The sequence below is a fragment of the Eurytemora carolleeae genome, unplaced genomic scaffold (assembly GCF_000591075.1).
Source record: "Eurytemora carolleeae unplaced genomic scaffold, Eaff_2.0 scaffold250, whole genome shotgun sequence".
Taxonomy (NCBI): domain Eukaryota; kingdom Metazoa; phylum Arthropoda; class Copepoda; order Calanoida; family Temoridae; genus Eurytemora; species Eurytemora carolleeae.
This window is the reverse complement of record NW_019396156.1, coordinates 4,332-76,420: the sequence shown is the minus strand read 5'-3', so window position 1 is coordinate 76,420 and position 72,089 is coordinate 4,332. Positions and strand designations below refer to the sequence as shown.

The window sequence follows — 72,089 nt, the reverse complement described above, 5'->3', positions numbered from 1 at the left end:
TACATTTTACTAGCTCCTGCCGCGCGCTTCAATGGGAGTTTCCACATTTCCATGTTTTGGGTAGTTTTTTAAATACAAATTCGCAAACAGTTTAGTATACCAGAGGCGTGACCCTGATAAGATGAAACCAATATTTTTGTCGTTTTTATGACGTTTCTCCGTCTTTATTAAAAAGTTGCCAACGGATATCTTTCCAAAATGTCAAAAACTTTTTAAATATAGGTTTGCTATTTTTCTTTTCTTCCTATATCAACCTTTTAATATTCACTAAGAGATTTTGCTATGCTGTAATCAAGAAATATAATCCGGCCCATCTTGTGTTCGAAATTGAGTTTCCACTTGTAATATTCGCAAAATTTATCGGCACATAATTTATTTTGTTGCTGGGTACTTTCATGCAGATACATATACACAATTTGAAAAAAAATACAGATTCTTCTCAAACTTAAAGTTTTAGTTATTTAGGTCATAAAATGCCACCAAAATTTGATTTGGGTCATTTTTATCATTTTAAAAATGTTGGTCGATTTTAAATGCATTAAAAAATTCTTATTTTGTGTTACTAAACATGCTCTAAAACTTTAATTTTAGTCCTATATCAAAAACTTTTATAGATTTTGAAATCTCATCAAATTTTAATAAATTTGCAAAAAAATCAATATTTTAGCGTCTTTACTCTTGATAGAATATCATGAAACCCTGAAAATAGTACAGATAAAATCATAGTATAAGATATCCAATAGTACAGATAAAATCAAAGTATAAGATATCCAATAGTACAGATAAAATCATAGTATAAGATATCCAATAGTACAGATAAAATCATAGTATAAGATATCCAATAGTACAGATAAAATCAAAGTATAAGATATCCAATGACTCTTTACAATGACATTTTTAGTCTGTATTTAATTGTATCTGTTATATTCTTGACTTGAGTATTGACCCAAGCATAATTACTTGGCTGTAGTTCCTGTTCTTAGATTAGAAAAAAGAGTTTAGAATAGACTAAACACATTGTTGCAGAAAATATGCTGCTACAACCTCATTCAGATCCAGACTGATATGAAAAGTTGCATCAATTTTTAAGAGATAATTGGCAAAACTCACATCGATTTTTGCGTAAAAATCTTTTTGTAGTCCTGTACATTTCCGAACTGCAACGTGCATATTTCTAGCTTTAGTTTAAAATGTGAAATTAGCAAAATCCTGACAGATTTTTAGCTGAGTGAAGAAATAATTTAGTTCATTCAATTCCGGGGACCATTCTATTCTTGGTTCTAGTTTCTTTGATTTGTCTCTATCAAGACCCTTAAGAGAATAAAACTGGCATGCCCTTTTGTTTCTTATCCAGATCTATTTATTCATTGCGTTACTAAACAGGAAACTAAATAAGAAGCATGCGGTGTGACTTTCGAACAATAAAAATTTGACGTATTTAACAGATTTTTTTCTCGTTTAAGTTTTTTGTCGACGGTAACGTTTTAAAAAAGACGACTGTGCAAGAATTAAAATTGTCAAGGATCAAACCATCAGGTTGGAAAGATATAGTGATTAGAAATTAGCCTTGATATAGATATTGTTTCTACTTATATTCACATTATCTTATTGGATTAAAAATAAAACTTCGAGTATGAAACCTGGAACAGGAAACCTCGAATAAGAAACCAGGAACAGGAAACCTCGAGTAAGAAACCAGGAACTGGAAACCTCGATTTAGAAACCAGGAACAGGAAGACTCGAATAAGAAACCAGGAACAGAAACCTAGAATAAGAAACCAGGAACAGGAAACCTAAAATAAGAAAACCAGGAAGAGGAAGACTCGAGTAATAAACCAGGAACAGAAACCTCGAGTAAGAAACCAGAAACAGGAAACCTCGAATAAGAAACCAGGAACAGGAAACCTCGAGTAAGAAACCAGGAACAGGAAACCTCGAGTAAGAAACCAGGAACAGGAAACCTCGAGTAAGAAACCAGCAACAGGAAACCTTGAGTAAGAAACCAGGAACAGGAAACCTCGAGTAAAAAACCAGGAACAAAATTCTCGATTATTAAGCCAGGAACAGGAAACTTTGAGTAAGAAACCAGGAACAGGAAATCTCCAGTAAGAAACCTGGAACAGGAAACCTCGAGTAAGAAACCAGGAACAGGAAACCTCGATTTAGAAACCAGGAACAGGAAGACTCGAATAAGAAACCAGGAACAGAAACCTAGAATAAGAAACCAGGAACAGGAAACCTAAAATAAGAAAACCAGGAAGAGGAAGACTCGAGTAATAAACCAGGAACAGAAACCTAGAATAAGAAACCAGGAACAGGAAACCTTGAGTAAGAAACCAGGAACAAGAAACCTCGATTAAGAAACCAGGAACAGGAAACCTCGAATAAGAAACCAGGAACAGGAAACCTCGATTTAGAAACCATGAACAGGAAGACTCGAATAAGAAACCAGGAACAGAAACCTCGAGTAAGAAACCAGAAACAGGAAACCTCGAATAAGAAACCAGGAACAGGAAGACTCGAATAAGAAACCATGAACAGAAACCTAGAGTAAGAAACCAGGAACAGGAAACCTGGAATTAGAAACCAGGAACAGGAAACCTCGAGTATGAAACCAGGAACAGGAAACCTCGAGTAAGAAACCAGGAACAAGAAACCTCGAGTAAGAGATCAGAAATCAGAAACTTTGAATGTATTAGAGAGAGCTTAGAAGAGTTTAGAAGTGTTTAAATGTATTTCTGTCAAAATGTTCTTGCATAAATCATTGTAATCTTTTTTATGGTTTTACCAAACATAGAAAACTCAAAAAGTAAGTTCTTCCATTCATTTTTCATTTATTCTTTTCCATTTATCTATATTATGTTTAGTTTGTATATCTTTTACATTTTGACATCTTTATCTTGTATATCTGTACATTTTAAAATCCGTATTTGGTATATCTTTACATTTAACATCTGTATTTGGTATATCTTTGAATTTTAACATCTGTATTTGGTATATATTTACACTTTAACATCTGTATTTGGTATATCTGTACATTTTAACATCTGTATTTGGTATATCTGTACATTTTAACATCTGTATTTGGTATATTTTTTACACTTTAACATCTTTATTTGGTATATCTTTACATTTTAACATCTGTATTTGGAATATCTTTACACTTTAACATCTTTACTTGGTATATCTTTGAATTTTAACATCTTGATTTAGTGTAAATCTTTACATTTTAACATCTTAATCTGGCATATCTTTACATTTTAACATCTTTATTAAATCAGCGAACTTTTTTTTGTTATTGTGTTATATGTTACAAAGAAAGGATGCTCACATAAAGAACCACAGTTAAAAATAGAGGATTGGTGCGCCTTAAAAGTCTAGTATGGTATATTTTTACATTTTTACATCTTTATGTGGTATATTTGTACATTTTTATATCTTTATCTGGTATATTTGTACCTTTTTACATCTTTACCTGGAATATCTTTACATTAATACATCATTATCTGGCATATCTGTACATGTTTTCATCTTATACGGTTTATCTGTTCATTTATACATCATTATACGGTATATCTGACATTTTTACATCTTTATCAGGTTTATACATCTTAATCTGGTATATCTATACATTTTTCAATCTTTATCCGGTATATCTTTACGTTTATGTGTCAATATCTGGTATATCTGTACATTCATACATGAATGGTAGAAAGAATCTTGAATCTTGAATAGAATCTGGTGGTGCGGGTTAAAGTTTTTATCTCTGAGTTCAATCAGAAGTTTAACATATCGACACTCCTATTCAAAAACCTAAGCTCGTGTCACATTCTTTATTAGAAAACCTTCAATTCACTCCTTTCCTTCCATCTTCATTAGAAAATCTTCAATTCACTCCTTTCCTTCCATCTTCATTTGAAAACATTCAATTCACTACTTTCCTTCCTTCTTCATTAGAAAACCTTCAATTCACTCCTTTCCTTCCTTCTTCATTAGAAAACCTTCAATTCACTCCTTTCCTTAATTCCTTCTTCATTAGACAACATTAAATTCACTACTTTCCTTCCTACTCCATGAGATAATCTTCAATTCACTCCTTTCCTTCCTTCTTCATTAGAAAACCTTCAATTCACTCCTTTTCTTCCAATCAACCTGTTTTATTTTATCAGTATTTTAATATTTTACGAACAAAAATGCTCTGTAAACCCAGTCTTGATTAATGTAAATTATAGTTGATTAATAACAATGGTTGATATTCAGTTTTGAAAGGTTGATTAAAGGGACTGTTAGCGTAATTTCAAGTGACCCCCCCCCCAATTCTAAAAAATCACTGATCAAAAGTTTACATTAAAATCACTTGATTATTAATCAATTATTAGGATTTTTTACAATGAAGAAAAAAATTTTTATGTCAAAAGAATGTAGGTTTCAAGAAAAATAGGTTAAAAGCAATTAAATTAACTATACGATTTAAAGAATTTAACAACGCTGGTATGAATTTCAGAATAATTTATGGACCCCTTTAGCAAGAAATTACCTTATTGCAGTTTTTATTGTTTTTTTGAAATAACATTTAAGCATATCTTTTTTTATGGTTTTAATTAAAATAAGAATAGAGTAGAAAAAAAAATATATCTATATATTTTCTAGCTTGGAAACCCAGTTTGCCTGGAAACTTGAATTTACGCTACAAAAGTCAACTTACTCATCTTAGAATATTTAAACCTTGTTTAGAACCTTCCCATGGTTCTTCCAAGTTTTCTGATTTGAAGCAAATCGGTTAAAAGGTTCATGAGTTGAAATTGGATAAACAAACAAATAGACAAAAAAAGCAAAACGATGCAGAATTTCGTATTTTTTTAATTCAAAAATCGTCATAGTAAGAGAATTTCAAGTCGTCCTTCAAGTCTCATCCTTTGTGGTTAACCCTGTATTATACCTACGGAAACCCTGTATTATACCTACGGAAACCCTGTATTATACCTACGGAAACCCTGTATTATACCTGCGGAAACCCTGTATTATATCTACGGAAACCCTGTATTATACCTACGGAAACCCTGTATTATACCTACGGAAACCCTGTATTATACCTACGGAAATACCGACAAACCTTGACATTCATATTAATCCAGGTTAAGCCATGAAATGCCGCATCATTTTTCAAAACTGTTTTACCTGATTAACTCACTTATACTTGACATGTACATTTATATTTTGTGTTAAAGAAGTTATTTGCAAAATTCCAATGAATTTTTGCTTAAGAGTTTTCAACCAAAAAATGTATATTCCTTCTTTAGAAATATAAGATAGACACGGCACAACAAGCATTAGATGGACACGGGCCACACCGTGTACTTCTGTTATAAAATTAGCCCTAATTTTAGATACCCTAATTTGCATCTCTATTTCTAAGGTGCAAGCTTGGTAACTAAGAGGGAAAGGGAGAGTGTTGGACAAAGACACGAAGCGCCCTGAATTACGAGTCTAGTTATATTTCCAGACGAATATACCAGATTGATGATCCAAATAATCTTCAGCTTTGTAATGTAATAATGTTTTGTGAGAAATCAATTAGGCTTGCAAGAAATGAGGAGATATGTGGGGGGGGGGAGGGGACAATCGGGGGGAAGGGGAGCATGTTGCGAGGGCGGTTAACAAGAAGGCTAGGGGGTTAAGGGAAGGAATGTACTATAGGAGCAGTATAAGTATGTATTTGTGTTTTTTCATTTGCTGAATGAATCATATATATACTCGTAAATAGATTGCTTATTTTGGCTCATTTATCAAGACTCTGTTGGACACTCTTCATAAATCTTTCTCCATTTACCCAGTCTCTCTCTCTCAACCAATCAATCAATTATATAACCTTGGTGCTTTTCTTTTACCTAATCAAATTGGGAGGTTGTAACAACATTAAAGGGAGTGCCAGTAACTTTTAAAGGGGTTGTATATTGAATACAGCCAGTGTCTTTTTAAGAAGTAAGAGAAGATAAAACAACAAATGCATGAGACATATGATTTATTCAAAATTGAAATTAATATCAGAGGTGCTGACTGCTGACATTTTGACAAGTTTGTTGACACTATTTCATTTATGAATTTAACTCATTAAAGACTAAAATATATTGAAATCAAATATCGTTAATCTCATATCAGAACTTTTCTAAAAAAGGATTTGTTGGGGGTAACAAATTAAGGTGAAAAAATTACATTAAATTCTCTAAGAAACGGATTAAAGACATTCAGTGTTCACAACTTAGCTTTAATTCTTTTTTACTGTTTTTCTTTAATATCGCATGATGACTTTTGGTTTTATTTATATTTTCCGTGTTCTCGAATAAATATGTTATTCTGATTATAGACAAATAATCTAAATAAGATGACTTCTGTTTAATGTTTTGGCTGAATATTGATGAAACATGTTGGTCCATTGACAAATCTAGTATTTTCTGGTCTCTGATCAGTTTTTATATTTATATATATATAGACAGTTGACAAACATAGAAAAAACAAGATGATTTATCAAGAATGAATTGTAGAGATGTCATATAAATAAAATATAAATATATTTCTTCTAACTTTTGGAAAAGTTAGGAGGGAAAGTGAAGCAAAAACTAAATTTCGAGAAAGTTTCACATTTATAAATTTTGAAAAGAGTTTCAGGAATTCTAAAAGTTCCACGAAGAACATTTGAATTTACTTCAAAATTTTAGAAAAATGTCTAGTTTATTTTTCATGTATTTGCATGTACAGGAAAACACACAAACATTAAATTTTAATTCAAATATTTGCATGTACAGGAAAAATGCCTATTTTTAAAACGGCCTGGAGTTGGTTTAAGATACCGAAAAGGAATTGAGTCTTTGCCACAAACTCAATTTTCAAATCCCAATATCTTTGAAACTTGATGGTAAGTAAACCTTTGATATTTTAAACTTAGATTATTTGATCGAACAGAATTCCTAGTTCGGAATAACTAAGGTCTACGACATTGGGACCGGTTGCAAAGATAGAGAGATTATAAAATCTGAGTTTGGCTAAATAGAGTTTAGGACATATATATTAACCTAAACCCCCTCTTATTACGTTCAAAAGATCTGAAAACAAATTTGATTTTTTAATTTAAACAAAAATAATCTTTTAGTTTAAATTAAGACCCATTTTGTTAAAAATCAGGATAATGGGTATCATGAGAACATTGAAGAAAAAAACAACATTTGAAAATAACCATGATTTGAAAAAGATTAAGATTTAAAATATATTGTTTATTATTACATCTTGTTCTTCAACAGTCTACAGTAACCTTAATCTTAAATCTGGAATGTAAAAAAATTCATGCTTCTCTGCTTTTACCAAATCTACAACCCGTGGCCGAAGGTTATTCAGTGAAAAAGACTCAAAGAAGTTTTGTCTATACTTTCAAACCGAATTTTACAACGTTAATTATAATTTTTTGTAAACATCGCTAAAAAGAACTGAGTTTTTAGGTTTAAACCAATAGAAAAATTGAGTTCCTTTTTTTCAAAAGACGAAACGTTTTTGATTATTAGGGTCTCTATAATGTTTTTGATTATCAGGCTCTACATAATGTTTTTGATTATCAGGGTCTCCATAATGTTTTTGATTATCAGGGTCTACATAATGTTTTTATTCATCAGGGTCTTCATAATGTTTTTGATTATCAGGGTCTCCATAATGTTTTTGATTATCAGGGTCTACATAATGTTTTTGATTATCAGGGTCTCCATAATGACATATCAAACGGTTTTCACATAAATGAACCGACCAGGTTTTCTAAACCTGCAGGCCACGATGTTTAACCTTACACCATCAAATTAAACCAAAACATATAATATGCATGCGTTAATGCATTCTGTGCAAACATTGCAAACTGCCAAATATTTAATATTTCAAGTTTAAACTCTTTTTAAATCAATCATTCACCTAACTTTTGCATCCGGGAGAGTTTAAATTCCCGATTTCTTTTGAATTTATAAACACAAAATTTAAATATATTTAGACCAGGTTTTCTCTAGGTCCAATAAGGTTCCTCATGGAAACTCAGCTGTGCAATCTTTATATTCCTGAGAGATACAGTGTGTTCTCCACTAAACATGATACTACACAGACGACCTGAGATAGGAACTTTTGTGTGAAATATCGTTATTCTTGATCGCTTCATCTCAATTCTCAAACTGGGATTTTTTAATTTTAGGAAAATTGCCAAAGTTATCCCCACATGGTTTGTCCACCACGAGATATCCCCACATGGTATATCCACCACGAGATATCCCCACATGGTATATCCACCACGAGATATCCCCATATGGTATATCCACCACGAGATATCCTCACATGGTATATCCACCACGAGATATCCCCACATGGGATATCCAACACGAGATATCCCCACATGGTATGTCCACCACGAGATATCCCCACATGGTATATCCACCACGAGATATCCCCACATGGTATATCCACCACGGGATATCCCCACATGGTATATCCACCACGGGATATCCCCTCATGGTATATCCACCAAGGGATATCCCCACATGGTATATCCACCACGGAATATCCCCACATGGTATATCCACCAAGGGATATTGAAGAGGACCATATGAGAATAAAGTCTGATAAATAATATGGAGATCAATACTTGATCCTAAGATTCACAACACAAATATTCTGACTGCTCAAGTTTTGAACATTGTCCACGGAGTTTCATTAATCTTGAACGTTTGATCTCGATATCCAGTGTGGGAACTTTTAAAATTTGAAGATCCATGCTTGTTCCTTAAATTTAACTTATCCCTGCAGGGTATGCCAACTACGGGATATCGGATAAGGATTGAAATGATTCGTAGGTCTGCAGAGACATGGTATCGTTCCGAAACTTAGGACAATTTTAAAGATATCCATTGATTAGAAATATATTTTTACACTTGTAAAATCTGTATATATATACTTTGCTTGTCTGTTTCTATCCAATAAACTTCAAAACGGCTGAACAGATCGGACCAAAATTTTGTGTGGGACCTCACATTCCCCAGGGAAGATTTATGGATAATTAAAAATTTCGAAAACGTTATTCGATTTTCATTAAATTTTTAAAATCCTCAAACTTTTCTTTTGTTTTGAAATTAAAATAGAATAAGTGTAGTATTTGTATATTTTGTTAATTTTCAATTTCTTAAATTAGAATACACATTCATTTCTGTAAATTCCTATTATGAATCATCATCTTTCCTTATATCCCTAGTCACTTCCTTTATATCCCCGGTCACCATACTTCCTTTATATCCCAGATCACCATCCTTCCTTTATATCCCATGGTCACCATTCTTCCTTTATATCCCTGGTCACCATCCTTCCTTTATATCCCAGGTCACCATACTTCCTTTATATCTCAAGTGACCATACTTCCTTAATATCCATGGACACCACCCTTCCTTTATATCCCTGTCACCATCCTTCCTTTATATTCCTGGTCACTATACTTTATATCCCTGGTCACCATCCTTCCTTTATATCCATGGTCATCATCCTTCCTTTATATCCCTGGTCACCATTCTTCTTTTATATCCATGGTCACCATCCTTCCTTTATATCCCTGGTCACCATCCTTCCTTTATATCCCTGGTCACCATCCTTCCTTTATATCCCTGGTCACCATCCTTCCTTTATATCCCTGGTCACCATACTTTCTTTATATCCCCGGTCATCATACTTCCTTTATATCCCAGGTCACCATACTTCCTTTATATCCATGATCACCATCCTTCCTTTATATCCCCCGTCACCATACTTCCTTTATATCCCTGGTCACCATCATTCCTTCTTATCCCCGGTCACCATACTTCCTTTATATCCCTGGTCACCATACTTTATATCCCAGTCTGCCCCCGTATTCCATATTGGTTCTATCCTAACGAATCCCAACTTCAATCCTCATAGAATTTTGAATCTAGAGATTACTTAACATTCAAGAAATATTTCAATGATTTAATTCCGGCTTGAAAATAAGAATTTATATTAATCATCTCAATTAGGGTTTCATTAATCTTAAACATAGCATTTCTAAATATTATGTCCAATAGATTTTTATAGATTAAAATTGTAGGAAAAAATCAGCGGTAGTGGATTAACGAGCGGTTGAGACATACCTTAGACTACTTGCAGTTTGGAATAGGGAATGAAAAATGTTTTTTAAAAATAAATTTACCAACGGAAAAAACAAATATTTTATAGTAGTATTTTTGTTTCAACCACTGGAATTACACATTTTTGTAAAACGCTTTCTTTTTACCTTTAACCGTAAAAATTACACATTTCTTTAATATATTTTTGTCTTCAACCGTTGAAAGCACACATTTTCATATCAAACAAATATTATATAATAACGTTAATCCCAGGGGTTGAGCGGAAACTTATTCACCTAAGGAATATGATTTCAGAGGTTATATACATTTTTAATTAGAGAAAGAAAAAAATCCACATTTCTTATTATTCTGAACTAAGTCGTAGATCTCAACCGATCGTTCAACCACTACAACTGAGTTTTTTCTTCAAAGTATATATTGTATAAATATTACATATTAATAGCTTTAAATATGCAGTGTGACCCAAAAAAGAGTCTTTTTGTAATCTATGTTTATACTTTGCTTGTCTGTCTGTTTGTTGTTGGTTTGTATCCAATAAACGTCAAAACGGCTGAACCGATTGGGCCCAAATTTTTCGTGGGAGCTCGCGTGACCCAAAGGAAGGTTTATTAATGATCGAATTTTCAAATATTTGCCTCTAACAAAATATGATTTTTGAAAATTTTGAAAATCCATGAATTTTTTTATAATATCCGCGAATTTTTTGTTTGTTTTTGTTTTACAATTTAAACAAAGAGAACATGTATTTGAACAATAGCGTACAGGTTTCGTCTTGATAAATCTTGTCGTAAAAAGATTTCCTGATTTTTTTCGGCTTTGTTTCACAGAGACACTTCTCTTGCCTTGAAAATGTTCTCAGTGACATCTTGTGTGGAAGTGAATTACTGCTTGAATGCCGTCTCTTCATTTTTATATTCTCCTCATCAGAACCAGTGGTTTCAAAACAGGATTTACAGAATTGTAAAATTTCGGAAGATATAAGTTTCTAAATCTTTGCAGTTTTACGAACAAAAAATTGCGCATTTGTTACCGTATCACCTTTAGGTTGGCGAACGCATATACAATCCTTAAAATTTTAGTTTAAATAGTTTTATCAATTTTTCATTTTCTCAAATCATGTAACTATTGACAAGTTACTGTATTACATATTACAAATAAAATGCTGTTACTGGAAAAATCACACAACCTCTCCACTCTAAATCCTACTCTATGAAATGTATATTATCTTGGTTGTTGGCTTGTTTCTTTGTTTCCAATAAAAGTTTTAACGTTTGAACCGAATAGGTCAACATTTTTATTGCGACCTAACATGGACTAAAGAATGTTTTAAGGTTGGCTAGAATTAAAAAAAAACCGATTCATTAAACATATATTTCAAAAATGTGAATTGAGTCTTTGCCACAAACTCAAATGTTCTAACCCCTTCATCTTTGCAACCTGATGGTGTAAACCTTTGATATTTCAAACTTAAATTATTTTATCTAACAGAATTTACAGTTTAAAATATCTAAGGTCTCCGATATTGGGTTGCAAAGATTAAAAAATTAGAGTTTGTGGTAAAGACTCAATTCCTTTAACATTAAAATAGGGAAATGTGTAGCGTTATCATTTGATAATTAACGCAGAGAACCGATTTGCAGATAAAAACAACAACACAATCTTTATAATAAAGCTCTTTGCTCATATATATATATATATATATTTATGGGTAATTTGGGTATCCATGAATTAAATTATTTTTGAAATTAAATCTTTGTTTTTAAAATTCAATTTTTTATGTGTTTCTAAAATTCGACGGGCAGCTAGTATGAAATAAAAGGTTTTATGGTAATGTATCAACAAAATACCGACCAGAGGATAAAATACCGACCAGAGGTAGAGAAAAAAAAAACTTTTACTGCCCTGTTAACAAATTGTTTATCCTCATGTTTCTTCTATTTCCCCATCCCTCTAATATAAACAATTCTTGATAAAGTTGGCCAGCAAACGACTTTGGAAGTAAATAAACCGGAACCAGGGGAACAGGAAATACTTTTATTATATCAGTTTGTCATCCGTAGTTCGACTTCCTTCTATATCCACCAGCTCTTAATCATCATTTCCTCCACAATTCTCCTTTAGCTTTTATTCGATCAGTTCCTTTTTATTAAAAATACCATTTGTTGACGCTTATATTCTAACCTTTATAATGAGTTTTTTATTAATGGTTCACACATAGATCCAGACTGCTTTGAAAATTTGCATCAATTTTGAAGACTGGGTTGAATTTTGTCCCTTTGATTAAACCTCGCCAACTCACTTTTATTTTTTCCCAGTCCTTTACATGGAAAGGACTTGAGTTTTTACAACAAATTCAGATTTTCTAATCCCAATATCTTTGCAATCCAATGTTGTAAACCTCAGATATTTCAAACTATGAATTCTGTTAGTTCTAATAATCTAAGTTTGATATCTCCAAGGTTTAAACCATCCGGATGCAGAGATATAGGAATTAGATCATTTAAGTTTGTGGCAAAAACTCAGTTCCTTTGTATTTGAAGCATTGTTGAAAAGATTTGTCATTTCTGCAGAAGCAGAAGTTAGAATTTAAGAAGAGCTTTTAAACTTTGAAACTTTTAAATGATTGAAGACATAAGATTTATAAAAGTTAGTAATGCGGTACAAAATCTGCAATTATTTTTTTAAACTGCGAAAATGTTGTAGCTTGCCTATTGTTGCGCATTTGTGTTTACTGAAATCCAATGTAATGGTATGTTTATTTTTGGCAAAAAATTGCATTCTAACCTGAATAATTTTGTCTGTTTGTTAGTTCATGACATCACTAGTACATTTTAAGACGTAAGGAATAAAAAGATATTTTTTATTCCTTCGTATTTCCATTAGCTTGGGAACACAGCTTTGCCAAGTTACTCAACTTCAACTTTAACTTTAGCTTGCCCAACTTGAAAATATTTAACCACTCTTAAAACATTAAAACAGCTCTAAGGAGAATAAAAGCTTGGAAAATCAGTCAAAGAGTTATGATCGAACAAACAAACAAACAGACAAACAGAGATTGCTACTTTTTATATAAAGATTCCATATCTTAATCATGCCTAATCAAATATGATGGAACCTGCCGCGCATGTTATGAATAAAGATAAAAAACAAGGTTCTCCCTCATCAATATCTCATCATACCTTCCATACATCTGTCCAACCCGGAGTAATTTGGCATATCCTTCCTATCATTGATCAATCCGGCACCCCCTCCCTCATCTTTATTTAGTTTTATTACACCAGTTTATCCAACAGTTCTAGGATATTCTAGGCCAAATTATACTTGGGTACAGGCCATCAGAGATATTTATTGAGCCGTTTATACACAACTTTTATCCTGGGATTAGGGCTGGACAACTTCTTTATTTTAGAAAACTGGTTTTGTCATTCGTGAACGACAGAACGCTATTTTTACATTTTCCTCCGTTTTTTTGTTAATTCTTAAATGTTCCCTAACGGTTAATAATCAATAGAAAAGGATAATCTCCAACAAAGGCTGAGTTGAAAACTAATGAATGCGTTTCAGTTTAAACTGGTTTAAGTGCTGTAAAAGTAACGAACGACCACAATTTTGATGAATGAAGAATTTGAAGGACTTTGTTTTAGATAATGAGATACAGAAATAGTTAAACTTACACTTTTATTCATAAAAAAATAAATCTTTGCCACAAATTCAAATTTTCTAATCCTTACATCTTTGCAATCTGGTGGTATAAATCGAAAATATTTCAAACTTAGATTAATTACCCTAATATTAGTCATAGTCTAAAAGATAAAGAGATTAGAAAATCAGAGTTTGTGGCAAGGTCTCAATATCGTATTGATTGTTAATGACGGAAAGCAAAAGATGAAGGGTTCATAAAATCTCCCATCATACAGATTTAATCTATAATTTGTCCAACCCTAACTTGAGACCGTGAAGGGATTATGGGTAGAGAAAGTTCAGATTGAAATAAAGAATTGTTTTAAGCTCGACATAGAGAAGATAAACTTGTAATATCATAAATATCGTTATTGCAGTTTATCTCGAGGTTTAGGATCCAGTATTATACGAAGGTCCAGTACAGTCCAGTATTATCCGAAGGTCCAGTACAGTCCTAGTCCAGTATTATCCGAAGGTCCAGTACAGTCCTAGTCCAGTATTATCCGAAGAAAAACGCGCAAAGCTCACATTTATTAAATGCATACTAAAAAAAGAAATCGTAGAACTATGTTATATAATAATCTTTGAAGTAAAGGAATTGAGTTTTTGCCACAAACTCAAATTTTCTAATCCTTATATATTGGCAACCTAATGGTGGAAACCTTTGATATTTGATCTAACAGAATTCATAGTTTGAAAAATCTAACGTCTACGAAATTGGATTGCAAAGATATAGGTATTAGAAAATCAGAGTTTGTGACAAAGACTCAATTCCTTTTGTTAAATGTTTTGTTTTTTACATACATTTTGTCTCATGATAAATAGAATAGAAATAGCGTGAGTAAAGCAAAATATTAAAAAAAATGTTCTTCTTCTTACGCTATGCCCAACGTTGACTTCAATATAAAATATATGCAAAAACGACGGGTTAAAACGATAGTTTTTGATTTGTTTTTTGCATAACATACAGTTTTAAATGTTGTAAGTTTTATAAAGAGTGTTTAAACAACAAACCAAAACGATTAATAACAACAGTTGTAATAACACACAACGATTAACAACAACAGTTGCAATAACACAAAACGATTAACAACAACAGTTGTAATAACACACAACGATTAACAACAACAGTTGCAATAACACAACACGATTAACAACAACAGTTGCAATAACACAAAACGATTAACAACAACAGTTGCAATAACACAAAAACAAGCCACCCAAATATTATAACTGAATAATATAAATACTTACTATATAATAACAACAAATACACTTTAGATTGCTTCATTTCATCTTTTTACTCTCTAACTTTTTTTCAGGAGACCTCTGTTGATACAGTATAAATGTGCATTTTGTTTTCTCATTTTGAAATGATTTCGTTATTTCGAAGACAAATTAAGAAAATTCTAACAACACAAAAAGGAAGTTTTTTTTCAAATCAGTGCACGGTAAACCGAATTTAAAGAATTTGAGTCAGGTCTAGACCTGGCTGAACTGCATACCGCCTGTTCAAATTTGAACCACCGATTCTAATCTTTCCTTAATCTATAACTTTGAATCAGTGGTTCAAATTTGATCCGGAAGCAGGAAGTTCAGCGACGCTGCTCAAATTCTTTAAATTCGGTCTCTGGTTCAAAAACCAGTGATTTTTAAATTTACAACATATTTTTACACTTAAAATTTAGATTTTTCGTTTTTTATACTTTTTTGTTGGGCTATGTAGTATGTATATAAGAAGGAAAAGTTATTGTATTAAATCAGCGAAGCGTTAAATTGAACAGATTCCATTAGCTAAAGAAACGATTAAACTTTGCAACACATTAATTAACTTAAGCAAAGAAGATAAAATTTATGATTATTATATTTTTTTAATTTCTCCAGCTTAGGAACCTGACTGAGCTTGGAAATTTACACTTTATCCATAACACTAATAATACACTAAGATTAAAAAAATCTAATAACATTCCCAAATAAAAGCTTGACCAAATCAGTCAGGGGGTTCATGAGTTATGATCGGATATGCAAACAAGCGTACAAACAGACATACAGATATTTCTACTTCATAAATATCGATGTGAATATAGCTATGAATTAAGAATTAGAAAATAAAAAGGATTTTAAGTAAAAATAAATTGAATAAACAAATTTATTTTAAGGAAAAAACAAGAAAGAAAAAAAATAATAAAATTAGGTTCACTTTCTGAAATTCACTGAATTAACACTTCAGAAGTTTTTGCTATAATAAAGTAATAAAATTATTAATTTCATTTACAGGGATTGTTCGCGAAAAATGAAAGGGGGTATAGTCTTTAGTCGAAAAATAAGCACTTTTGATCATTACTAATCTTACTTCTATCTGTTGGGTATATCAGGAGAAAATTGTTAAAAACAAAAATAGTGCATAATTTGTCCGACATTGCTCACATGACTGTGTTTGAGTTTGTGTTTGAGAAAATCAAATTTATTTGCAGTTACAAAATTTTTATCTATTTTAGTTATTGTAATGGGTATTACTAGGTGCGAAAAAGTTTTTGCCGGGATTTTTATTTTGATCGAAAACAAACTCGAAAAATTTAAAATGCCGGCAAAAACTTTTTCGCACGCATGATACCCATTTCAATAATATATATAGTGTTATTCAGTTTAACTCAAATTATTTAAAAGCAGGTCGATAAAGTTACTTAATTACCCTGCTATTGGGTGGATTAAGTAACTTTATCACCCTAGAATGAGACAAATTAGGTATGAAATTTGAAATTTTAATAGCAGGGTGAAAAAGTTACTTTTGTAGGGCGATAAAGTCACTTAATCACCCTACAATGGGAAATATTAGGTGTGATAAAGTCCATTAAAATTGAACAAGATTTTAGAATTTTCTCAATAGTTTTTTGATAGTTTAATAAGAGAAGTTCTGATTGAACTTTAATCTAACGTGAAGTTTATTTTAATTAGACGTGGAGAGGAACTTTTTTTAATATAACTAATATATACCTAACCTATATAATATGCTAGTTTTGTAACTTTTTACTTAAATAAGTAGTAGTATTACATACTATACAAATTTCACATAGTTATGAAAGCTTGAATAAAATGTTCTTGTGTTGTTTTGAAACCTTGAATGTATTATGTAATAGGTTCAAATCTAACACTTTGTTTATGGTTTCCATCAGAGATAAATTAAATAATATTTCAACCTGAGATCAAACCTTTCAGAAGAAGAAACTTAGCTTTCGGGACGTACATATAGTAATCTGCAGTACACTGACCGAAGAAATAGCGGATTTTATCGGAGAGTAGGAAATAATCCACCAAGAGATACTGAAAAAAATAACCAAAGGAAGGCTGTTTGTTGGTCGTGAAGTTCATATTAAAAGTCAAAAAGGCTAAACCAATTAGGTTCCAATTGTGTGGGTTACTAAATTGGGTGTTTGGATGGCAAAAAATCTTCCCGTAACGTTTCTTCAAACAAGAAAATCTGCGAACTTTTACAAGTCTTCTTAAATAATGTAGATTGTACAAAGAGCAAATTGGATTTGAATGGAAAGAAATGAAAACAATCTGTGTTTGATGCAAATGTAGCTTGCATTCATTGTTACCATTTCTAGATGAGTAAGGAGTTATTATTTATAAATATATCTATATATTTGTTTAATATTAGATTATGCATTGTTATTGTATTTGTTTACGAGGAGAGCCGTGTCATATTTAGACAATGGAGAATAGAGGGAGGTATATACAGAGTACAGACATCAGTATTAGGGATGAGCATCCTTTTTTTGGGTCGTTTTTTATAATGTTTTCAGAAGGTTTATAATATTGTAAAAACAATTTTTCAAAACAATTTAAGCAATCGATTTCATTTGTCTTGTCAACGTTTAAACGTTGAACAATATTTAGAATAATAAAAAAGTGGCGCATTCAAAGGAATTGAGTTTTTGCCACAAACTCAAATCTTCTGATCCCAATATCTTTGTAACCTGATGGTGCAAACCTTTGATATTTCAAACTTAGATTATTTTATCTATAAGTATTAATAGTTTGAAATATCTAAGGTCTACGACATTGGGTTACAAAGATATAGAGATTAGAATGTCAGAGTTTGTGGCAAAAACTCAATTTCTTTGTTATTAAACCAAACATCTCAGATTAGTGTGGAAAAAGTAAAAATAAAACTCTACAGGGGCTGTAAAGGAAAAATGCAAGGGGGTAAAGACTAAAACCTAAGAATTTTAGGAGTTGATCGAGACCCATAAGAGTTTTATTTGATGTTTCTGTCTCGAGAAATTGATATAAAACTGTGTCAAATTTCTGCGAACATTTATAAATATAAAATTTTGTATAAAAATCGTAGGTTTAAACAGTTCTTATTCTGCAAATACGCAACCAATCTGAAAACGACGATATCCCAGAGGAGCCTGAAAAACTTATGTTTGCTCCTATTATTATTTGAATTTAATAATTTTTCATTTTTAATTTGTATAAATTTTTGATTTTATATAAATCTTCGTATAAATCTGAAACAGTTTGATATGAATTTCTCGAGACAGGAACATCAGATGAAACTCCTAAAATGCTTAGGTTTCAGCCTATACCCCCTTTCATTTTTCCTTTACTTTTTTTTGATTATTTGAAAATAAAGAAAAAACTATGCTCATCTCTAAACTCACTATCTGCTTAGTTACCAACAATGGTAGAATATAAGGAAGAAAAGTTGGTGAAGTAAATTGGTAGATTCCACCGAAAAATAGTTACGATGTAAACAACTGAATATACACTTAATTTCTTTGGCGCTTAGTGCATCATTTCTGATAGAATTTCTAACTATTTTATCGTTTTCGACTTTAGTCAGTCATTCATCCTCTCAAAAACTGTATATATGTTACTTCTCACTGTTTATCTGACCTGACCCAACCAAAAATAATGATTTCAAATTTTATATTATATTGTGTTCTAAGCGCAGCTAGGGATGTCCAGTGAGATAATATTTGGTTGCTGGACTTATTTTCTAAGCCCAGGGGCGTCCCGTGAGATAATATTTGGTTGCTGGACTTATTTTCTAAGCGCAGGGGCGTCCCGTGAGACAATATTTGGGTGCTGGACTTATTTTCAAAGCGCAGGGGCGTCCCGTGAGATAATATTTGGTTGCTGGACTTATTTTCTTAGCGCAGGGGCGTCCCCGTGAGATAATATTTGGTTGCTGGACTTATTTTCTAAGCGCAGGGTCGTCCCGTGAGATAATATTTGGTTGCTGGACTTATTTTCTAAGCGCAGGGTCATCCCGTGAGATAATATTTGGTTGCTGGACTTATTTTCTATGCGCAGGGGCGTCCCGTGAGATAATATTTGGTTGCTGGACTTATTTTCTAAGCGCAGGGGCGTCCCGTGAGATAATATTTGGTTGCTGGACTTATTTTCTATACACAGGGACGCTGTGAGACAATATTTGGTTGCTGGACTTATTTTTGGAGCGCAGGGGCGTCCCGTCAGACAATATTTGGTTGCTGGACTTATTTTCTATACGCAGGGATGCTGTGAGATAATATTTGGTTGCTGGACTTATTTTCTAAGCGCATGGGCGTCCCGTGAGATAATATTTGGTTGCTGGACTTATTTTCTATGCGCAGGGGCGTCCCGTGAGATAATATTTGGTTGCTGGACTTATTTTCTAAGCGCAGGGGCGTCCCGTGAGATAATATTTGGTTGCTGGACTTATTTTCTAAGCGCAGGGGCGTCCCGTGAGATAATTTTGGTTGCTGGACTTATTTTCTAAGCGCAGGGGCGTCCCGTGAGATAATATTTGGTTGCTGGACTTATTTTCTAAGCGCAGGGGCGTCCCGTGAGATAATTTTGGTTGCTGGACTTATTTTCTAAGCGCAGGGGCTTCCCGTGAGATAATATTTGGTTGCTGGACTTATTATCTAAGCGCATGGGCGTCCCGTCAGACAATGTTTGGTTGCTGGACTTATTTTCTATACGCAGGGACGCTGTGAGACAATATTTGGTTGCTGGGCTTATTTTCGAGCACAGGGGCGTCCTGTGAGACAATATTTGGTTGCTGGACTTATTTTCGGAGCGCAGGGGCGTCCCGTGAGACAATATTTGGTTGCTGGACTTATTTTCTAAGCGCATGGGCGTCCCGTGAGACAATATGTGGTTGCTGGACTTATTTTCTAATAAACGCAGGAACGTCCTGTGAGGAACTATTTTCTCACAAGCGCAGCGCCAAAATTATTTCTGGGTGAAATGTTTTTTTGTGGAAACGTTTCGTGGCAACCATTTAATGGTTGAGGATTGGGTGTTGAAAGGTTCTCCGAGAATCAGGGAAAATAAAAATGGCAAAATACAAATATTTTCCTTAAAAGCTTGAAACCTGATCACCAAGCAATCAAAATCCTAGACACAACAGCCTGGTACAGGGAGATTCATGAAACATGAACATTTATTCGCATTATAATTTTTCCTATCTGGGAACTTATAACTTTTTAACTTTCAGATTTCTAACTTACGTACAGAAAAAAAAGAATTTTTAAAATAGATATCTAGTTTCAAGTTTGTGGATGATATATAAGGTTTGAGGTTTTTATAAAAAAAGATAAAAAATCGGGTGAAATTATACGAAAAAACAAGTCAGAGGGTATTTAAGTTTTTGATTTTCATAACACTTAATGACCAAAAATATGCGCCAAAAACTCTAAGGCCTAAGAATGTGAATTCTGTTAGATCCAATTGCAAAAGTTTGAAATTACAAAAGATAACAGAGTCTTGCTCTGAAGTATCTTAGTGATTTGATTTGCTGACTTTACAGTTTCTATATAGACTTTACAGTTTCTATATAGACTTTACAGTTTCTATATAGACTTTACAGTTTCTATATAGACTTTAACTCAGGTTTATATTAAATGAGAAAATATTGAGAACAAGTTTGGTATCTTTCTCTCTTTTTTCTTTCAGGTCAGCTTAGGTTTCATTTTTCAAATTGAGGGATATATATATATATATATTAAATATCTAGATATTTGTTGGGTCCAACACACGTAAGGCAAGCGTCTGCACAGATCGAACCAACTTTTTTTTTGGATACGCTTCATGATTTTATTTTGTTAGTAATAGTATGTCCTTTTATATATCATAGTTTTATTTATATTTTATATTTTAAAGATGCTTGAAGGATTTAAGTAATATTTATGCAATCCAAAGCAGTCTAGCAATACATGGCGGACATTTTCTCTGCTCAACTCAGGGGTTGGCAAAAAGTCTTGAAAAATCAGTTTGGAAAAGTGTTCTTATAGAATTAACGTTATTGGGACATGAACAAATTTCTCAAAGGGACTGCCAAAGTTTTGAATGATTTCCAATAAAAGTTTCTCATTTCACAATGTAAAGGAATACTACAAGATGAATGTAAAGGAATACTAAAAGATGAATGTACAGAAATACTAAAAGATTAATGTAAAGAAATACTAAAGGTGAATGTAAAGAAATACTAAAAGATGAGTGTAAAGGAATACTAAAAGATGAATGTAAAGGAAAACTAAAAGATGAATGTACAGAAATACTAAAAGATTAATGTAAAGAAATACTAAAAGAGAATGTAAAGAAATACTAAAAGATGAGTGTAAAGGAATACTAAAAGATGAATGTAAAGGAATACTAAAAGATGAATGTAAAGGAATACTGAAAGCTGAATGTAAAGGAATACTGAAAGCTGAATGTAAAGTAATACTAAAGGCTGAATATAAAGGAATACAAAAAACTGAATATAAAGGAATACTAAAAACTGAATGTAAAGGAATACTAAAAACTGAATGTAAAGGAATACTAAAAACTGAATGTAAAGGAATACTAAAAACTGAATGTAAAGGAATACTAAAAGCTGAATGTAAAGGAATACTAAAAGCTGAATATAAAGGAATACTAAAAGCTGTATGAAAAGGAATACTAAAAGATGAATGTAAAGGAATACTAAAAGCTGAATGTAAAGGAATACTAAAAGTTAAATGCAAAGGAATACTAAAAGTTAAATGTAAATGAATACTAAAAGCTGAATGTAAAGAAATACTAAAAGATGAATGTAAAAGAATACTAAAAGATGAATGTAAAGGAATACTAAAAGCTGTATGAAATAGAATACTAAAAGATGAATGTAAAGGAATACTAGAAGCTGAATGCTTAGAATACTAATAGATAAATGTAAAGGAATACTAAAATATTAATGTAAAGGAATACTAAAAGATTAATGTAAAGGAATACTAAAAGATGAATGTAAAGGAATACTAAAAGATTAATGTAAAGGAATACTGAAAGCTGAATGTAAAGGAATAACGAGCAAAGTATAACTGTATCGAATATATGAGAATTGAAGTGTATGGATTAGATAAATGTGATTGGCACGTAATATAGGTTTAGATTTAAGGACCACGGATCCGAACCATATAGAATATAACATATATTTACATATTGTAATTTGTTAAGATAAAATCTGAATAAAAAGATATTTTGGAACCATCATCTAAAACTTTAATACAGTGTATTTCTAAAAAAGCGATAATGTATATATATAAGTAAGAGGACTTTATAGTGTTCTAAGATTTGTTCCTTCAAACAAATTTATGTGTTTTGACAATAATGGATCAATATAAGATACTAGGCTTTCTATTTAAATTGTGAACATGTTATTTTTGTTTACATTTTAAAACAATTCAAGGTATTTAAATTTGTTTACAAAATTAAAAACCTTTAAAACACAAATTTTTAAAATTTGATCATTCATAAACCTTCCCTGTGGTCCCACACAAAATTTGGGCCCGATCGGTTCAGCCGTTTTGACGTTTATTGGATAAAATAAACAGACAGACAAGCTAAATTTATAAGATTGGAGGAATCAAGAAGATGGTAGGAATCAAGAAGATGAGAGGAATCAAGAAGATGGGAGGAATCAAGAAGATGGGAGGAATCAAGAAGATGGGAGGAATCAAGAAGATGGGAGGAATCAAGAAGATGGTAGGAATCAAGAAGATGAGAGGAATCAAGAAGATGGGAGGAATCAAGAAGATGGTAGGAATCAAGAAGATGGGAGAAATCAAGAAGATGGGATGAATCAAGGAAGAGGGAGAAATAAACAAGATGGGATGAATCAAGGAAGAGGGATGAATCAAGGAGGAGGGAGAAATAAACAAGATGGGATGAATCAAGGAAGAGGGATGAGGCATGAAAGAGAAATAAGGGTTACTCAGTGAGGAAGAATACAATAAAGGAAGGAGAAGGGAAGGTGGGAGGGGGGCGGTGACAGCATGGTAAATATACATATTATTCATTTTTTATCTATCTAACATTTACATATTGTGCAGTGTGCTATATTGAGTCCAGTTTTAGTTCAATGTTCACTGTATTCAACTGTAATATATACATTATGTGGAACCAATCGGATAAAAATAGTTTGATCGTCTATTTATCAGTAAATTAATTTTGTGCAGAGGCCTGTTTTTAGATAATTGAAAAAAATATAAACATTATTCACAAAAAAAAATTCTAGAAAGCCTTCAAAAAATTCATATATTATTGAACAAATTCGGCCGGGCAAATATTCAGTAAATTTCATAGTTTTGTCTCTAACCAAAAAATCTGTATTAAAAAAGAAATTGATTTTTAAACGACAAAAATAATTTTTTTTTACAGCAGAGGAAATATATTTTGTCAATAAAATCATTTAAAAATATATTATTATATTTCTTATTATTTCTTGTATGAATAAAAAGACAATTCCTAGGTTCGCTAGGTTTGGGATTAAAGAAATTGAATTATTTACAAATACTTTATTCGGACTGTTGTTGGAGAACTTGAAAAATTGCAATAAATCTATTTAACGAAGGTTCCCGAGACTAATTTGATTTAAAGCATACATGATGTACCCAATTTTGCAATTTAAAAGTAGCTTTGGGTAAATATCCCAGAGGATATATGATATATGCCAGAACGAGCGGCAAATATGTTTCCATTGAAATCTTCAATAATTAACTTGTGATATTAATCTGATAGACTTTATATTGTAGTTTTTTTTATAAATTAAATTGTACACTCTTGCTGCAAGATAAATGTAAGATGTTGATAAAAACATTACACAAGTAGATATTATCATTCTAGTTCATGTAAACAGTATAAATGTAAGATGTTGATAAAAACAAGTAGATATTATAATTCTAGTTTATATAAACAGTATAAATGTAAGATGTTGATAAAAACATTACATAAGTAGATAATATAATTCTAGTTTATATAAACAGTATAAATGTAAGATGTTGATAAAAACATTACATAAGTAGATAATATAATTCTAGTTTATATAAACAATATAAATGTAAGTTGTTGATAAAAACATTACATAAGTAGATAATATATTCTAGTTTATATAAACAGTATAAATGTAAGTTGTTGATGAAAACATTACAGAAGTAGATATTATAATTCTAGTTTATATAAACAGTATAAATGTAAGATGTTGATGAAAACATTACATAAGTAGATATTATAATTCTAGTTTATATAAACAGTATAAATGTAAGTTGTTGATGAAAACATTACATAAGTAGATAATATAATTCTAGTTTATATAAACAGTATAAATGTAATTGTTGATGAAAACCACCAAAATCAATAAATTCTACTCATCTATACAACAAAGCATTGTCATAATTCACCCTTCACACCAACCCCCTTTTTCCTTTCATAGAAAATAAACATTTTCACCCTTCCTCCATTAAGACCCTCCACCTCCCCTTACCTTACACCCCCACCTCCCCCTACCTTACACCCCCACCCTTCCTTTACAAATACAGAAAATCCCGATTAACTAGAAAATATAAAAGGAATCAATAGACTTTTCATTGATTTGTGCAAAATTCATATTATTCCTAAAGGGTCTTCTTTTTTTACTTTATTAATTACTACAATTTAATTTTGATAAAACATTGTTGTCATTTCTAAAATGATTGAATTTTAATTTAAAAAATCTTTGCTTGAACATAATCTATCGGTAATCACAATAACAGTTTAAATGCTGTAAAGTAGAAGAAGAACGGATGTCTCATTAAATTACTCGTTGCTCAGTACTCACCCTAAACTCTATTTTTTAAACCAATATGTTGAGTATCTAAAATCTAAAACGTTTGATCTCGATATCCCATGATGATATAATCCGCAGTTCTGCAGAAGATCCCAAGATTCAGAACACAACCTTCAGATGCAGTAAACCTTTGATATTTCAAACTATTTGTTATGCCATATCAAATATCAATGTTTGAGATATCAAAGGTTACACCATCAAGTTCAAAAAGATATCGGAATGCAAAATCAAAATTTAAGGCGATTGGCCAGTTCGTGAGATGGACCTCTCTAATTGATGTATATTTGTGAATTTAAAAAACCAAAAACTTAAGATTGAAATCTATTCCATTAATATAAAAAGTTTCTTGGCAGAGCGCATAAATATTCCTTTTCAAAACTTTATTGAACCCATTTTAAACAGTCTAGTATACAAACAGGGATACCAACAAATATATTCAGTCTTATTTTTTATTTTTTTAAGTTCGCTGCTGCAATTTTACTCTCTCATCAATTTATTTCATTTCAGAAGACTGCATATTCATTTTTAAATATATGTATTTAAAGAGTTAAAGGTATGTTATTATTTCTTTGGTAAAAACGATGTTAAAAATTTGAGCTTAATTTTCTAAAAAAAATTTTAATTTGGGGTTAAAAAGGAAAACTTTTCAGATGTTAACAGAACTGTAACAATTATTTCAAAAAATGTTAAATGAAAAGCCTAAAAAAGATTGATTTTATCATTTATTTCTTACTAATTTCCAAACAACTATTTATTTTAGTAACAATAGTTTTGATTATATGTATATTTACATTATTCACTGTTCAAATCTAGAATGAAACTGCAGGATACGATATTACAACGGGTCACAGTAAATATAATATTTAAATATATAGATACTTGTAAATATTAAGAATATACGACAGAAAAATGTCTATACGAGTAGTTAAATTGAAAAGTAACAAACTGAACTATTGCTTCAAACCCTAGCTTTCCAATGCGTTTATCTTTGTAACCTGATGTCGTAAACCTAGTCAAAGTTTGAAAATATCAAAGATTTACATCATCATGTTTCAACGCTATAGCAATAAGAACATTTAAGTTTTGGACAAGTTTTCAGTTCCTTCGGTAGGTTTAAAATATCACGTGACTTAAGCAGTTCGCAAACACGAGTACTAGATTTCAATAACTTACATACAGGGTGTCACAAAACATGACAGTTGGTAAATAGTTTAGAATGTCTTCTTCTATAATTTGTTTAATTGTTTAATACCAAAGACAATTATCAAAATATTATGTAGGAGTCATGTTATCGTAAAATTAATTTCAAAGTAAAATATATTTGATTTTTTAAAAGAAAGAAATTACTTAAAGCCTTTGCTATCTAATACAGTGTATGGAAGACGACATTCAAAACTATTTACCAACTATCATGTTTCGTGGGACACCCTGTACATTATTCTTATTCAATAATCTTAAAGGGAGTGAGCGAAAAATGAAAGAGGGTATAGGCTTACTGCGAAAAATAAGCGCTTTTGATCGCTACTAATCTTACTTCTATCGGTTGCGTCTATAAGGAGAAAATTGTTAAAAACGACTCATACCGAAGAACGTAGCGTCCATACAAATTCAACTGCGGATCGTCAAAAAATTAATTTAATTCCAAACAAATCGTTCAGATATTACAACCAATAATCATCGTTAATTTTTGTTGCATTCCTATTTAGTTGATATTTCATAATATTGTTATTTTTTATAATCTGATAGTTACTTTTGAAAACATTTATTCCTGTTTCGAGGGTTTTTTGATAATGAAGACGACATTTTCATATTTTCCAAGAATGTTCGAAAATCCAGCGCTAGCGAAATATTATTATCAAAATTATTATGAAACATTATAACTATATACGAATGCGTCGATAAATAATCGATTACCATTGTTTGTAATATCTAAATGATTTGTTTGGAATTAAAATGATTATTATACGATCCGAGTTGAATGTTGTAATTTTCTAAGTTTGTCTTGACGCTATACGTTCTTTAGCATCAGTCTTTTTTACTAATTTTCTCTTTATAGACGCAACAGATAGAAGTAAGATTAGTAGCGATCAAAAGCGCTTATTTTTCGCCTATACCCCTTTCATTTTTCGCGAACACTCCATTTAAGGAAAGCCTTAATGCTGTAGTTTATAAATAAGATGATCTTAATCGACTTTGTGTCTCCGATGTATGCCAGCTTGGTCACGTGATACGGCAAACCGGATTTCCTTTTCTGTACTACTCCGTCGTCTTCACTCGTTTCACTTAAAAGAACTTTCCTCGTTTTCCGTACGGAAGGATAACAATAAAGATTGCTGTGGAAAGGGTGGTTATCAAGAAAAATCCCCAAAACAACCATTTGTCAATTATCTCCGCCAACATCCGCCATTCGCGGCGGATGAGATCGTCTTTGTTTTGTTGATCCTCCTTCTCGAGGAGGAGTTTGAGCACCTTGTACAGATCCTCGTCAGGTGCCAGGATTCCCTTCACATCATCTTGCTCCTGGTATAGTTCAGGAGCAATTATTTTACAAAAAATATTAAAGAAAATATATCGGCCAAAATAGTAAACAGTAAGCAGTAACTCGATTACAGATTTAAAATTCAAAGATTCCTAAACGATCTTATGTTGAAGTTTTCTTTTTTCAACTTTGCAATATCTTTCGCTTAAAAATCCAAAACGGTCGTTACACCACGTTCGTTATTGCATCTTAGACCACGTTCGTTATTGCATCGTTATTGGGTCGTTTTGTGCATATATCTTCAGGGTCCATATTTTACAATGAGTGAGAAAACTTGAAAAGTAAGAATTAAAAAATAATTTAAAAAACATTTGCACATTTCAGGGTCAAATTTTGACCTTGAAAGAAGCGAAACAATAACGAACCTTAACATGAGCTCTTTGATCTTGGTTAGTTGATGAAAGAAATACATTCATATTAACAAAAAGATTGTTGACCTAAAATGTGGTCTAACGTCATTTTTATACATAAAATGAAATTTTTGGGTTTGTTATATGTTCACCAACAACCAAAAATAGTAAATAGTTTTAAACTGAAGCTAAAAACAGGGTCCTTGCAGTATTAAAACGTAGATGTCTAGCGCTACAAAAAAGTAGAAGTGAATTAGTGAGGTAAAACCAAAAGTCGACGCGGCCTTAAAATCTGATAACTTTCATAGATATCTGTGAAATGAGACAAAACTTGCAATATTTGAATCAATTTTAATAATGAAGGAGACGAAAAAGGAAAAATTCAAATAATGAAATAAAAAACGTTAATTTAATCCTGACCTGATGGTTTTGTCCGTGAATATTATTGCTTGAGTTTGGTTGAGCATCCATGAAAGGAAGAGTTTCTACTTCTATACTTCTAGCTCTAGGGAGCTGAAGCTGAAGGGAGGAGAGGCGCGGAGAGCTAGGAATTGTTCCATTACTTTCATCTCTGTACACCAAGCAACCAGTTAAATAAGTTTCAAACCCTTAAAGTTCAACTTCCTAAGCAACAATCTTGGTTACAAAGTTTAGAAGGATAACAATCATGGCGTTTTTTTTACCTCTTAATTCTTTCCTTTTAAAACTGGGCCATTAACGTTTAAATAAGTATTTGCTGATGTCTTTATAGCCAAAAATTAAAACCAGTAATTTAATAATAAAACTACCGATTTCATAAACTGCTGCTTTAATTATAATCTTTTTGCTTAAACTATTTATTTTATAAAGTGCTGTAAACACTTCTGACTTTATAAACTGTTGCTAAAACATTAACAACTGATTTTATAAAATGTTGCTAAAGCAACTTATGTAATAAAATATTGCTTAAATTACTTTTTTTTATAAACTATTGCTAACACTACTGATTTTATAAGATGTTACTGAAACTACTTTTTTATGAATTGTTATAAAAATAATAATTTTATAAACTATTGCTAAAACTACTGATTTTATGAACTGTTGCTAAAATTACTGATTTTATGAACTGTTGCTAAAACTACTAATTTTATAAACTGTTGCTAAAACTACTGATTTTATGAACTGTTGCTAAAATTACTGATTTTATGAACTGTTGCTAAAACTACTAATTTTATAAACTGTTGCTAAAACTACTGATTTTATGAACTGTTGCTAAAACTACTAATTTTATAAACTGTTGCTAAAACTACTGATTATATGAACTGTTGCTAAAACTACTAATTTTATAAACTGTTGCTGAAACTATCGATTTTACAAAATGTTGCGAAACAAATAATTTTAAAGACTGTTGTTTTTAAAACTACTGTTTTTATAAACTGTTGCTAAAACTTCCGATTTTATAAAAAATGTTGTTAAACAAATAATGTTGTAAACTGTTTGTTACGACTATTGATTTTATAAATTGTTGCTAAACTATTGATTATAAAAACTGTTGCTAAAACTACTGATGTTAGAAATGGTTGCTGAAAATACTGATTTTATAAATGATTGTTAAAACTATAACTGATTTTTTTTAAAACTGTTTCTAAAAACAACTGAAGCTGAAAAAAAACTTCTGATTTTATAAAGTTTTGCTTAATATTGCTAAACTGATGATTTTATTTTCTAATCCAAACAGATTTTTTAAATGATTTTATAAGCGCTCCAAATATATATATATGTGTGAGTATAGAATAATAGATAGTTATTGGTTTTGCAAGGAAATGTTCTCTACGTATGGTTAGTGCAAAATTGCAGAGTTTTATCTTTATAGCTTTGAATAAAAAATATTCAATGGTCCTTCTACTGGTAGTGTGAGGGCCTAGATAAATATTAGAAAAACTGGTGAAATGAAATTGGGAATATAAAGACCAGGATATATGGACAGAAAAAACGGATGAGATATGAGCTTTAAAATTTATACTCTGCACTTGTATTGCTTGGATTCTTTTCCCTTCTCACTTCTCCACTCCCTACTCCAAAATTTAAACAAATTCTCATCCTACTCCTAGATACCAAACCTACTACTATTTTACTCCATCCTAATCCTACTCCTAGATACCAAACCTAATCCTACTCCTAGATACCAAACCTACTACTATTTTACTCCATCCTAATCCTACTCCTAGATACCAAACCTATTACTATTTTACTCCATCCTAATCCTAGTCCTAGATACCAAACCCACTACTATTTTACTCCATCCTAATCCTACTCTTTCACCCTTAACCTAATCTATCCTAATCCTTCTCTTCGAAAGACATAATTATTATTATATTATTAACCCTAAACCTATCCCATCTTACTCTTTCATGATCCTTCTTACAAGCTCTAGATCTATGCTATGCTACTCTCTCCTAATCCTACTCTCCTATCCTAGACATGGCCTATCCTACTCTTCAACCCTAAACATGTCCTATCCTACTCTTCAACCCTAAACATTTCCTATCCTACTTTTCAATCATAAACATGTCCTATCCTATTACGTCCCATTCATTCTCTTCAATCTCAAACATATCCTATTCTACTCAACAATCCAATACATGTCCTATCCTACTCTATTCTAATCGTTATCTTCAACCCTAGCCTGTCCTACTCTACTCCCTTATAATCCTATTTTTTGACCCAAAACATATTCTATTCTACTTTTCAATCCTAAACACGTCATATCCTACACTATCCTAATCTATCTCTTCAACTCTAAACCCGTCATATCCTACACTATCCTAATCTATCTCTTCAANTGTCCTATCCTACTCCATCCTAAACCTGTCCTATCCTACTCCATCCTAAACCTGTCCTATCCTACTCCATCCTAAACCTGTCCTATCCTACTCCATCCTAAACCTGTCCTATCCTACTCCATCCTAAACCTGTCCTATCCTACTCCATCCTAAACCTGTCTTATACTACTCAATCCTAAACCTGTCCTATCCTACTCCATCCTAAACCTGGTCCATTCTACGCTCGCCTAATCGTACTTTTCAATCCTAAACCCATCTTTTCCTACTACATCCTATTCCTCCTATTCAATACTGAATCTATCCTACCGAACTGTATCGTATAAAAGAGAATATTTTTCTAGTTAATGTTTAGTGAAATAACCCTGAGCTCAGCATTATCTGTTGATACCAGCTTCAGAGAACAAATTCACAGAAGAGAAATTATTACAGAGTTAACAGACACGTGGCACGTGGCACGTGTCGACGTTTAAACCTTTTAAACTCAAATAATAGCAAAACAAACAACATATGATTGTAGAGATCAGATTTAATGAATAGAGAGAAGTAGTTAAACCATATCTCTTGTGCGCCGTTTAAAAAATTTATAAGAAGAGGTTAAACTAAGTTTATGTGACTCAACTACGTCTTGATATACATACAATTGGTTTTTGAGAAAAAAAACCTTCATCTCCGTAGTCTCCACAATGTGTGGTCTACGTTGCCGATGCTTTCTAATAATCATATTTATTAGAAAATTAAGTAAAAAGCAGAGAATAATAATACAAATATACCCATGTAAAACTTTCCTATTAAATCAAATCAAATGAATAAAATTGTGTATTTTCCAAATATAGCTCTGTAAATTGTTAAATCTCTTCCCAGGAATCAATATCATATCCTTCTCAATAAATTAAATACAAAATAGATTACTCTAATCAAAATTTTGAAAAATTTGTTTGAAGGTTATATGATAGAGAATAGAAAATTGAAGAAATCTTTGTTTTAGATCGGTAATTTGTCTATCTGTCTATTCTGTGTTCTATAACCACTTGTCTTGTTCTGTCTGTGTATTCTGTGTTCTATAATCACTTGTTTTGTTCAGCTGTTTATTCTGTGTTCTATAACCACTTGCTTTGTTCTTTCTGTTTATTCTGTGTTCTATAAACACTTACCTTGTTCTATTGTGCATCAGTCGGTGTTCTATAAATACCATTTTTTGCTCTATCTATGTAATACTGCATGTTCTATAATTACCTATATTGTTCTATCTATGTATTCTGTGCTCTATATTCACGATGTAATGGTATGTATTGAGCCCGTTGTTTGTTTAGAAAATAACCCGTTTATTCAGCTTTTAGTAGAAAACAAACTAGAATTTAGTTTAATGTTCTTTGTTCGACCTGCTTTTTAAATCTTTAACCAATCACATAAAAGCAAAATGTAAAAAAATAGTCAAATCTAATCATTATTAATTTGAACGCCAAAAAGTTTTCAGAATTTAATAAAAAATTGTTTATAATTTGCAAAATACAGTGTTCAAAGTACAGTACACACTGTATACTGTGCACTGTATAATGTGCACTGTAAACTACACTGTATTCTGTACACTATAAACTACTCTGTATTCTATGCACTGTAAAGCTGCACACTTCATAAGCTGTGTACTTTATACTGTTCACTGTATACTGTGCACTTTAAACTACACTTTATACTGTAAACTGTATAATGTGCACTGTAAACTGCACACTGTATAAGCTGTGTACTTTATACTGTACACTGTATACTGTGCACTGTAAACTGCACACCGTATAAGATGTGTACTTTATACTGTACACTGTATACTGTGCACTGTAAATTGCTCACTGTATAAGCTGTGTACTTTATACTGTAACTGTTTACTGTGCACTGTAAACTGCACAGTGTATAAGCCAAAGAATTATAATGTAAACATAGTTATTCACAAGGAGAATTGAATACAAGGAGGGGGCAATAGGGTTTCCGTACACTTTGCTGTGACGTTTTTGGACTGCTGGAGAACTAGTTTTTGCGTAACAACAATTAACGGCAGCCGATCTAATGTAAACAAACATGAGTTAATATACGGTGAATCTTCATCTAACGCCAGAGATGCATCAAATGTCTGTTTATCATTTGTGTTATTGTTTGCAATCTTTATTATTGTTGTTACGCAAAAACTAGTTCTCCAGCAGTCCAAAAACGTCACAGCAAAGTGAACGGAAACCCTATTGCCCCCTCCTTGTATTCAATTCTCCTTGGTTATTCAGAGGTGTACGAATTTTTTGTACTGCAGTGTACTGTCTTTGAACGGTACGGTAAAGTAAACGCAATACGGATGTCACAGCCTAACATGGGATCCATTTTCACATTAAAAATCAAAGGAAACTATTATGAGAATTATCAAAATTATCAAAATTAAATGCTTTTAACCTCCTCGGATACTAGAAGAACACTGATGCATCTATTCTGGTTTCAATATGTACGCAGAGAATACGCAGCAGTAATAAACTTTTCTTGTCTTATTACCTTGAGCTGTTTGTACTTTATACTGTACACTGTACACTGTGCACTGCAAACTGTACACTGTATACTATGCACTGTAAACTGTACACTGTAAATAGTGCACAATCATTAGAATGATGTTTTGAAATTTTAAACATATGGCTCCGTCAGTCCAGAAGGTTAAAAGATAAATGAAAGGTTTTGAGGTTGTATTAGATCTTGTTAAGGTCTGAAGATCTTTAGATAAACAAATTAGTGCAAGTTGCTCAGAAACGGGAATGCATTTAGGTTTAATGCTATTATGAGTTTGTCATCAACATTGCGGGATATATTTATTGTGATATTGAGTTATTCGAGATTTAATGAAAAAGTCAAATAAGTTGATTCAACTGAAAGTCATATGTTTCTTTCATGATGTTATTCGACTATTACTGAGAGATATGTGGCTAATAATGGAATTCATATGTTTCTTTGTGATGTAAACTTTTAAAAGATCTAAATTTTTATTTGCCTAGAGTCAATTCAACGTTGAGACTTTAAGAATGTGTGTAAAATCCTATTTTGTCAAAATAATCCCTATTTATATTATAATCTGGTTGTTTCCTTCTGGTTGCTCTAAGTAGATGATCTTTAAGAATATCCAGGTTGTATCTGGTAGTAAAATTCTGCCAGTTTCTCCGGGTACCTCCAGGCCTACTAGCTCCTTGACGGCCACTTGCGTCCACCTCCAGACATAATTGAAACATGAGAGGGGGGGGGGATTAAGAAGGTTTAGGTTTCGGTTAAATTTTTGCTGGGCAGCCAGTGCAGTGGTTAGGATCCGCAATATTTTTGCTCCCAGTATCCTGTATCCTGTATCCGGATTTAAATATGCAAAAATATGAAAATTCGCGGTTTTTTGCTCTGGAAACACATATCTAAAATGTTTTTATTTGTTAAAAAATTCTTGAATTCCATGACCTGGATCCAGATCTGGGTCCATTTTTTCAGAGCATCAAAATGAAATAGATTCTAAGCACTGCCTTCGGCGAAACTGAAATAGATAATATAGGATAGATACTAATTTTTAGAAATCCGCCAGAACTGTTGTGTTGTGAATTTATGGATCAAGTAGCTGAGATCAATAGTATTAGTATGCAGATCAGCGTTGTCCCACATAAAAGTTTTTACCTCTAATTATTATTTGTTTAACATCCTTTACAAAATCATCAAGTATTAGTTTCAACTAAACCAGTTTCAAGATTTTATAGTTTTCAAATTATCAAGTATTAGTTTCAACTAAATCAGTTTCAAGATTTTATAGTTTTCAAATTATTAAGTATTAGTTTCAACTAAACCTGTTTCAGGATTTTATGTTTCCCGAAATGATCAATTTGAAGAAAATTTTGACACATTTGGAATTTAGCCAAAAAGAAATGCCAGCAATTCAAAGGTCGTAATTTTTATTGATGGTTTATTGTTTATTTTGTGTTTGAGTTCACGTTTTAATTTGTTTTGTACATGTTAGAAATATTTCTTAAATTTTCTATAACTTAATCATGTTAAATAGGTTTGAAAATGTCAACATTTTAAACTTCTTTAATAAATTTTTAAGTATCTATTGAAATATTTCTATTCAATTATAATTGTTTTCGAATTATTGATATCACAAATATTTCAAACTTTTTCTGTATATTTCTAAATATTTCTGAATATTTTTGAATATTTCTAAATATTTCTAAATATTTCTAAATATTTCTAAATATTTCTGAATATTTCTAAATATTTTTAAATATTTATAAATATTTAAGAAAAATTTTAAATGTTTCTAAATATTTATGAATATTTCTAAACATTTCAAACTTTTGTTAAATGTTTCAATATTCCTGAGCTTTGAACATAAAGCTTGGACTGGAGAGAGTGCCCTTACTCATGATAAACCTTAATTAAAATTAATCATTAAAAAATTATTGATTATGAAAAATTTGAAGGGATATTAAATAATACAAGAAATTATTGTAAGCCTTTTTAATTTAAGTCAAAGAAAGTTAAAAAAAAATTATAAAAAGTTTACAGATTTTATGCTTTGTTGCATTCTCATCTCTGGTATCCAAATTGTTATTTTTTGTTTCTTAAAAATAAGAAGAATTCTTTAACTTTTGGTTTCTCATCATATCATGTTCTATTTTGATTGTTTTGAAAGAAATGATGCAAGTCAGAATAAGAAATTGTATAAATGAGTTTTAAGAAATAAATATACACAAAAAATGTTTTTGATGTCACAAACTTTTTGTTAAAAAAAAACATGCATAATGAAAATCTAAAAAAGTTATAGACTAGTAGTTAAAAATTTAGTTTTTTCAATGTTGCAATAATTAAAAAAAATTGATATGATCTAAATAGGCGAACAAAAACCATTAAGCGTAGCATATGGCAAAAGTTAAAATGCAAGGAATATCATAATTTGAAAGTTTTTGCAAAGTTTCAATCAAGAATTATTAAACTATGAATAAATTATTATTTCTAAATGAAAAACGTAAAAAAAGAATAAAAGTAGACTGAAATTTCAAAAACCATTTAATTTTTATCTAAAAAAAAATCAAAAATGTGCGAGAAACCTAACATCAAAAGATTTGTTTGTGTAATACATTTTCTCCTGAACAAAATGAAAAAATTCATGCTTATAACATAAAAACAACGAAAAATGTGCAGAATTTTATGCTATCATTAATGTTTTCAGGTGTTTGCTGCACACCGTTTCAGGTGTTTGCTTCACACCATGGTTCTGTATTCGCTACTCGGTTTGTCAGTATTCAGTTCAGCGACAGTGTAGTGTGCGTTGCCTTTGAAGTTTCTTGGTGTATCCTTTAGTATTCAAGAATCATGGAGAAGAAGAGGAAGAGATCCTATGAAGTATGTGAAGCTAGTACGTCTGGTACTGTCTCGAAGAAGAACAAGGTGGTGAGTAAGCTCAGTCTGATGGTTGGGATTCCTAACCCTGAAAGCATTTGCTTCATGAGCTCAGTTCTACAGGTTCTGGCTAATGTGAAAAGCTATTGTGACTTGATTCTTGCTATACCGACAGAGTCCTCATTTGACAGTGATAAGATTCTAGCTCTTCAGCTCATGTTAACTGCCTTGCTTAACCAGGTCGGAGAAGATGAGAAATCGCTGTGTATGAGTAACTTTTGCAAGATTTGGAAAAAGAATATTAACCACGAAGGTGTCTGTGCAGAGTTCCTCATGGAGATCTTATCTTCTCTGGAGGATTATCTGAAGAATACTGTTCTCAAGGAATCCTTTGAAAGGTTGGTATACTCTACTGGTGAAGCTGGGGGTAGGAGTCTTTTATATACCTTAACCCCAGTGGACAGGACACCAAGTTGGAGTAGGAAATTTATGGTACTTTCAAGGAGCTTGCTTCAAACCTGATCATCTCTATTAACCGGGTAGCGGACACTGGTGAATGAGAAATCAGAAAAATGCACTTCACTACAGATCTCAACTCAAGGGTTTTAAATAAACTGTCAGCATCGACGAAGCACAACTTCTCTAGCTAAAAACTTACTGTAGTGATTGTACACAAATTCAAGTTAAACAAACCCCACTACGTGGTGTTTGTCAAGTCTGGATCAAACTGTATTCTACACGATGACGAGATTATCACGAAAATGAGTCAAAAAGCAATACTAAAGACTTGTGGAAACTCAGGTGGCGTGGAAGATCAGCCCCTAGCTACCATGTTAATATACACTTCTCTTGAGAATACCTCCGATTACCCTATCCCTCCACATCTAACTGAGAGATATTATAAGTTGTTCTTGCACCCTAAGCAAGAAGTGATGCTGACCGTCAGTGTTATCACTGGGGATTTCTTCAGCTCTTCTCACAGATTAGTGGAAGAGAACAATGTAGAGGTTTCTCATTTCAAGATCTTCAAGGAGGATATGGAGAAGGAGGTTTGGCAGTACCTAGCTCCATTGTTTGCCTTTAGCCTCCTGTCCTTTCAGCTCCGAGCCACTTGTTGTCAGTGTTATCACTGGGGATTTCTTCAGCTCTTCTCACAGATTAGTGGAAGAGAACAATGTAGAGGTTTCTCATTTCAAGATCTTCGAGGAGGATATGGAGAAGGAGGTTTGGCAGTACCTGGCTCCTTTGTTTGCCTTTAGCCTCCTGTCCTTTCAGCTCCGAGCCACCTGTTCTGGGTTAAAGCGGTGAGATAAGGGTGGAGAGTCGTCAGATTAGCTAAAGTGACACGTTCTCTTCTCTTGCTAGTGGATCAAGATCTCTGAGGCTCCTACATTTTGGAGTTGTCAGACGTAGAGCCAAGAGAACAGTTGACCAGTATTTGTATCAAGACCTTCAGGAACAACTCTTTCTCCAGCGACTTCTTTTTAACTTTCATCAATTTATTTATTTATAATTTATTATGAAACAAATTAATTGATACATGTATTTAATGCAGAATGCAGATACTCATTTATCCAATCTTCTTGTTTCCTGGCTGTCCTGTTTTGCTCATTCAATTAGCTGCATATGAAAGTTTTGATTAAGATTCCACAGCAAAGCAGTTTCTGAGTTCCACTATATCTGCTCGTGAAGTAGGATAAGGTTGGAATTTAGGAGGTACTGTATTCATCTTTATTACTTTATCTTGTTCAAGATTAGTCACGCTTTCCACTCAGTTGTGGAGAGAAGTGACCATGATATGTAGACTTCTATTCAAGTACAACGCACATAGCGCCCTTTCTCTTAACAGGCTTAAAAAGCTCTGCTGACACCCTTCCTCTGGGAGGTTCCGATACACACTGCTCCAGCGACTTCTACTTTTCTCAGATGTCATGCGAAACTGTCGCCAGCTGGGCTATAGACAGCAGAATTAAGAAGTATACCCCCTTTCTTGTAAACAGTAAAACTGTACTGAAGCTTGAAGAACATGCTCTGCTATCCTCTCTTTCCCAGGACGGATGTATTGCGGTTCTCGTCTATGATCTATCCGGAAACCTGGAGGAGCACCTCACAAGTCTCTTCAACATGGTCAGGATCCAGTTGATTTCTGAGAAGGAAGCATGTAGGATCGAGGTCAACTGTGACGCTTCTTCTGAGCAGGTTTATATGGAGGTGGGGAGAATATTCAACCATGCCTCAAGCAAGGTTCAGATCCGGACCGTTGACAGTGCTGGGGTTCCAGTACCACCTATACCATCTACCGAAGATCTAAAACCTCTTCTGGAGAATCTGCATGCCTACAGACAGTCCAGAATTCTGAGAATCAGACTACTTGATATGGAACTTGTGGAGTATGAGGAGCTTTCTGACGTTACTGTAACACTCTGTTGCCTAGATTTAAACAAGCCGAGGCAGTTAAACCTCAAGATAAATCTGTCTTCTAACCCTCCTCTTCACTGTCTCCTGGAAAAGATAGATCCTGTTGAAATCCCCGCTTCGGACAAAGTGAAATGGGAATTTTGTTCTCTTAATGCAGGAAAAGTTTCATCTCTTTTGGACCCATCTTCAGATGTTAAATCAAATTTAGATTAGGTGTTAGGATTGGTCAAGGTCCTGATCTCTGGTAGGGTTGTGTCCTTCTTTACATACCAAGACAACCCTATGAACAGAGTAGGCAACCCAGGGATAGTTGCGGTGTCTGAAAATCTCTGCGACATTGAGAAATCATTAGAGGAGGTTATCGAAGGGGAAATTCTCAACATCAGCGAGTTTCACTTTTTAATGATGAAAAACTCTAGTTTCCACGTCTCAACATTCTTGCAGGAATGTTGCCTGGCGGAGGGGCCAGGCCTGTTATCTTCAGAACTTGTATTGGAGTCAAGTTGGGAGACATGTAACTACAGTTTAACAGCTGGCCAGATCTAGAACTTGTAACTCATAAACATGTAACTCTATAAGAATCTCAGTTCTAACATTTAATGTGAAAACCGTGGTTGGCCAGATCTCTCTATATATATATTCCGGAGCTGTATGTAGGGTTGGCCAGATCTCTCTATATATATATTCCAGAGCAGTATGTGAAGCAAGTACGTCTGGTACTGTCTCGAAGAAGAACAACTTCTCTATCTACAAACTTACTGCAGTGATTGTACTCAAATTCAAGTTAAGGGTGAATTTCTCAACATCAGCGAGTTTCACTTTTCAATGATGAAAAACTCTAGTTTCCACGTCTCAACATTCTTGCAGGAATGTTGCCTGGCGGAGGGGCCAGGCCTGTTATCTTCAGAACTTGTATTGGAGTCAAGTTGGGAGACATGTAACTACAGTTTAACAGCTGGCCAGATCTAGAACTTGTAACTCATAAACATGTAACTCTATCAGAATCTCAGTTCTAACATTTAATGTGAAAACCGTGGTTGGCCAGATCTCTCTATACATATATTCCAAAGCTGTGTGTATGGTTGGCCAGATCTCTCTCTATATATAATTATAATGATATAACCCCAATTTTATTGAATGAATTACCTTTACCACTTGTTAACGACTTAAAACATTTAGGAAATGTTCTGCAAAGAGATAATTCATTGACCATAGATTGCAATAAAAAATGAGCTATTTTCATTTCAAAAATTCATTCCCTTAACCAAGAATTTTATTTTAACAGTCCTGATGTTATTTTGAAACTGTATAATATTTACTGTTGTAGTTTTTATGGATCTAGTATTTGGGACTTGAGTTCCCAATGTGTTTTAAAATTGTATACAGCATGGAATACTGCTATTAGAATTCTTTTTAATGTACCTAGAGATACGCATAGGTACTTGATTGAAAGTATTTCACAATGTTTACATGTAAAAACTATGTTAGCTAGGAGATGTGTGTCTTTCTATGAGACTATTGAAGCAAGTTCTAAGCTTTGCATTAGATTTCTTTCTAATTTTATGTAAAAATGACCTCAACACAGTTCTTGGCAGAAATTTATTTTCTATTGCAAATGATTGTTCTTTAAATCCTTCGGATCTTAGTAAAATGTTAGTTATGAAACAAATGAAATATTTTGATGTCCCATTGGAACATGAATGGAAAGTTACGGCTTTACAAGAACTTTTAAATACAAGAATGAATAATTTATATGTTGAAGGATTCGATGATTACGTAATAACTGAAATTATAAATATAATATGTAGTAAGTAAAAATCAATGTTTTCTATTTGTACATAATTTTGCATATTTTTTCTCTTTTCTTTTGGAAACCTGTATTTTCAAAAAAAATTTATTTAAACAAATTTAAACTACACCATTTATATATGTATTTATATTTTTGTGTGTGAATAAATCTTTATAATAATCTTTATAATATATAATAATATTCCGGAGCTGTATGTATGGTTGGCCAGATTTCTCTTTATATATTATCCGGAGCTGTATGTATGGTTGGCCAGATCTCTCTATATATATATTTGTTGACTTTAAAAGTCACTACAATAAAACAAAGATATCTGAAATGGATATTTCTAATATTTATTTAAAAAAACGAAAGTTTTGAAATATTTGCATAAGACTGGGTTAAAATTGGTTGGTTTAGAAATTAACAAAGGAATTAATGATGAATATTTGAGGGCACTTCATGGGAGTGTTGTAGAGCTTCATGTTGGTGGAGCAGATCAACAGGAACTGGAACAACAGGGTTTATCAATGGAACTAAGGCAATGCAACTCAAGATAGCAGAAACTTTGGTCGGAGCCGGGTATATGTTTCCTAAGTAAGCTTCTCAAGAAGTTAATAGGGAGATCAGAGGTATAAGCATGCCTGCTGTTAGCTGAGTATCTGCATCATCATCATGAAGGAGTCAAGAGGCTCCCTGTGTCAGAGCTGTTACCAGCCCAACTTTCCTAACCTGACTGCAGGGTTGGGATGTGTAGAGGGGTGAGGGGGGGACGAAGGAGCGAGGGTGACATGTGGGCACTTCATGGCGGAAATAGTTACACACGTCTTGAAAATAGTCAATGGCATCTGAGTCGGTAAGGTTGTCTTCCTTATATTTTGAATTTGTGTTAAAATTACTCCCTACTGGGGGTTAAATTAAAATGGGATTTTAATTTAACAAAAAGTAAAACAAATTTGAAACTTCAAAATCCAACCAACCAAGATATAACCTGCCCAGATTTCCATATCTCAAAATGTTGACTTTAAAAGTCACTATAATAAAACAAAGATATCTGAAATGGATATTTCTAACATTTATTTAAAAAAACGAAAGTTTTGAAATATTTGCATAAGACTGGGTTAAAATTGGTTGGTTTAGAAATTAACAAAGGAATTAATGATGAAAATTTGAGGGCACTTCATGGGAGTGTTGTAGAGCTTCATGGAGTCAAGAGGCTCCCTGTGTCGGAGCTGTTACCAGCCCAACTCTCCTAACCTGACTGCCAGGTTGAGATGTTTAGAGGGTTGAGGGGGGAATGAAGGAGCGAGGGTGACATGTGGGCGCTTCATGGCGGAAATAGATACACACGTCTTGAAAATAGTCAACAGCATCTGAGTGGGTAAAGTCGTCTTCCTTATATTTCGAATTTGTGTTAACAATATTCTGGAGCTGTATGTATGGTTGGTCAGATCTCTCTATATATTTATTGCAGAGCTGTATGTATGGTTGGCCAGATCTCTCTATATATCTATTCCGGAGCTGTATGTATGGTTGGCCAGATCTCTCTATATATATATTCCGAGCTGTATGTGTATTTGTTGTTTTTTATCTTTCTAGTTTATACGAAACTATTGTCAGAAAATTAAACTGCGATGTGAACTTCAGACTCTCGTCAATGCAACTAACTGTGATTGTTAAGATGCTCAAAGAAAATTGAAAGTCTATATTTAGCTTTAAAAAAATAAATGTTTGGGTATTTTTTTTTTTAAATTCAAGATTTCAACTTTTAAAGGTAATTTTTCGTATTGTTTTGGCCCATCCCTGTCAAAGGTCATTAGGACCAAATCGATTCCGCCATTTTTACGCTTATTGAAATACAAAAAAAAATGATTTTTAATGTTTCCCTTTCAGAGAAAACCTCAAGTTCTCTTACTTTTTAGCCCAATGAGGAACAGGATACAGGGCCGGCCCTCGGTAAAAAAAGTTGAGAACAATCACCGTCATAATCACCGATACAGTCGTCATAGCCATCACAAAGGTCAAGTAGATTCCTAGAATAGTCAGGTATAAACCTTGGGAAAGGTCAAGTATAAACCTGAAAAAGGTCAAAAAGATACCTAGGTCAATTAAATTCCTGTGTCAAGTAGATACCTGGGTCAAGTATATACCTGGGTCAAGTAGATACCTGGGTCCAGAATATACCTGGGTCAAGTATATACCTAGAAATGTCAAGAATTGAGCCTAATAAACCTTAATAAAGGTTGCTATAATTGTTAAGATGCAGAAAACATATCATTGCAAGGTCAGAACAACAGAGTAATTAGCGGCACAGATTATATCTAGTAATAAACCCATAATCTCAAGTAAACTGCACAGCGCACATAAAGATACACACTAAATTACCAAATAAAAAACCCCGCTTATTTTGCAGCAAAAGTTGGATGACTGAGAAGTAAGCGAAAAAAATTGTTTTTTTTTCAACAAAAATCGCTTATTTGGTAGTATGTCATCTAATTTTTGTTGTAAAATTAACGATTTTTTAAAAAATAAATATTTTTGTCTCTTTATTGACAGTCATCCAACCTTTTCTGCCAAATAAACGATTTTTTATTTCCTAATTAGGAATGTAAGATAATGAGACAAGAGATCTCCAAGAAATTCGTCCAGGGGGGTGACTGAGCCCCAATAGCCCCTCTCCCTTAATTTGTGTAAGCCTAGCTGAGTCCGTAGTAATAATAAAAAACTTCAAAAACGGCTGTACTTTATTTATTAAGTTTCTGTCTGTGTCAAATAAAAAAAACACTTAAAGACAACATTAAAGATAGAGGGCAAAATTTAACTTTTTGATTCATACAATTAAAGCGATTTTAGGGATTCAGAGAAATTTCAACGATTTTAAGTCCTTAATCGTAAGTAAGTATTTAAAATATTTTCGAAATATATTTAAAAGGAGGGGCACAATGCCTGATTCACAATGATATCCCTTAAATGGTCCCTAACATATAGATAAAAATATACATAAAAACGACGATATATTCCTCATTGTTGGTTAGATAAAGGTTTCAAGGGTAACATTATTAACTTGGCATGGAACTCTTTAAATGAGCAACCACATGTAATTACGTCGTTATTCCCTTTAAGTCCTTTAAGAAAGTGTTAAATTTCTCGACATTTTGATTAGTTGTTAAACCAGCCCAACATTTATAAAATATTACATAAGAAGAAATATGTTAAATATTTAAGAATAATGTTAAATATTAAAAAAAATTGTTAAACATAATCATTATTAAATTAGTTTCACCAAGCTAATTGAATTAAAGAATACATAAAAAACTATGACTTAGTCAATATTTCAAACAGAGTTGAGGGATCTTAACAAGTTTTTTTTAGCTTTATTCTTATTTTTTGAATTTGCTTTTATTCGATTTTCAAACAATCGTCAAAGGAAAAATTTAGCAATGATATTTGTTTAATACTGGTTTTTAAAGATTGGCCAATAACTCTATGTTTTTGTTTAATAAAACAACTATATATCCTCTAAAGTTTGTAAAATTTCATAACTCTAGATATTTCATAATGTAGATTTTATACGTAAAATATTATAGACTATAAAATCAAAATCAAAATTTATTCGGTATTTGCCTATAAAATAAATTCTCATAGTGCTTTATTGTAGTTAGATACATAGAGAGAGGTAAACCAGAAGAAATATGTTTACAATACAAGGATTTGTTTCTAAACAAATATTGGCATATCAAAATCTTTAATGTTTAACACACGTGACAAGAGAAGGTGTTTCTAACTTTGAACTTTGTATTTGAATTTTTCTATTTGTTCAAACTATAGAAACTGAATTGAATAATTCCTTTAACCCCCCACCACCAACTAATCTCAATCCTCCTTGAATTATTCCAATGCCCGCGGCCCCCTCCCCCCACCTCCGATAAACCCAGTGCAGTGGCCGTCAGTGGGGTATTTTCGGGGGATGGGGGGGGGGGTGACCGGTTTTTGTCACAATACCCCTCTTAAAATGCATTTGTCTCATGTTTCATAGTGAGAATGGACAAAATGAATATTTTACAAATATTGTATCAATTGTAGCTTGCATTGATTTAAAATGATTTCAATTTATAGTTACTTTTCCCGTTTAAATGTGGATCCTGTAAACCTGTAATATATTTAGAATGTCGTCTTTGTTAAAGAGACCTATTTCGGGGGAAAAACATATATTCAGGATAATCTAGATTTATATAAATCAATTCTAACAACCAATATTAAAATATTTTGGGGCCGTCAGCAGCCCACCAAATATTATTTTAGTCTCTAATTCATGTTTAAAAAATTCCAATTTTAAGAGTTTTCACGGAAATTACCAGTTTCCCGTCGTATTTCAGAACTACAACACAGCAGTACTTTGACTCTGAGACTTCTCTCAAAAACATTACTCAAGCAATCAAGCTAGAGGAATGGATTCACTAGTCTCCGGCATTTTCTCCGCTATTGCAAGCATAAAGACGGAGAAGGCAAGGATGACTGTTACTCCCAGAGCAATCTTTTCTCCTGGTTATCAGATACATTCAACCTGGATCAAAAAACATTGTATATTTCAATGTGCGTTATAGGTGAGAGAGAACACCACCGCTTCTTTTGTACGAAAAGTGACCCATTTTTAACAATATTTTTTAAAAATAAAAATATCAAATTCTTTTCGTTCTAATTATGGGTTTTCTTAATTAATTTCTTAATTAATTTATTACGGATTCCTTTTTATTACATTCTTATATTTGGCTTAGAATATTACATAGCACATATATGAATAGTTCTTAATTGAATCTAAGTACTTTTTGTCTCATTTTTTGTAGTCCTGGCCTTTCAGCCATAACCCATGTGCAATGTACAGCAAATCACAAAACGTTGCACATATGAGTAGATGATTCTGAATAGCAGCTAGGACTTATTATTAATTCTTTGCTTCCTATTTGTATAAATTACACTTACAATTTTTTATGCTACACACGTCCCAATAAACATGAAAATTTAGTGACGACAACATGAAGATTGTCTTTGATAATAAATCATCAAAAGGCGTAAGAGATTTGAGCTTTCCATAATGGGCTCTAATTTTATTGTATCTTAAAAGCTGACGTAACGTTATGTTATTTTCAGATAATTTTGATTTCACTCTCAGAAATTAAACATTTTCTTCCGACAAAATATATTTGAACACAGGATCCAAAATCAAATATCACAAGTATTCAAATTTTGATGAATAACAATTTTCATTTGACAAATTTTGAAGAATAACGCTTCTAAGTTTAATTTGGCTCCGGTGCTTCAACTATTTTTGTTGGATGAAAATATTCCATGTCTAAGAATAAATGAATTAAAATCATGTTGTAGTTTTTAATATCTTAATTAATGTTGAAGGTACAAAATGAAAGACCACAATTGTAAACCCCTGCCGTCCTTTGTTCAGGGAACCAGATTTTAAATGAATGTATCCCTGAATCTGGAGGCAGACAGAAAACTAGCACGGTCAAACTTGACATCATCATACAGGGGAACACGATGTTGTACATGTAGTACAAGGTCTTCCGTCGGATCCTAGAGTACATAATAAGTAATACGTGTACATGATATTAAAGAAAAGTACAGAATACAGTGATAACTAGAAAACTCTGGAATAGGAGGTCGACTTTCAGACTCAAGTCATGACTTTTAATAGTCCAATGAATATGAGGCACAGCAATTGTGCAGTGTAAACAGACCCATATAATTTAATTAGTGATTTAATAACTTACTAGTAAAGCTATTTGCATTCTAACAACATTAATTGCACTTCATTATTAATATATTGTCCTCTTCCTATTCTACAGTTTTCTGATTAAACGATAAGTAAAGTAAACGATGTTCAGTAAAATATTTGAAAAAGTACAAGATTTTTAGATAAATAAAAGATATTTAGATTAGGTAATCTGGTAAAAAGTAAAGTAAAAGATATTCAGTACATGTACAAAAAATTAAGCACAAAATATTGAGTACAAGTACACTATATTCAGTAAAAGATATCAAGTACAAGCTTAAGATAATCAGTATAAATAAAAGACATTCAGTACAAGAACAATATATACAAAATATTCAGTAAATTTTAGATTATTCTTAGTATTTTCAAAGAAAGGGACTGGCAGGATGTCAGCATTCAAGATTGCAACTTACAAGTACAGGATACTTTGTAAAAGTACAAGATATTCAGTACTCATACAAAATATTCAGTACACATACAAAATATTCAGTACACATACAAGATATTCAGTAAGCATACAAAATATTCAGTACTCATGCAAAATATTCAGTACACATACTAAATATTCATCACACATGCAAATTATTCAGTACACATACAAAATATTAAGTACACATACAAATTATTCAGTACACATGCAAAATATTCAGTACACATACAGAATATTAAGTACACATACAAAATATTCAGTACACCTACAAAATATTCATTACACATTCAAAATATTCATTACACATACAAAATATTCAGTACACATACAAATTATTAAGTACGCATACAAAATATTCAGTACGCATACAAAATATTCAGTACACATACAAAACACATACAAAATACTAAGTACACATACAAAATATTCAGTATACATACAAAATATTAAGTACACATAAAATATATTCAGTAAATATTTTTATTTTTATTTTTAATAAAAGGGATTGTCGGCTTCAGATCTTCCTTTAGTAAGTGCCGGTACATGATTTCACTGAAGGAATTGAGTTTTTGCCACAAATATAATCTATATATCTTTGCAATCCAATAAAGTAGACCTTCGACATTTCAAACTATTATATCAAAAAATTTAAGTTTGAAAAATCCAAGGTTTACACGATTAGGTTGCAAAGATATGGAAACTATAGAAAATTTGAGTTTGTGGCAAAATCTCAGTTTCTTTAGAAAATAAGGCCGGGGGTGTGGATTTTTTTTAAACAAAGACGAGAAAAACAGCTAGGGAAATGTTTAGTCTTTATCTTACTCTTAAGGTAAAAACAAATCGGCCATCGTCCGGCCGCTGCGAGGAGGGAAGGGGAGGAAGATATTTACTCTTCTTGTATTGTCCTCACCTTATGGTGACGGTCATCGAAGGATAGGGTTCGATACAGCAGGGATAATACTGTTCAGTTCTTACAAGTCGAGCTTCCAGTAGTTCCCATTCACCATTCGGTACATAGTTCTCCAGATCAATATTAGAGGTTCGATTCATCACATTCAACTGAACATAATTCAAAATTAACTTCTTTGATGCTAAAGACTGTCGATGCAATACCAACTCGGCTGGAATTTGAAAATATAAACGCTTGGAAAAAATAACTTTGCAGAATTGGCCTATTTCTAACACTCAGTGTTAAAAATGGGCCAAGTGTTAGTTTTGGAACTTTATTTTCAGGGTATAAACTATAAAGTTAAAAGTTGTAAATTGTGCCTTTAGTGCTTTAAATGGAACGATACTTGAAATTACGTCGACAAACCCTTTAAGAAAAGAATGTGTCAATAACAGAGGACAATGTATCATGTCATATTTCTATTTCTAATATACCAAACCAACTTAAACGGGCAGAGGACGGAATTAATGAATAAAGAAAAATGGTTTAACTGCTCTAGTTTGCACTTGCCAATCCTTTCATAACTTTGTACAAATTTAGATGAAGCAATGTTTTTTTGATTAGTCTAAATCATAAATAAATAAATCTCTATCTATGGTCTAAAGTCCAAAGTCAAAGTCAACCCGTCTTTCATGGTGAGATTTTGGGAACAGGTTTCGTTCTGAGATTTTTTCCTCAGAGTGAATACATGGGATAAAATATGGGAAGGAAACTACAATTCTGAAACTGTTAACTTGATATCTGTTAATTATTCCAAAAAGAAGCTAAAACATCAGATTATGCAGGGATAAGTATTCAAATATGCATATCCTTTATAAGTCCTCGAAGAAAGTGTTTAAGGCATTGAAGAAGGAAAACTTTTTTCATGCAGTTTTTTTTTCACCTTTACTATTCACCATACCATACCTTTTCTTAAAATTCAGCTATTATTTTTTGTATTACAATTAGTTATTTTTATATTGAAAAAGTGTGTATATAACACCTTGGAGGGTCAGCCAATTAAAACAACCAGAAATGACTAGGCTGTAGCCCTAGCTTTAAATACTTAAAAATGAATCTATGTATTGTAAAACCGATTTCTAGCAGAAATATCTATCTATCTATCTATCTATCTATCTATCTATCTATTTGTGTATATATGTATTAATTACAATACAAGTCTACGTAACATTGAAAAAAGAATTAAATCCAAGTCTTTGAAAGTGAATTTTTTCAAAGGAACTGAGTTTTTGCCACAAATTTGTTTTTAATCTTTGTGAAGAAACAATCTTAAGAACTGACGAGGGTCAACCCAGACCGAAATATATTTTCAATAAATGTGGAACTAACATCTACTTTTTTACTCTACAGAGGTTTGGTCCATCACCATCACTGAATTTTAAAGCCACAAATTATGATTCTACAATCGCCATATCTTTTCAACCTAATAGTGTAAACCTTTGTTTTTTAAAACTATTTTTATTTGATCTAAAATGATTCATAGTTTAAAATATCTAAGGTTTCCGACATTCAAATGCAAAGATATAGGGATAAGAAAATCAGAGTTTGTGACAAAAACTCAATTCCTTTAAAATCATTCTATGTTCGAGGTTTTATGTCTATGTAATGTATCTGTTCAATGCACATTTGTATTTTGAATATTATTGACATAATAATCTGGTAAAACTAGATTCGACTTCCCTTTTATACAATTTATTCCAAATTTTACAGTTTCCTCTGTTATATATATATATATATATATATATATATATATATATGTGTGTGTGTGGAGAACTGTAGAACCAGGGATTATATACCTTTAACATTAATCTTTAAGGAAAAGTGATTTTTCATGTTTTATTTCATCTTTTTTAAATGCATTTACTAACATTGTGGTTCTACCGAGTTCTTCAGTCAATATTTGAGGCAAATCAGTTTAGATTTTGCCAATTATTTCAATAAAACTAAAGCTAAAAACAAGCGCTTAGAAGCTATAATTGTATGTCTAGGGTAGCAAAAATAGTTTAAAAAGTTAAAAAGGTCAAAACATGTTGACACTTTCAAATCAGTCTGGTCTTGATTGATTCACAATATAATAGTAATTCGGAACTCTGATAATTGCCTTACCTTGGTTCCATCGTACATCCAAGAACTGAGTTTGAGGTTACAAGTCTGATCATCAAACGGAAAGTACTTAACATCGACAGGGCAGGTCGACCGGAACTTCGTCGGCGGCGGCCAGAAAACATTTCCGGCGTGATCAATAGCCGCCAAACTTCGGAAGTAGGTTTGGGAATAATCGTCAGCGCTGCAATAAAGCAAAATATATTTGTATTAATTTTTTAATAATTTTAGCATGCATCGTTTTATGGAATGAACATTTGCTCCAATACGTTTAGTTGGAGACCTTCATTTTTTAGGACACCCTCATAGTTTTATTGGTGACCCACCAATTTTCATTGGAGACTCCAGATTTTCTTTGGAGACCCCCAGATGGTCTGGGGGTCTCCAACGAAAATCTGGAGTCTCCAATGAAAATATAGGGGTTTCTAATGAAAATATGAGGGTCTTCAATTAATAATGGGGGCATCCAATGAGAATCTATAGGTCTCCAACAAGACCTACTCCAATAGTACTCCAATAGTACTCCAATGATGATGATATCTTCCTAGACTCCAAGATACAAAAAAGGGTAAAGGTACGAGCTGGGCAGGAGTAGGGAAAATTCATTATGATTACTGGTACCACATTGTCACCTCGTAGCTTCTCTATTTTTATTCACAAGTATTAGAAGAGCAAATTTACCTGGTTCCATATTTAAAGTAATTGAGCCTTTGCCACAAACTCTGATTATCTAATCCCTTTATCTTTGCAACCAAATACATGTCCTAAACCTTATATATTTCAAAATAGATCAAATAATCTAAGTATGACAAGATATAGTGTGAGTTTGTGGCAAAGACTCGATTCCTTTAAATCATTTTAGTTCTTCTAAATACCTCTTTAATAAATGAAATCATGATTGACAACGCATAATATTTCCATCTTACGAGCAGCAATGAATTTCTGTAAAGAATTTCTGTAAAGTTATCTCAAGTTTTTCATCCTTTAAATTCATCGGTTTTATGTTTTCATTTTCTAAAAGCAAGACGAGGACAAAGTATATAATGATATTCAGAGCGGGAATTTTTAGAGCGTATTTTTTAAGAAACCTTCTTTGAGAAACCTAGTTTGCTTTGAATTTGTGGTCTTAACATAAAAAAAAACTAAAACTAAATTAAAATGCTTTACAACATAATCAATTAAACCGGGTTTAATTTTACCGGTAGTTGTCTTAAGTTTCCTTCTCCTGGATATAAGTTGTACAAGTTGACAACTAGAAACATATAACTGTAGTTTACTGTTTTAGATACTAATGAGCCGTTTTATATCTAGCTGTACTGTACAGTGTTTCCCAGAACAAACTGGAATAATTGTCGTGATTGAATTCAGTTTATAAGAAATGCCGCAAAGAGTTTTAAAGTTTGAAATTTTAATAATTGAAAACCTTAAAAAATTTGAAGGAGTTATATTTTCATTTTTTATCAGTTAAAAGTCTGCACAATACTTAGCGTTATTTATTGTTAATGAAAAGCACAAAAAAACATTTCGCTGTGCATTGGTTTACAATTGCACTTTATAAAATATTTGTATAATCTCAAGCCTTTTCAGTTGTTTGCCAACAAACATTTAGCAGGGTTTCCAAGATTTTCCGAATCAATTTGGACCCAGCTTTCGTTACAGAATTAAAAATCTAGCTCCTAGATGCTTCAAAGAGCTGTGTGTATACCCTGCTGAAAAAAATATTACGGGACCATTCCGGATCAATTCATATGAAACAATCGAACCGTATTCATTTTTCAAATTGTCACACCAAGCTTTGTGTGTAATATTTGAAAAAATGTTTAGAAAGGTTCTAATGGTAATTTACAAATTTTTTTTAAGGGTTTATAATTCTTAACAGCTTCAGGAAAGGTTTCGGAAGGCTTTCACGGGTCCACATAGATCCGGGAAAAAATGGAAACCCTAGAAAAACCATAGATAAAGATAGATTGCGCATAATACGACATTTTTCATCTTGAAAGATATAAATGTACAGAGATGTTTTTAAGATATTTCTATTATGTAGATTAACTAGGTCGGTTGTGAACATTGGCTGTTCTTATGTCATTGAGTACTTGTGGTGTACATGAGTTCTGTAGAGAGAAATTTAAGTTAGTTTAGTCCTTCTCATGTCCTTCTTCAGTTCTCGTCAATATGATAGTGAAATATTGATGTTCAAATAGTTCCATTCCCGGAGTTATTTTACACTCTATTATGAAATCCATTAAAACAACAAACCACCCCGCTTATCATTGAAGTACACTTTGACCTCTAGAAGTATGAGTTCGCGGACTGTACAATTCTTGGTGATTTTGCGTACATAAGCTATCTATGTTTATTTATTTATCTATGAGAAAAACTTATTGGGTTTTTAGTTGGTACGAAGTATTAAAATGCCATCTGATAATAAGCCAGTTCAAATTTGTTACTTAACATGGGATAGAAATAAAAGTATGAATTGATTTAAATAATGGTTTAATAATCTAATCCTACACCCCAACCTACAGTTTCCTTATTCCTCCCTTTAAATCTCTAATTGAGTATTGGCTAAAAACCGTAAGAACATCCTCCAAGTACCCGCTGTTCTTAGTGCAATATTGAAACTAATTTAGGGACCACTTATCCAATTTAGTATCAATAAAAACTAATGCAAAAAATCTAATTGTTATTTAGAACTATATACGGTATTAAACTAACCTTTTATAAAGAACTATATCCAGTATTAAACTAACCTGTTATATAGAACTATATCCGGTATTAATCTAGCCTGTTATATAGAACTATATCCGGTATTAAACTAGCCTGTTATATAGAACTATATCCGGAATTAAACTAACCTGTTATAAAGAAATATATCCGGTATTAAACTAACCTGTTATTATCCGGTATTAAACTAGCCTGTTATATAGAACTATATCCGGTATTAATCTAGCCTGTTATATAGAACTATATCCGGTATTAAACTAGCCTGTTATATAGAACTATATCCGGTATTAAACTAGAATGTTATATAGAACTATATCCGGTATTAAACTAACCTGTTATATAGAACTATATCCGGTATTAAACTAACCTGTTACATACAACTATATCCGGTATTAAACTAACCTGTTATTTAGAACTATATCTGGTATTAAACCAACCTGTTATATAGAACTATATCCGGTATTAAACTAGCCTGTTATATAGAACTATATCCGATATTTAACTAACCTGTTATGTAGAACTATATCCGGTATTAAACCACCTGTTATATAGAACTATATCCAGTATTAAACTAACCTGTTATACAGAACTATATCCGGTATTAAACTAGCCTGTTATATAGAACTATATTCGGTATTAAACTAGCCTGTTATATAGAACTATATCCGGTATTAAACCAACCGGTTATATACAACTATATCCGGTATTAAACTAACCTGTTATATACAACTATATCTGGTATTAATATAACCTATTACATAAAACTATATCCCGTATTAAACTAGCCTGTTATATAGAACTTTATCCGGTATTAAACTAACCTGTTATAAAGAACTATATCCGGTATAAAACTAGCCTGTTATATAGAACTATATCCGGTATTAAACCAACCGGTTACATACAACTATATCCGGTATTAAACTAACCTGTTATATACAACTATATCTGGTATTAAACTAACCTATTACATAAAACTATATCCGGTATTAAACTATCCTGTTATATAGAACTATATCCGGTATTAAACTAACCTGTAATAAAAAACTATATCCGGTAAAAAACTAGCCTGTTATATAGAACTATATCCGGTATTAAACTAGCCTGTTATATAGAACTATATCCAGTATTAAACTAACCTGTTATATAGAACTATATCCGGTATTAAACTAACCTGTTATATACAACTATATCCGGTATTAAACTAGCCTGTTATATAGAGCTATATCCGGTAACAAACTAGAATGTTATATAGAACTATATTCGGTATTAAACTAGCCTGTTATATAGAACTATATCCGGTATTAAACTAACCTGTTATATAGAACTATATCCGGAATTAAACTAACCTGTTATATAGAACTATACCCGGTATTAAACTAACCTGTTTTATAAAACTTTATCCGGTATTAAACTAACCTGTTATATAGAATTATATCCGGTATTAAACTAACCTGTTATATAGAACTATATCTTGTATTAAACTAACCTGTTTTATAAAACTTTATCCGGTATTAAACTAACCTGTTATATAGAATTATATCCGGTATTAAACTAACCTGTTATATAGAACTATATCTTGTATTAAACTAACCTGTTATATAGAACTATATCCGGTATTAAACTAACCTGTTATATAAAACTATATCCGGTATTAAACTAACCTGTTATATAGAACTATATCCGGTATTAAACTAGCCTGTTATATAGAACTATATCTTGTATTAAACTAACCTGTTATATAGAACTATATCGGGGAGCCAAATCTTATCGCACGGGATGAGCATCTTTTCGATTCCGTTAAACTGCTCCGGGTTCCAGGTTAGCAACTGATCCTCCCACTCCTGGTCCAACCAGATATTAGTGGTTAGAACCTGGTTCTTCTCGTCCTACACAATATTTTAATCACAGCCAGTATATAGAGGAATAAAATATGTCTCTTTATTAGATAATACAGTCATAATCAGAATGACCCGGAATTTGTTTATAATTAATCAGACGACTTTACAATCTAATTTTACAAATATGATGAATGAAACGATAATAACAAAATAGCTCTAGTCCTGCCAAAAAATGGTCTGCCTTTATCGTGGGTTTAATATTACCTGGGATATATATATGCCATCTGATTAACTGTCAATTAATTCCGGGTCTTTCTGGTTATGACTGTATCTTAAGAACCCAGCCTTGTCTGGAAACTAAAGTTTCTCTTTAGAAGTCAACCCCATCAACTTAGTATCATTAAACCAAGCTAAGAACATTCCCGTTGTTCTACCGAGATTTGCCTCAAAATATGTGGCAACTCATTCTCGGGGTTCATGAGTTATAATCGGGTATACAAACTAACAAACAGAGATTAATACTTTGTAATATATAGATAATGCCAAAGAGTTTGTTACGGTGATGACTTTGTAATAGTGATATCTACAATTAAAGTGCAATTATTCGGCTAAATTGCAATATTAGTGAACAAATATCTAAAGCATAATTTCATTATTTATGATGTATGAATAAAGCACGGGAGGACTATATAGGGTTAACCATAAAGAATAAGACTTTAATGACGACCTGAAACTTTAATAATTTGACGAACTGAAGGTTAAATTTATTGAAGATATTTCATCCTTTGTGGGTAACCCAGAACCAACATATTGTAATATCTTTTCGGAGTTTGTCTTTCTCTAGTGTGAATTTTAGGATTTTATCAATGTCATGGCACCCTCAAAAGTTTCCAATGCAAATATTCGTTCAAGTATTTTTTTTCCTTTTGAGATAATATTCTTTGTGCATTATTGAACCAGTGAGAAAGAGTTTTCAAATGACAAATTGTTAACAAGGAAATAGATTTTTAAAAAAAAGAAAATTATCTTTTTATTCAAGAAACCTTTTCTTACAGGAGTAAACCTTTCTTCACAGGAGATAACATTTCCTTAAAAGAGTAACCCTTTTCTTATAGGGGTAAACCTTTTCTTATAGGAGTAAACCTTTCTTCACAGGAGATAACCTTTCCTTACAAGAGTAACCCTTTTCTTACATACAGGAATAAAGCTTTACATAAAGGAATAAACCTTAAAGGAGTAAACTTTTCTTTAAGGGACTAAACCTTTCCTTACAGTATTAGAGAACCTTTCCCTAAAGGGCCAGGATAAAACTTTCTTTGTTGGAAAACTCATATCGCATTTTTCAATTTCATATTTTCCTTTAAACCAGAACTTGTTTTCTAAGAAGTGAAAACATATATAAACTTATAATATATATAAAAAGTCTGAAAGGTTTAATTATCAGATAAGCAGTTAAAGAATGAAGATGAAGAACCTATTGTCTGAGATGTTGAACAAATAATTTTATTCTCCCAAAAGTACAAAATCCTGCATTTCCATCTTGTTGCTTCTTTTAAAGAAAAAACTAAAAATATTTTCAGGATTTGAATCTGAATTTAGATGTGCTTTGTGCCAACAAGGTTTTAAGGAATCTTTTGGAACTTTTTAAATGAAAAGATTTATTCTTTTAAAATAAAATCTCAATATATTCTTTTTAGCTAGATATCTTACGAATAAGAATAAATTCTAATTTATAAATTAGTTTGCGGACATATCGTTTCATTTTTAAATCAATATTTAAAACAATCTTTGCTACAACCGTTGTTTTTATAGATAAGTAAATTGTTAGACTTTTAAAATTTGAGCAATGAACATTTTTTTTAATTTTGGAACCTCATTAAAGACACCAAATGATTATTTGATTTTTGTGATATTTGAAAATACATTTTAAGCATGATGGTTTTAAAAAAACAAAGTTTCAACAGAACTTTCATTTTCTTTTAAAAATAAAGAAAATTTAAACATTTAACAATTAGTTCTGGTTTGATTAATTAACAAAATTTTACTAATTCTCATCAATTAATTCTGAAAGAGAAAAGTTTTAGAGAAAAATAAAAGATTAAATTCAAAAGAATCATCCATATATCCCAATGTGTGCACCCCTTCAAATATTATGGGACTTGAGTAAACTATAAGAGACCCCGTTATATAAAACTATATCCGGTATTAAACTAACCTGTTATATAGAACTATATCCTCACTCCACTGCACCCCCTCCCTATCTCTCACCACCCTCAAACCTTTCCCCATTTCAATGTTTTATAAATCTTTAATTTTAACAGTTTCTCCAAGGTCCAGGTTTGTCTCCAAGGTCCTGGTTTGTCTCCAAGGTCCAGGTTGGTCTTTATGTCCTGGTTTGTCATTAGGTCCTGGTTTGTCTCCAAGGTCCAGGTTAGCCTTTAGGTCCTGGTTTGTCTTTAGGTCCTGGTTTGTCTCCAAGGTCCAGGTTGGTCTTTAGGTCCTGGTTTGTCATTAGGTCCTGGTTTGTATCCAAGATTTAGGTTTGTCTCAAGGTTCTGGTTTGTCTCAAAAGTTCTGACTTATTTTTAGGTCTTGGGTTGTTTTTAGTCCTGGTTTATGTCCAAGGTCCTGGTTTGTCCCAAAGGTCCTGAGTTCTCTTTACAGGTCCTGGTTTGTCCCAAAGGTCCTGAGTTCTCTTTACAGGTCCTGTTTTGTCTCCAGGTTCCTAGTTCAGTCTGCTTTATCACAAGAAATAGATCTGGACCACAGACAATCCTTCTTTCCTCCACTCAAGGTGAACCATGACAAGAAAGCCCCAGTGATGGATGCTTTCTGAATACTAGAGACCAGATTCATACACTATCATTTATTATGTAAACATGGATATATTGCTTTGATGGGTTCAAGGTGGGGGGGGGGGGGCATTGAAGATGATGCTTTTTAAATAAGGTACCCCTAAACTACCTAAATTAGAAAGGGGGGGGAGGAATTATATTAACTGCACTTAAACATATCTTTATTAACTTGTACTTACAGATTTATTTATTTATTTGCATCTTTAAAATTACGGAATTAATGCAACTCTTGATTGATCCTTACTTTCACAATCTATGATCTATCCATCCTACTAAAATCTTTAATCAATCAATCAATAAATCATTCGACTCTTTACCTGGATTACTAAGATTATTTCTCTTTCATAAATATGTTTGATCCGAAGATATACATGTATACATACATATACTGTGTATAAACAAATTGTGTTATATCTCCAGCCGTCTATATCTGTACAATAATATCTACTGGACTTTTCTGATTGTATATCTGTACAATAATATCTACTGGACTGTTCTGATTTAATTATGAATATGAATCAAGTAAAATGGGAGTAGGATAAACTAAAAAGACAGGCGGGAGGGTTTGGAATACATGAAATATATGGAATATATTGAATATATTGAATACATGAAATATATGGAATATATGGAATATATGGAATATATGGAATATATGGAATATATTGAATAGATGAAGTATGTCAATTTCTATCTTATTGTTTAAATATATATATCTATACAATAGTAAATATAATCAAATATGCAGGGGGAACTCGATTTTTCGTGTTTGTAAGCTTAAAATTATACTATCGAAAGGAACCAAGTCCAAAGATGTTTCTGAGTTACAGAACGATCAAAGCTTTATTTTGTTTTTATGAAGGTAAAAGATTAATTTACGTTGTTTATTCTTGATTAACGAGCAGATATTTATAAGGAATAATATGCCTAAGCCAAAAAGCTTAAAACTAATGATAGTTAAGTTTATGAAATCTGTCATTCAGCATGAAAAAAAGATTTAGTCCGTCACGCATTGTCTGTCATGTTATTGAAGAAAAAGATGAAGTGTAAGATTAAGTTACACTTTAGTCCGTTATGAACACATGGAACACATTAATTGTGGAGTGGACAAAAACCTACTTCACTAATAAGTTGATATTTATACTAATACCAGGGAATAGGAATAAAAGGAAGGACAATAGCGCTGGTCTGGCATGAGAAAGCCAGTCTCACTGCTTTACAGACGAGTTCGGCATTACACACGCACACTGCATGACTACAGTCAAGGAAATTATAGAACAATGTCGTCAATCAAAATTAAGTTTGATAACGAGTAGTTTATTGTAAACTTTAATCAAACTATATTTTTTGCATGAAAATTTGGCTTTTAGTGTTGACTTAAATATGTAAACACTATATTACATGTATATTAAACTTATTTTTAAGTAAACAGTACACGTCTTCGGTTCGGTATTTCTTACACGCACTCTTTTGGTACAGACACACGAACATGACGTTTCCGCCCCCTGGCTAATACACTCGCAGGATCATTTTTATACAAACTTGAAATCTACATAAAAGTACAAAAATGTCATCTTACTATTCCAGAGTTTTATGGGTGCCACTGTATGAAATGAATCCAATAATGAATAGTATACTAACCATATCAAATATCTGAGTGAGGGTGATTCCAACACGGACTTCTACAGCATGGCTGGCGTTATATACAGGTCTAACCTCCCTGTATCATCATCATCATCGTTATCATCATCATTAAAATTATTGACATTAATAATTATTAGTATTATTGACATTATTATTATAATCACAATATGTGAATTACCATTTTTAATATCATCGTTATCATTAACATAATCTTTTTTCAACAAAGGGAGTGACTGGCAATGTATGGTAGTTGAACTAACTGAGAATGCAGTATTGTGGAGAATTTTTTTAGGATTCAATTGATACATATAAAACGTTTAAATAATGTATAATTACTGAGTTTGAGCCCAACGTCGACGTTAAAAATCATCCATTTAGGTGGTTACGCTTTTACGACATTTGAAGAAATCTGCGAACTAATTCGTAAAGAATAAGAAATTCAATATAATGATGAAAAAGAAATAGTTTATTCTAACATTGATTTACTTACAAATTTCTAATAAGAAATATGTTTCTAACGTAACCAACCAAATGGAAGACTTTGTGATCAAACTCAGTAATAATACATTATTAAATGTTTTATATGTCTCAAATGAATCCTAAAAAGATTCTTCACAATACTACATTCTCAGTTTAACTACCATACATTGCCGGTCACTCCCTTTAAGAAGGTTAATTTTATCAGTATGCTCATCATTATTATTGTAATGAATGTTATTATTATCACCATAATAACCATAATTATAAAGTCGGTAATACGGACATTGTCTTAACCCTATCCCCGCTGGGGTACTTGAATTTGAACCCCTCCCCCCTCTAAATCCCATGTTTTATGTCCAAATATGACAAATGATACATCATTAGAAAGCTCTTGTGCTCTACTTTTAGAATCTGCAAACAAATTTGCAAATTTGCGAAAATTTAATTTTTTATCGCAAAATCCAGTTTTATAGTAAAAATGTTTGCAAAAAAAAATTTGTCCAAAAAATGACAAATTATACATTTTTGAAAAGCCCTTGACCATGCCATTTCAAATATGCAAAAATTTTTGCAAAATTTTAAATAACCTGATTTTTAATCAAGAAAAACTAAAAATGTGCAAATTTTCTTTGACAGGTTGTTTGCAAAAAATTTGCAATTTTTTTTTCGCAAAACTTGGACAATCCGTTTCCTTATGTCATAGGCTTTCCAAAAAGCTAAATTTTATCAAAATCTGACAAGTGAAAGTGGGTCAAAACAAAGATTTAGTTTGCTACAGGCAAAAGCAGTCATTCAGGCAGTGTGCCTGAGGACTCAGGCAGTTAGTATTAAAGCCCGGTTTTAGGCCTAAAGGGAGGGCTTTGGGTATGTAAGAAAAGTCAGAAAATTTCAACAGCCTCAGACCAATACTTTTTGAGTTATGTAAAAAAAACTACAGGGAATAGGGTTAAATTGTCAAGATTATTGGCTAAAATTTAAAAACCTTTTACTAAATCCAAGCAAAATTAGAATTGGAGGTGAAAGTACAAATAAGGAAAAAATAGTTGACCCCCTCCTCCCATGCACAATTCACCACACTTTCTTGATTAAATGGTGCCCCCCCCCCCTCTACACTTGTATTAGATTATGCTCGACTGTTGGCCGACAGATATTTGATTAAACGCAGATATAACAGAGAAAACAAGAAAATATTACAACTACATTGTGTCCCAGTCTCCAATACAGTGTCCCAGTATCCTATACAGTGTCCCAGTATCCTATATAGTGTCCCAGTATCCTATATAGTTTACCAGTATCTATATAGTTTACCAGTATCCTATACAGTGTCCCAGTATCCTATATAGTGTCCCAGTATTTAATACAGTGTCCCAGTATCCTACATAGTATCCTATACAGTGTCCCAGTATCCAATACAGTGTCCCAACTCCCAGTATCCCATATAGTTTACCAGTATCCTATACTGTGTCCCAGTATCCTATATAGTTTACCAGTATCCTATACAGTGTTCCAGTATCCTATATAGTGTCCCAGTATTCAATACAGTGTCCCAGTATCCAATACAGTGTCCCAACTCCCAGTATCCTATATAGTTTACCAGTATCCTATACTGTGTCCCAGTATCCTATATAGTTTACCAGTATCCTATACAGTGTCCCAGTATCCTATATAGTGTCCCAGTATTCAATACAGTGTCCCAGTATCCTACACAGTATCCTATACAGTGTCCCAGTATCCTACATTATGTCCCAGTATTCTATGCAGTGTCCTAGTATCCAATATAGTGTCTCAGTATCTTATATATTTTTCCAGTATCCTTTTTTGTCCCAGTATTCTGTATAGTGTCCCAGTATCCAATATAGTGTACCATTATTCTATATAGTGTCCAAGTATCCTACATTGTGTCCCAGTATCCTATATAGTATCCCGGTATCCTATATAGTGTCCCAGTATCCTAAATTGTGTCACTTCAGTTTCATGTATCCCAGTGTCCCAGTATCCTATATATTATGCCAGAATTTTGTTCTATTCTCTAAACGTTTGGGATTGCTNGAGTTTAAGTAACCGAGAAATATTTGCTAGGACTGGTCAAAGTACGAGTTCTCTAACTGCTTCCACTCTCTGCAGTCAATGATTTCTGCTCTAAAAACTCCTGATCGAGATGGGAAACAGATTGTTAAATTTTATCACAAGGATTCAAGTTTATAAAACTAAAATTTTAGGGAATCGTTCAGACAGAAAGAATGGAACTTGTTTATTCCAAAAAAGATTTGAATCAAAGCGTCTAGGTACTCTTTTAATACAAAAAAGAGTGATCCAAGGGGCAAACCCTCGTGCAAAAGTTAATGAGGTGTTTACCAATTACTTTTGCCAATTCTAAAAAAGTATAAGTAAGTTAGTGAGGTAAAATGAAAGACGACCCAGTCTTAAAATTCATGATACTTTTAACATTAGTCTGGATATTTGCATTTTTTTATCCAAACAAACCAATAAAAAGCCCAATTCTGGTGTCATAGACCTTTAACATTTAAAACTGTGAGTTTTGCTTCAGTAAATAGTCATAGTTTAAAATATCAAATGTTTTCCCCATCTTGTTGCAAAGATATAGGGATTGGGAAATTAGAATGTTAGGTGAGTAATCATTTCTGAAATCTAATTAATTAAAATTTAGATGATTGAATCTAGAATGTAGTTAAGGAATTGGGTTCAAAGTTTAGGATTTGCTAATGGAAGTTAAAATTGAGGTTGAAAGTTTTAGTAGTCAATTTGTGAAAACAATAGATATTTTCAAATTTACACTGAAAATTTTAAAACAAAAAAATATTATTTCTAGGACAAGATAAAAAAGAAACTATGATAAAAGAATGCACCCAATGTTACCCAATATTGGTATTATATATCGTACTAGCTTAGGAGCTTTTCCCGAGAATTAAACTTTCGTTAATAAAAACCAACCCACTGAACTTAGAATTTTTGAACTAAATTAGGAATATAACCATGGATGTACCGACACACCAATCAAAATTTCGATCAAAGGGATTATGATTTATGGTAGGTCATCGAAACAAGCAGACATTACTACTTTACATGTATATTTATATATATTGATTTATCCACTTATGAATACCCTCCCCTGCACTAATGACTTAATTTAATTTAATATTTAAATGAAGTGTAAGCATAATTTCAAGTGACTAGATCCATTTGTAGAGCTGCTTATCCGATCAAGGCTCCGATTCGACTGATTAAATCAGACTTTGTAGCAAGCTGTTTTATATTAAAGAAACCTTGATATTTACTTTCTTTTAGTTGAAGATGCTATATCGTTACTTTTGAAATTTTAAAACCCCTTTGGACATTAAACATTCTGTATTTCGTCAGCTGAGTTGAGTTCACACTATACGCTAGCGTAAACGCCGGATTTACGGGAACTTGAACGATATTTGGAAGATATAAACCTGGAGTTCTCTTGCCTTGAAGAACAGTCTAAGGGTTAAAGGGTACTGATGTAAATCGGTCGGTGGCATCTTCGCATGGAGAGTCAATTGAAATTACGCTTACAGTCCCATTAAACCCTTCCCCTCCCATACACTTTTTACAGCGTATGCCCTACCTCTCCATTGGTAAAGTGATATTGTCACCCTCCCCTTTTATAACAGTGTATCACCCCACTCATTAGATATAGGGTCTGGACCCCCCCCCCACCACAATTCATTTAATACTTTGTATCCCCCATCCCCTGCACCCCTTCCCTCCACTTATTTAATACAGTTTATCACCCCAATCCTTCACTTTTAGTGGTCATTACACTCAACCCAGCTCAGCTTGTATACTTATGGTTCTACACAGTCTACAATTACATAAGTTACTTTTATATAATTTGAATATTTTCTCAGATCAAAAAAAAGGAGCAGTTCTACAGTCTACACGCTTTCGCCCATGCTTTACACACTAAAAAAATATCTAAAATTTCCTTTTGTTGTTTAGTCAAATGCTTTTCTTAAGTCCAACCCCAGCTAACTGACTTTAATTGATGTTTTTTTTTGTGTGTGAAATCAATTAGTTGAATAAGACTGGGGTTCTTTTTTAATTAATGTTCTGCTCTCCCTGCTATTGGTGGTATAACTACATTTAGTTCACCTGAAATTATTCTATCAATTCAGTTCAGTTTTAACGGCATTTCAAGGCAATTTTAAATGATTCTAAAAGTAAAGATTGAACTTTTTTATCCTGTTTATATAGAACCAACGATGATGGAGAGATTCTAGTTTTTATATTATTATGTAACTAATAACTAAAGTGCCCGGCGTTGCCCGTGGACTTTTTTTAAAATCGAATTTTCAAAAAAAAATACTTCGATTTAAAAAAAAAAAAAATTTTTTTTGCCTATGTTCCCCCCGGTCCAGCCGTTTAGCCAGCAATAGCTAACATACAAATATATGCATATACAAATATATCTTCTTAAAATAAGTCTATACAAATATATTATATATGAGTGAAGAGCTTTATTATACAGATATATATATATAAAGTAGTAATCTCTGTTTGTGTGTTTGTTTGTGTGTCCGATTTTTACTGAGGAACTTGCTAAAGCCAGGGTTATATTCTTTGCTTGGTTTAAAACGTTAAGTGGTTAAATATTTTAGAGAAACCTAGGTATAGGATATTGCACTCTCCATGTTTTTACTCAACTATGAAAAGGATAGAATTTGAATAATTAGTTCTATAGAAAGTCTAAGAAAATGACGCCTAAATCCACAGAAATAATCATTCAAAGCTTCAGGATTTTTTTTCTTAGAATAATTCGTTTCAAGAGAAAATAAAAATGAATATAATTTAAATTCTTCTAGAGAATTTTTTCTTTTTTAAATGAAATTCCCATTACAAAGCATATTTTCTTACTTTAAAAACACATAAACGAACTGAAATTCTTAGAAAAAAGTTTAGGTGAAAATACTGAATAGATAAAGTAAAACCTTTCAGCAAATTCATAACAACTGTAAAATTAAAAATTCTAAGAAAAAGAAGAAAAAAACAATGTAAAAGTATCTAATGGCAAAAAATAAAAAAGTGACAAAAATATATTTTATAAATTCATACACGAATTTATTTTTGTGACCACTGTATATAATTTGAATGATACAGCTGAATACTCTACTGGGAATATGTTCATATTTTACTACAATTCATGTTTTAAACGTGAATAAAATAAAAGGGAAAGTTACTAGAACGATATGTGAAACAAAGGAACTCATTTGAGTTTATTTTAAGTTATTTATATTATTTTCATTAGTTAACACCTCAAAGTTTGATGTTTTAAAAACATAATAAACAAGGTTAAAATAAACCCCTACATTCTAAATAAAGAGATTCTAAATAAAGAGATTTGAGTTTATTTTAATTTATTCATATTATTTTCATTAGTTAACACCTCAAAGTTTTATGTTTTAAAAACATAATAAACAAGGTTAAAATAAACCCCTACATTCTAAATAAAGAGATTGAAAGTTAAGACTCACTGACTATCAATCTACAATCTACCTGAATTAATTTCACCCCATTCTAAACCCTTTATCAATGAATACATGATCAAAAACACAAAAAAACTGAAGCCTTTCATTTTTACCAACCCGAAACAGGCTGGAGACCTCCCCCCCCCCAGGATTTACATAGATTTAGACGCCCAGGTTAAAGGGGTTAACTTTTGTGTACATAAATAAATCATCAAATAAATAGAATATCCCTTTATCTTTAGAGAGCCCCCCCCCCCCCATAGACGTCAATATTAGAGTTGATGAAAATCTTGTAAATAATAATAATACTCATATTTCTCATTAAATGACCCGGTACTTCAGACGTCCAGATTGACTGGTTAGTCAACCCATTTCATCCCAACAAGTATATTCTCCGTGTTTTCATATAAATACATTTGATGTGCTGTAGGTTTTGCATATTGAAGGTCGATTCTAAGCGTAAATTAGAATAAACCTCCATGCAAAGATGGCAATGCCCGATTTACAACAGCACCATTGAAACCTTATTCTGATCAAAAATATTGAAGAAACCGTCGTTTTTCTAACTCGAAAAGTGTTAATTTAATTCTGTTTTTTCTTCAATGCTTCTTATTAAAAAGAAAAGCGCAAGTCACTTTCGCAAAGAACCGCAAATGAAAAGGAACAGTTTAAAGAAACAAAAACATTGATATTCTAATTCATACTTGATCTGAAAAAGCTGTCAAGGGAACCTTTGTAAATCGGGATGATCTGAAAAAGCTGTCAAGGGAACCTTTGTAAATAGGGAATTTTCACATGGGTCGCTTTAAGTTACGCTTACAATCCCCCCAACATGAATATTGAATAGGGTCTAAAACGTCTGGTAGATCAAAACTTGACTGACTTTTTTCCGATACGACGGACTCTTAATATGTTGCTAATATCGATAGATGATGTTCCTGTCATAAGTAGACATGAGGTAGTTGAGAAGTCTGGACTCCTCCTGCTCCGGTCTCCCCCTTCCCGTCCCACCCTTCTCCGGGTCCCCCTGAGTACTGTTCAACCTGATCCCATCCTTCCCTTTTTCCGGGTCCCCTGGAGTACTGCGGAGTCCCTCCTGTGCTATATTCAATGTACCCTTCTTGCTCCTTCCCATGGAGATATTTTGAACCTTGTTTTCCTTGTTCCTCTGAACTCCTGTATCCTGACTCCTTCAAACAAAGAGATAAAGATAAGAGAGCCATAAGCCGTTTGGATAGCTTATCATCTTGCATATGGAATATTTATATTTAAATTTTCAAACCCATAAACCTGTGCAAGATATTTTTCTGAATTATCTAAAAGTTAAAGTTTATAATATCAAAAGTTTACACTATCAGGTTCCAAAGATATAGAAATGATAAAATTGGAATTTGTGGCAAGTGCTGTTCCTTTGAGTAATCCAGTTTGAAACTTAAAAGATTAGCTAGTAGTTTCTTCAAAAGTTTCTAACTCCGACATTCTTTATCTATTTGTTTACCTTGAAATATCCTTGTCATCTTCCCCCTCCCTCATCCCTGTACTCTCCAGGCAACAAACATCTAAAACAGGTTTAAAATTAGTTAAAACAAAACGAAAACGTGGGAATTAAAGAGACTGTACGCGTAATTTCATGCGACCCTCCATGCAAAGATGGCAATGCCCGATTCACAACTGTACCTTTAAAAGCTTTGTCTGCTCAAGTATAAATTATACAACAATATCTTCCACATTATTGATCAGATAAAGGTTTTTGTTTTGAATCGGGTATTGCCATCTTCGCATGGAAGTTTACTTGAAAGTACACTCCCTTTAAGCTTATTTTCTTTGATCCAAGCGGCATTAATACAGTTAAAAAAATTGTCTATGAAAATAATAAGTTTTGGTATTTAAAAATGTTTTAAACGATAGTTTTTTTGCTTCGTTGTTTTCCTCTTTAGAGAAATATTTTGCATAATTCAATAAAGTAAACACAGAATACACACTTCCAATGTTTCACCCTCCGCAGGTTTTAAAAGTCCAAAAATTTTTTTAAAACGAACCAATTTATTGGTCATCACTCGGTCTTCTCTGAAATCTTATATTTATTGGGAAACCAAGCAGTAATATTAGTCCTAACAAAATATCAAACAGTTTTGAGAGGACATCTTTGATTGTAGGATAAAGATAAATTTTCTTGTTTTCTGTTTAATGCTTATCATTTTTTACAGTCAGAAAACCAAACCTACATTTAAAGAAAGAATTTCCTCAAGAGTTTCTATTTTTTCTGAAATAACATGAATGTTGTTTCTAGCGTCTATAGATATTTATTTAGTTGAGAAGAGAGTGTGGTTTCATGGTCTGATGGTTAGGAAATTATACAAAAGTATCCAAGGCGAAACCGACCAAATTCTTAAAACATTAAAACTTCATTTTTCCTTAGAAAAGTAAATTTCATGCTTAAAGTAACCTTGACAAACAAGTTTAGATTTTTTAAAATGCATACTAGGTTTCGCCCTTCATAATTATAAATTACAAACTATGATCGTTTTCGCCCAACAAACCAACCGACCATTGTTGGTTTGACACTATTTTCTCCTAAATCAACCAAACTTGAATAAGTTTGTCCTGCACCCCACCATGGTTGGTTTTGCCCTGCATTACCATACGCTAAGAGACTATGGTTGGTTTCGCTCTGCATTTCCATACGCTAAGAACCCATGGTTGGTTTCGCCTCAAATATCCAACGCTAATAAATCATGATAGGTTATGCCCTGCATTATCCTACGCTAAGAATCCATGGTTGGTTTCGCCTCCATTATCCAACGCTAATAAATCATGATAGGTTATGCCCTGCATTACCCTACGCTAAGAATCCATGGTTGGTTTCGCCTCCATTATCCAACGCTAATAAATCATAATAGGTTATGCCCTGCATTATCCTACGCTAATAAACCATGGTTGGTTTCGCCCTGCATTATCCTACGCTAAGAAACCATCATTGGTTTTGCTCTGCATTATCCTACGCTAAGAAACCTTGGTTGGTTTCTCCCTGCATTACACTACGCTAACAAACCATGATTAGTTTTGTCCTGCATTACTCTAATCTTAGAAACCATGGTTGGTTTCGCCCTGCATTATACTACGCTAAGAAACTATGGTTGGTTTCTCCCTGCATTACACTACGCTAAGAAACCATGATTAGTTTTGCCCTGCATTACTCTAGGTTTAGAAACCATGGTTGGTTTTGCCCTGCATTATACTACGCTAAGAAACCATGAATGTTTTCACCCCGCATTATACTACGCTAAAAACCATGGTTGGTTTCGCCCCGCATTATACTACGCTAAAAACCATGGTTGGTTTCGCCCTGCATTATACTACGCTAAGAAACCAGAACATATTCTTACTCGTTCACTCAACTGATACTTCTGCAGATGATTTATATAATAGTAAACGAATAAATGTAAAGACCAAAGTCTTTAGCAGAGATTGTGCTAACGTCAAGGCTATGTGTTGATACCAAATGCAACTTTAGTTCTATTTAAAAGCAAGACTAAAGTCGACAATAGTCTTGAGTCTAATTTTCTTAGACTCTTTTCTAATGTTGAAAGTTAGACCCGACTCTAATGAGTTTTGTCGGAATGATTTACTGGTTCTTGAATTGGACTCTACTATAAGTAAAGTTAGTCCCATCATACTCAAGGGCTCATGTCAAGTCAGCTTATTTTTTTAAGTGAGTAAACGGCATTGTATGGTAGTTGAACTGAGAATTCAGTATTGTAGAGACATTTTTTAGGATTCCTTGAAACTTATGAGACAAAACGATGCATATTTGTTCAGCGAGAGCGCAAATTCAATTTTTAAAACCCACATAGATTTTTCATTTTGAAGGGATGATTTTGAGAATCGAGTTTTCAAAAATTATTAGATATCGACGACGAAAAATGTAACAAAATTCGACAGAAAAGTTAAATGTTTAGGAACATATTTCTCAATAGAAATTTGTCAATAAATTAGTGTTATATTAAATTTCGCTGATTTCTACAGAAAACGTTCGGCGACTTAATAATAATAGAAATATGCACAAACTTAAATAAAGAACTTTAGATTCATGTATGAACATATTCTTGAATATAGAAACTAGAATTAACCGTGGATGAATGTATACCTGAATACAGGATGGAAACTAGGAGGAATACTAGATGAATATATATCTGGATACAGGATGGAAACTAGAAGGAATACTAAATGAATGTATACCTGAATACAGGATGGAAACTAGGAGGGATACTAGATTAATAAATACCTAGATACAGGATGGAACCTAGGTGGAACCCTAGATGAATGTATACCTGGATACAGGATGGAAACTAGGAGGAATACTAGATGAATGTATACCTAGATACAGGATGGAAACCATGAGGAACCCTAGATGAATGTATACCGGATACAGGATGGAACCTAGGTGGAACCCTAGATGAATGTATACCTGGATACAGGATGGAAACTAGGAGGAATACTAAATGAATGTGTCCCCGGATACAGGAAAGAACCTAGGTGGAACCCTAGATGAATGTATACCTGGATACAGGATGGAAACTAGGAGGAATACTAGATGAATGTATACCTTGATATAGGATGGAAACTAGGAGGAATACTAGATGAATGTATACCTGGATACAGGATGGAAACTAGGAGGAATACTATATGAATGTATACCTGGATACAGGATTGAAACTAGGAGGAATACTTGATGAATGTATACCTGGATACAGGATGGAAACTAGGAGGAATACTAGATGAATGTATACCTGAATACAGGATGGAAACTAGAAGGAATACTAGATGAATATATACCTGAATACAGGAAGGAAACTAGGAGGAATACTAGATGAATGTTTACCTGAATACAGGATGGAAGCTAGGAGGAATACTAGATAAAAATATACCTGGATACAGGATGGAACCTAGATGGAACCCTAGATGAATGTATGCCTGAATACAGGATGGAAACTAGGAGGAATACTAGATGAATGTATACCTGGATACAAGATGGAAACTAGGAGGAATACTAGATACAAATATACCTGGATACAGGATGGAATCTAGGTGGAACCCTAGATGAATGTATACCTGGATACAGGATGGAAACTATGTGGAATACTAGATGAATGTATACCTGGATACAGGATGGAATCTAGGAGGAACCCTAGATGAATGTATACCTGGATAAAGGATGGAATCTAGGAGGAACCCGAGATGAATGTATACCTGAATACAGGATGGAAACTAGGTGGAACCCTAGATGAATGTATACCTGGGTACAGGATGGAATCTAGGAGGAACCCGAGATGAATGTATACCTGGATACAGGATGGAATCTAGGGGAAACCCTAGATGAATGTATACCTGGATACAGGATGGAATCTAGGGGGAACCCTAGATGAATGTATACCTGAATACAGGATGGAAACTAGGAGGAATACTAGAAGGCGGATAACCGCAAACCGGAACATCCGGAGGAGGCATTAATCTGGGATGAAACCCATCCCATCTAACTCCATGTCATGATGAAACCTGAAAAAAAATCTTAATGTATTTTAGCCAATATAATTAGGTATATTACAATACAATTAAAATAAATAGTTTTATCACTTGCTCTAAAACTAATGATGAAAAATAGGCCTGCTTTCTGCACAGCTGCTGTGTTTCAGGTTTATTTGAGTATTTAAAGTCATAACTTAGTCTAACAGTCGTATTCATGTTCTGCAATTTTATTGGTATCACTGTATTCTTGTATACATTTTTAAAACATCAGAAACCCGGATCACGTTTATTTTTAATTCAACCCTCGGAATTCAAATCATAATTGCATTATATATAATACATATTTATTAATATATATATATTCACACAGTGTACTGTGTAGCTATGCAACATCCAATACAAAAATCCAGGTTTTAAATAAGTATGTTTTTAAATATTATAATCAACTTTTTCACACGTAATAAGTGTGAAAAGAAACTGTACAAGTAATGATCAAATTACATGCAAAGAAGACGAAATAAATCTGTGATTTTTTTTTGCTTCATCGGCATGTGAATAAGAGATTAAATTAATAAAGAAATATTGTTGAACCATATTGTTAAATATATCAGATTTAAGAAGTATTAAGCTGAGTGCTGGGTCCAAATATGATTGTTTGAAATGCAAATGGAAGGGTTAAACGAGAATTTTAGTTTAGTTATGAATAATAAAACTTGTTGATGTGAAAACACGGAAAATGGTTTCTAACTTTAAATGTCGTGGTTTATGGCTTCCATTCATGCAACATCTACTCCATAGATAATTCTAGAAGGTTGATTCAAAAGAAAATTTCTGAGATATTTGGATGTGAAAGAATTAATTCATTTTTTAAATGAAATACTCTGAACAAATTTTCTGCCTTCGTCATCTTGACAAAAATTGAATAAGTAAGTAAGTAAGTAAGTAATTAATTATTTATGAAAACATACAAAAACATACAAAATTAATAGTTTTAATAGAAAATATTTAAAAACCTCCAAAAATAGAGGTTGTGGAATTATTAATTAAAGTTTTTTTTTCAGAAATATTCATATTTTTACAAAGAAATTGAGTCTTTGCCACAAACGCTGATTTTCTAATTTCTATATCTTTGCAACCCAATGTCGTAGACCTTAGTTATTTCAAACTATTAACTCTGTTAATAAATCAAATAATCTAAGTTTGAAATACTAAAGGTTAACAGACTCAATTCCTTTACTTTTTATTTGACCATTAAACCTTAAAAAATCATAATTTTTATAATTAATGATGTTTTAGGAATCAGTATGGTCATCTTTATGTTTTCTTTGTTTAAAGAATGTGCACATGAACGGCTCTTCTTCTGTATATTTTTGTATTGTATATTAATAAAGTAAGTATATAATGTATGTATTTGCTTTATACACTGGTTTATTGGTTTGGAGGAATACTATTAGCAGAAGCCAATATATACAATGAGGTGGTCAGAATCTTANGGGGGGGGGCGGGGTAGATTAATACAGATATTAATTCACAAAAAAAGAAAATTCTTCAACTTTACTATAGGTATTGTTTGTTTTATGCTTGAAGAAGAAAGGTAATAGGTAAAGATTCAATGTCCAAAATAATTTGATTTTAATGCATGTTTACAAATACTAATCAAAAAAGCTTCGTTGTAATTTGAAATATGTACGTTTACATATCCTACTTTGTATTTTAATACATGCTTTCATATGTACTTCTTAAAAGACCTATAAAAATACATGTTTATATATACTGCTTAAAAGAGCTTCTTTGTATTCTAATATATTTTTATACATATATACTACTTAAAAGAATTTTTAATTTATTTTTACATCTACGTTTATATAGGCTACTTAGAAGAGGTTCTTTGTATTAATAATACAAATGTTTATACTACTCTAAAGAGGTTCTTTGTGTTCTAATACATGTTTACATATATACTGCTTAGA

At 32.3% G+C, this 72,089-nt stretch overlaps 1 protein-coding gene across 1 annotated transcript; it reads right to left on the bottom strand.

Annotated features, from left to right (window-relative positions):
- Positions 1-26,882: 26,882 nt before the first annotated feature.
- On the bottom strand, positions 26,883-70,149 carry LOC111696685 (acetylcholine receptor subunit alpha-1-A; the record flags this gene model as incomplete). The annotated part of the gene is given in 14 exon segments (XM_023466379.1): positions 26,883-27,492; positions 28,282-28,432; positions 33,786-33,907; positions 35,048-35,102; positions 42,191-42,311; positions 44,716-44,817; positions 45,761-45,861; positions 47,401-47,549; positions 49,546-49,726; positions 53,998-54,152; positions 58,601-58,679; positions 65,532-65,783; positions 66,092-66,152; positions 70,028-70,149. Coding segments are annotated over 14 exon segments (1,827 nt in total). The 3' UTR covers positions 26,883-27,255.
- Positions 70,150-72,089: the final 1,940 nt, after the last annotated feature.